At 42.9% G+C, this 72,089-nt stretch overlaps 1 protein-coding gene across 1 annotated transcript; it reads left to right on the top strand.

Annotated features, from left to right (window-relative positions):
- The first annotated feature begins 25,735 nt into the window (after positions 1–25,735).
- On the top strand, positions 25,736–61,932 carry MXRA5 (matrix remodeling associated 5). Its single transcript, XM_084632354.1, has 7 exons — positions 25,736–25,955; positions 30,391–30,606; positions 45,300–45,429; positions 45,664–46,054; positions 49,196–54,319; positions 55,195–56,095; positions 59,276–61,932. The coding sequence occupies exons 2-7, from the start codon at positions 30,401–30,403 to the stop codon at positions 61,182–61,184; spliced, it is 8,661 nt and encodes a 2,886-aa protein (XP_084488480.1). The 5' UTR covers positions 25,736–25,955; positions 30,391–30,400; the 3' UTR covers positions 61,185–61,932.
- Positions 61,933–72,089: the final 10,157 nt, after the last annotated feature.

The following is a 72,089-nucleotide window of genomic DNA, read 5'->3' as shown; positions in this document are numbered from 1 at the left end:
GCTAATGTTCAAAGAATGACTTCATAAACCTCTCAGATGATTCTTTTCTTTGAAAGTAATTGAGTTCTGTTCTCTTCCCACTTGACACTTCTGCAAAGAAATTCTCTTTCTGAAACAAGTATTCTTTCTCTTCTGTCAAATTTCCCTATTCCTCTCACTGATATTTAAATCTGCTACAGAAAGTTTTACTTAATTATCACCTAACACCAGGAAATGCAAAGTCAGCTTCTTTGCTTAAATGCTTCTGAAATGGAGCATTCTGTTTTGATATTATTACCTTTTAGCTCTGATCTTGCATATAGATGCACCAGTGTGGACTCTTACAGCACGTGGTATCTCACTGCAGTCAATAGTATTCCAAGTGGTGTAAAAGTCTGCTGGGTCACATTTTGTTTGCGGGACTGGGAGCTATGGGAGGAAGAATGCAAGATTTCAACTTCACATTGACTAAGGCAGGTGGAGGGCTCTTCATCAGCCACCTGAAAGCAGTCATGAAGCAGCTGGCTGGTATGTGTCAAAAACTGATTAAATCCCTTTACTGACCTGAACAAGAACAGGTTGGTAAATACTGACACTCTCAAATGCCACATGGATTCATGCTATGGTTTTCATAAAATTAATGGGAGTATGGATTATTTATCCCTTTTGAAATGTGACTGCTTTGACAAAAAGAACAAATTATTTATAACACAGCTCTACCATTAGTCATTTTTTCTTTTCAAATAAAATGTGCTATAAAGTAGTTTCTATGAAAAAAAAAACACCCAGAAAGCTTTCCTCCTGCCCCCTCTTGAGATTTCATGTAATTTCTAGAGGCACTAATTCTGTCAAAGTACAAAAATTAGTTAAGGTGAAACTGGCTGGCTGGCCTGAATCCATCCAACCAAGACTATTAGAAGGCTATGTCATAAACTGCTGAGTTTAATCGGTTGAGTACATTACTCATATATGTAAGTACTGTAGTCTTAAATAACTAATCATAGTGGAATAAATCCACAGTTAGAGTGTCAGCAGACAGATACATCACAAAACATGGATCTGTTGATACACTAGAATTTATCTAGCATATCTGATCTGTGCTCCTTCTTGACAGAACTAGGTGACACAAAGCAGAATCCCAAAGCTATTTTGACTACTAATCAAATTGTACTGGAAGTACAGAGACCATGGGTGAAATCATAGACTTACTGAAGTCTATGGCAAAACTCTTTGATTTCAGTGGGGCCCGGATTCTATCCCAAAAATATTTAGAGCTCTGAACATTTGCAACAAAATTGAAAACGCTCAAGCCCCATATCCTCTAAACAATAACAGCAAGCAGTGATACTGGGTATGGCTGTAGCTTTAAAATGTTGTGCTTCTAGGGATTATCTGGTAAAGATTGTTTGGCCTTCAGTAGCCATATGAAGCACAACATCACAATGAAATTTGGTGTTCCCCAGAAACATCTCTACCAGTGAGGGCTCAGATAGCAACAGCAGTGGGCCCAGGTGCCACTATTAAATAACGAAAGGTTGGAGGTGGGGAAAATTTCAGTGAACTTTTCCAAATCACGAAAGGGTTCTGGTTTCATAGAAGGACAGATGAAGGTTTAGGTTGTTTTTTGGTTTAATTCACTTAACTTGGTTGAACCACATCCCATAAATAGGAAGTTTTAATCTTAAGTCGTAACTAAGGCCCAGTAGTAGGGGACACAACACTCTTAGCCAGTGAGTTAAAGAAATTCTACATAAAGTTACTAGCAGTTGCAAATAGCAGTTGAGAATGGTGGTGCCTGCCATCTGTGTAAAGTAAAACATTCCTATCCTAATGTTATGATACAAAGGCTACATTGGCATGCATACTACTGGGCTCTGTATATGCTTGTGCATGTACCCCAAACCCATGCCAAGTGTCAAAATATGTTGTGCTGGACACAAATGTACCCAAGTATACCCGCGTTCACACTGCCTTGTTCTTGTATGCAAGGTTAGCGCTAATATTTCAGGGGCGGTAATATGGGAGACACTCTAGGATCTGCCTTGCTGTGTGTTGAGGGGACTGTAAACACTTCACACATCTGTCAGTGGTGGAAGACATGGAGCAAGTGACTGACAATGTGGTTCTGCTCTTGCTCGTTTATGGAGGACAAATATATGTGTGTTGCAGTACTCAGCTGGTGAGAATCTTAGGTGAATGGGCTCAGACCTTTCTGAGCCAAGGAAGGGTGACTGGGGTGGTGACTGATTCACTGTTGCCCATGACACAGACACGCAGGAGACTGCCAGTGTTGTGACTGTGTGTCCATGCGTGGACCACTGCTTCTGGGTCAGAAGAACCAGCACAGTGTGATGGGATCACAGCATCTTGGAAACCTGGGATGATGAAAAGTGCTTACCAAACTTCAGAATGAGGAAGAAGATGTTCCAGGAGCTCTAGAGAAGCTGGCCCCAACCCTGCAATGGAAAAATCCTCAATTCCAGACACTCCTACAGGTGCAGAGGTGGTGGCTATTGCCCTCTGGAAGCTGACGATGCCAGACTGCTATGGGTCAGGAACAAATCACTTTGGGGTGGGGAGCCCCACTGTCGGGGTCATGATGGTGCAGGTTTGTGAAGGTATCAACACTCTTATCTACTCACAGGTGGTCGCCATTACGAAAATTCCAGAAATGATGGCTGGGTTCCAGAGAATGGGTTTTCTAAACTGTGCAGGGACCACTGCTGGCATACTCATTTCCATACTTTTCCCACAGAAAGAAGTGAGTGAGTACATTGAACAAAAAGTTTACTATTCACTCATCCTTCAATGACTAGTGGACTACAAAGGCAGGTTCATGAACACTAACATTGGACACAGAGGAAGGATTCATGTTGCCAGGGTGCTGAAGAGATTAGAACTGTACTTGAAGAGGGAGGAAGGGACATTATTCCCCAGAAATGACATCATTCTGTACAGTGTCTCCATGCCGACAGTTATTCTGGGGAACCCCACCTACCTGATGCTACCCTGACTAATGAAAACCTCCTCCAACCTCAGTGACCCAGCAAAATGGGAATTTATCTTCAAACTAAGCAGCTGCAGGATGGATTTGAAAATTTTGGCCCAATTATTTAACTGAGTAGATATTTCACCATATATGATTTATCATATGTTTGATGAAACTGGCAATATTTGAGAAGAGTATGGTGTGTGTGTGAGAGAGAGAGGGAACCTTCACTGTATACCACCTGGATTTTGTGGAGTTAGTCAGGTTATGTTATTTCAACATAGTTTGGAGGGGGGTGGGTGTGTTTCAATCTCTATTTTCCCCCCTATAAGAATGAAAAATCAGTGTGGGTATGTGATGGGGCAGACGGGGCCCACACTGACAATAAGAGGGTAATATGAGCCTCTGGACCCAACTGGCCTTGCCCCGCTACACCTGCTGCCAATCTCAGGCATAGAGAGGGGAGTTAAAAGGAGGAGACTGAGCTCAGTTCAGGGCTTCCCAGGGCTTCCTAGCTCTGCTGCTTCCTATGTGAGAGAAGCCTGGTTGTGGTCCAGAGACTGAGCTGGCTTACTGGCTGGACGAGCCTCGTGTTAGAAGGGATGACCAAATCCTGGGGGATCAACTGAAGTGTGGATTGTGTGAAGAAAAGCTCTGAATAGAAAGGTGAATCCCACTGAGGGTTCATCATATGACCCTGTTTTGAATTTTTTTTTTGGGGGGGGTGGGTGGAGGTTGCTCCTGATTTCTTTTGGATCATAGCACCCTGAAAAGGGTAGAATTGAAGATTCCGTCCAGGACACTGCTACCTTGGACCTCACAGAGACAATGACCTACCAGCTGGGTGAGTCGTGGCCTGATGGGCCAGAGGGGGGTGGCACCGAGACAATCCAGTCACAATGTGGGATAGAAGAACTAGTGCTCTAAAATATTTTTGAATCCTTAGAGGATAGTGATGGGAAATTGCAACTCTGCAACCAGACGACCCAACTGTGGAACACCACAAGTTTCTCATCTCTCCCTGGTCCTATTCAATATTCTTATGGAAGCACTAGAAAAAATGGTAAGAGTCAACAATATGCAAATGACACAGAACTTTATCATTCTTTCAATACTTCCTCTTATCCCAATGCCTGGCTGAGATCAGCACATGAGTGAGAAAAAGCTGGCTGAAGTTAAACCCTAACACATTGGGAAGCAGAAGGAAACATTTTGAAGAATTTACCACTACAGTGTTCACAAGTCATCAAAACTGGCAGCTGCTTAGGTGTTCTTCTGTACTCTTGGCTGCTGCTGCTGGGTTCTCACACACCACTTTTTACAAATGCCATATTACCATAGCTGCATGGCATGCTGCTGCTGACCTAGCTATAATATTCCTTTGTCATCTGCCATACAGATTATGGCTACTGGAGTTTTGCTGGCTTTGAAAACATCAGACCTTAGAAAATTGCAGCTGGTACAAAAGTGCAATGGCATGCCTCCTCAGCAAAATTACTTCAAGGAAGCACATCAGACCTGTCCTCCACTTGCTATACTGGTTTCCTATAGCTCTTCTCCATAAGGCTAGATCTTCACTGGAAATGGTTTGGTGGTAGAGCTAAATGGTATAGATATATAGTTTTGTCAATATACCTATCTACATTAGGGCTTTTGCTGATACAGAAATGTCACTCCCCTGCTCAACACTGCTGTACAACGAAAAGTTTCTAGTGTAGGCGTGGCCTGGGTTTAAGGTCACAATCCTTATTTTTAAGGTGCTGAAGGGTCTAGGCTCAGAATATATAAAAAATTGCCACAGGTTCCTTGAGCTCAATCGATTTCAACCGCTCCACTTCTCAGGAAGAATGTGAGTGTCTGTTGCAAGAGTGAAGCTCGTATGACAGAGCTTTCTTGAGGGCTGGCCTAAGACTCTAGAACTAATTCCTGCAAGAACTGAGAAGCAGGGATCCTAGAAATCCATTTGCCACAGAAAAATACAGAATTTGCATTTTTACAGAGAATCTTTAGTTTTAACATTTTGTGAAAATATAAAAACATACACTGTAGAACCCCGTTTATCCAAGCCTCCATTATCCAGTTCTCCATATCAACTGAATTGGGGCTGTCAGCCTGAGCCCTACCGCCTGGGGCTGACACTCTCCAGATTATTCAAAGAGCCCTGGTCCCAATTAGATCAGATAAACAGGGTTCCACTGTACAGCAATAAAACATGGTATTCAACTGATCCCTGTATATATTGGGTCTAGGGAAACTAAGTTCAGCACTTCATTTTAATAGTGGAAAATTGTGGATTTTTATGTTTTTTTATCAGATAACTTTGTTTTTATTTTATCATGGAAAACTAGGATCCCTGCTGAGAAGTACTTCAAACCCGAACACTTTCCAATCCAAACGTGAAGTGTATTTCTTTGATTGAGCCTTCCCTAATGCCTACTTCCTAACACATTCGCTTACTCATACAAGAGAGACAAACATCTTCAAGTGCAGTTTGTGTCATTACAGAAAGACACACAGAGTAAGCCACTCCTGAGAGACCCTGGTCGTCTTGGGTTTTATTTATTTATTGTAATTTTGAAAGATGTTCAGATACCATGATGAGGAGTGATTCACAAGAACCTAACTAGAACAGAGAGAAGAACTGGATCTCTTGTGGCCTTTGGTGGGTGTAGACAAAAGAGTTAATACTAGCACTTTTATTTGTCCCGTTTGAGCCCTGTGCAAATACCCCCAGTACTGTAAGGAATGCAGCTCTCTGCCATGCCTTTAGTGTTGGCATTACCTCTTGCCAGAGAGACATGAGCCAGAACTCAGGTACTGACAGGTAAAATACCTTTCAGATTACTTTAAAAATGCACAACTGGCTCTAATCAGGATTTATATAGGACTGTCTGCTGTTTGGGAGACAGTAGCTCCTTCCTGCTGTGTCTCACAGCTATGAAGGTAGAACAATGTCACTAACGGTCATTGTCCAAGGCAAGAATCTAACCTTCAGTGGTTCCCTGTCGTGCCAAAAATCTTGCCCCTTCAGATGATGCTAGGTAAGGAGGAGCAGGCCTTCATAACCAACAGCTTGTATTAGAAGTCACTTTATAAACAGATTCCTACCTTCCCTTTGTAATTGACTTTCTCACCAGAGAGCCATGACAAATGGAGGCAAGGTGGCAGCCTCATTTTGCAACACTCACCAGGCCCAGTCTTGACAAGTGATGAAACGTATTAATAATGTCAGAAAACACAATCTTTGCTCCATGTGCCACTTAACACATGCTGGGAGGAAGCAACTGACAAGCCAACTGACCCTCACCTTTCCACTGATCCACTCTTGCTTAACTTCATGAATAAAAAAGACTGACTACAATTAAACACATGGAACTTCTCTGACACTTAGGGTTAATTTAAACCTACTGGCAGGAGGCCAATGCAAAGCCTTCTGTATTATGCAAGCTCCATACTACATGGAGGAGCATGGACAGAGAAGCTGTCCAGGGGAACTTCCACCCTTTCTGAATGCCAGGGAAGAGGTTATTCCATGCAGGCTTCAAACAAGCAGACATTGGAAGAGAATGTTGGGGCTGGGTCACTATACCTGCAATGAGCTCAAAAGGCAGAAACCAATATTCCACCCCATAGTTTGGAATCAGGAGCCATGGATGGGCTGCATCATAACCCTGTAGTTCGGTCACATGTTTAGGGTGGATTGTGTTACCCCTAAAATCCCTGTGTAGTTCTCTAAAGAAAACAAGTTTACTTTGTCTTCATGCACGGAAGTCTGGGTTTCACCCTCAGAGCAAAGCAGATTTGGAGTAGTTATGCTCCTACTACTCAGAGAGGAGTGAAGCTTAGATGTTTTAGGGCTTTTGGGTTAAACACTAAAGCTGTTAATCCACATTACATCTTATTTTCCCCAAAATTTTCCTTTGCTAGATGAAGACATTGTTAAGTTTTACATGCTAAAACCAGCAATAAAACTCTTTGGGTACATGTATAACTTACAAGAGAAAAAATTATTTTCACTGAAAATTCTAATGAAATAATAAAAAATATTCCTAGACCGTGACCTTATATGCCAAGTTATATCCTGTGAAGAAAGATCTCTTGTACCGTGTAATGCAAATGCAGGAGCAAGAGATACAACAACTTCTGGTGCCACGAAAACATCAAAAAGCCATATTGAGTCTCGCCCACAGTCACCTGTTTCGAGGACACCTAGGGGTAGAGAAAACCCAGGCACGGATCCCGCGGAGGTTCTTCTGGCCAGGAGTACATGAATATGTCCGGCGATATTGCACCTCTTGTCCGGAGTGTCAGTTACATAGCCCTCGCCCACACTTGTGGGCTCCTTTGATACCTCTTCCAATAATAGAGGTTCCTTTCGAATGGATAGCCATGGGTCTGGTAGGGCCACTAGAGAAGACAGCTCTGGGCCAACAACATGTGCTTGTTATATTGGACTATGCAACCCGGTACCCGGAAGCTGTTCCCCTGTGCAACACAGCTTCCCAGACAATAGCTAAGGAGCTAGTACAGATCTTTACCTGGGCTGGGCTACCCAAGGAGATATTGACTGATCAAGGACACCTTTCGTGTCCAAGTTGATGAAAGATCTCTGTTCATTGCTCCATGTACAAGCCCTACGGACCTCTGTATACCACCCACAAACAGATGGCCTTGTGGAAAGATTCAATAGGACCCTCAAGGCCATGATCAGGCAAGTGGTGAGCCGGGATAGGAAAGATTGGGATACCCTATTGCCTTACCTCATGTTTGCCCTCCGGGAGGTTCCGCAAGCCTCCACGGGTTTCTCTCCATTCGAACTACTATATGGGCGCCACCCTCAGGGCATATTGGATATAGTCAGAGAAGTCTGGGAAGAGGAGCCAAAGCCCAGAAGGAACATAGTTGAGCACGTACTGCAGATGAGAGATTGGATAGCCCGAGTTATGCCCATTGTACGGGAACACTTAGAGAGAGCACAGGATACCCAACGAACCCATTATAACCACCAAGCGAAGCTTCAACATTTCCAACCAGGGGATTGGGTGATGGTACTGGTGCCCACAGCAGAAAGTAAACTGTTGCCTGAGTGGCAGGGACCCTACGAAGTAATCGAAGCCATGGGAGAGGTGAACTATAAGGTGTGGCAGCCAGGCCGCCGGAAATCGGAGCAAATTTACCACATCTATCTTCTAAAACCTTGGCAGGAGACCCTTCCCCAGGAGAATAACTTACACAAGCAAGTGAGGATATCATCCGACTTGACACCGATCCAAAAGATTGAGGCAGCCGACATGATTAATCGCAACCGAGATGTGTTCTTTACAAAACCAGGGCAGACGACTGAGACCTATCACCATATCCACACGATCCCCGGAGCCAAGGTAACATTGAGACCCTACTGAATCCCAGCAGCCAAAAGAGAAGAAATCAAGGCTGAAGTAAAGAAAATGTTAGAATTAGGGGTTATTGAAGAATCTTACAGTCAGTGGTCCAGTACAATTGTTATAGTGCCTAAACCTGACGGTACCATGAGATTCTGTAATGACTTTCACCGACTGAATGAAATATCCCAGTTTGATGCATACATCATACCACGCATCGACAAACTGGTTGACCGACTGGGTAGTGCCCAATTCTTGACTACACTGGATCTGACAAAAGGGTACCGGCAGATTCCTCTGACCAAAGAAGCTAAAGAAAAGACAGTATTCTCCACCCCAGATGGGCTATTCCACTACACCGTCCTCCCTTTTGGGCTACATGGGGCCCCAGCCACATTCCAGCACCTCATGGATAAGCTGCTACGCCCCCATACAAGTTATGCAGCTGTATACCTAGATGATGTCATCATCCACACGCCAGACTGGGGAACCCACTTGGAGAAAGTTGAGGCAGTACTGCGCACCTTAAGGAGGGCTTGCTTCACTGCTAATCCTGCTAAATGCACCATAGGGCTAGCAGAGGCTAGGTACCTGGGATATATTGTGGGAAGGGGCATAGTGAAGCCCCAAATGAATAAGCTAGAGGCAATTCAAAACTGGCCCTGGCTGACCTGAAAGAAGCAGGTCTGTGCATTCCTAGGTGTGGTAGGCTACTACCGATGTTTTATTCCCCACTTCGCCACTAGCGCAAGTCCCCTAACGGACCTGGTGAAGGCCCGAGGTCCAGACATGGTAAAGTGGACCGACGCAGCAGTGCGGGCATTTACAGACCTTTGGACGGCCCTCTGTAATAACCCTGTACTCATAGCCCCGGACTTTAACAGGGAATTTATTTTACAAACAGACGCTTCCGAGGTGGTGGTGGGGACAGGTCTGTCGCAAATGGTGGGAGAAGAGGAACATCCGATCCTCTACCTAAGCAGAAAGCTTCTCCCAAGAGAACAGAAATACGCAGTAGTCGAGAGAGAATGCCTTGCTGTCAAATGGGCTATGGAGGCACTGCGTTATTACCTGTTAGGCTGGCGATTTACTCTTGTGATGGACCATGCACCCCTCCAGTGGATGCAGCGGAATAAGGAAAAGAATGGCAACATTGATGGTCTGTCACAAGCATACTGCCTGGCATCCCATGTTGCCCAACTCTATGGTTGGCTATAGAAAAGTAGTGGGAGATAGATATATTAGCTCCAGGCTAAACAAATCCCTGGTACCAGGATAAGTGAAATGGCAGCTGCTTCAGGTCAGTTAAGACACCTGGGGCCAATTAAGAACTTTCCAGAAGGCAGGGAGAACGCTAAGTTGATTGAGACACCTGAAGCCAATCAGGGGCTGGCTGAAACTAATTAAAAGCCTCCCAGTCAGTCAGGTGGGTGTGCATGTTGAGAGCTGTGGTAGGAAGTTGTGCTGTTGCAGAGACTGAGTAGCACACACCATATCAGGCAAAAGGAAGGAGGCTCTGAGGTAAGGGTGAAGTGGAGCTTGAGGAAGTGAGGGCTGCTGTGGGGTGAAGTAGCCCAGGGAATTGTACATGTCATGTTTCTAAAAGGTCAGCTACCATAGCTGATACTAATAGGGTCCCTGGGCTGGAGCCCAGAGTAGAGGGTGGGCCCGGGCTCCCCGCTCCCCCACCTTTGCCCCCTGATTAATCACCAAGACTTGGAGACAATAGAGACTGTGCAAGGAAGGATACCTTCTCCTTACCTCCCTCGTTGGCTTATGATGAAAATGGCTCAGTAGACTGTGACCCTTGTCTCTAGAGAGAGAAGGGTTACGTGGAGGGTCACAGTGAGCCTCTGAGGCTAGCGAAATGCGCCAGGAAACGCGGGACCCACTGAGGCAAGGACAGAGCTTTGTCACAGTAGATACATTATGTAAAAGGAAAATCTATTGCATTCTATTGTTTTGGGAGGGGGGGGAATAGCTGGTAGGAAAAAACATTCTCCCAGAACTGTAAATATAACAAACATATTTTATTAAAATCAAAACACACTGTATGTTCAAGATATGTGATGGATGTGTGCTATACATATGTATACTCAGTAAACAGAATTAGAATTTTGATTTCTAATAGGCTGGCACACTGCATTTTTATTCAGTTATCCAAGTTTTGCATTTTTGTATAAAATTGCATTATCTCAATTATCTCAAATTTAACAAGATGCAACAGGACATAATCTAAAGTAACCTATCTGCCCCAACATGTTGAAAATATGGAACATATCCACCCTTCTTTTTGTCCAATTTCTGCTTGTGTTTTGTACAGGAAATATACAAAATAATTGCAGGTGTTCTTCCTAAAAAAAAATATACACATAAGCTAATATAAAGTTGCTTAACAGTCCTGTAACCTCTGAAAATAAAAATAGTTTTGCTTTCTACTCCTTCCTCAACTACTAAGAGGTCAAGTGCCAACAGGAGACTCTGTACAGGCAGTACAATGTATTTCATACCCACCAAAGAGCTGTTAATCATGGGGCTTGCTTTAACTACAAGAGTTGCATTAATTGTTTTGCACTAAATTTCAAACACACAATTCAGTGTCACCCCACATACCATGCAGATTCGTGTTTAGTGCACCTCAGTTTTGCCTCACTTCCACACTGGAACTGCACTTCTTTGATTCAGTGGGAATGTCTTTTGAGTATCAATCTCAGAGTTTTCAGCATTGCTCCAAACAGCAGTGAATTCCAGACAGAGCTGAGTGGATTTTGAGGTTTTGAAAAATTTTAGCATCCCAAAGCAGGATGAAAGGTAAAAATCTCAGAAAATTTTGCAAACTAACAAACAGAAAAGAAATTCAGTTGAAGTCAATTGAAACATTTAGTTTTGATAATTTCAATCATAGATCCTCCAGCCTGGCCTCCAACACCACCCAGCATCCACACACTAAATCTAACAACCAAAATTAGACCAAAGTATTACAGCTCAAAGGAGACTAAACTATTATGCGCCACAGGGAGAGAACAGGAGGGACCAAGGTGCACCAGTGTCCGAGGCCCCTGCAGTGACAGGGAAATGTTTAAGTGAGATATAACCAGCTAATACTGGCAAGTGACCAACACGCACGTGCTGTCGAGGAAGGTGAAAATCCCCCAAGGTCACTGCCAATCTAACTTGGGGAAAGACTCCTTCCTGACCCCAGATATTGTGATCAGTTAAACTGTGAGCATGTGAGTAAGAACCAGCCAGCCAAGCACCTGAGAAAAAGAGAGAGTGCTCTTCTCCTCTGTAGCTTCCAAATAACGAAACTTCAACTTTCAGCAGAAATTCTTATTATTAGACCCTAAGTCCATGATCTTGCACTTGGTACTATTCAAATTCATCCCATTTATATCACTCCAGTTTTCCAGGTCATTCAGATTTTCTTGTGTAATATTCCAATCCTCCTCCATATTGATGATGCCTCCCAATTTGTATGATCAACAAATGATCATCATTAGCATTCTCCTACTTTTTTGTGCCAAGGTCTCTAATAAAAATATTGAATAATATTTGTCCCAAGACTGATCCTGAAGGAACTCAACTCAACTCAACTACCTGAAAGGGGGTTCCAAAGAGGATGGATCTAGACTGGGGCGGGCAAACTTTTTGGCCTGAGGGCCACATCGGGTTTCTGAAATTGTATGGAGGGCCGGTTAAGGGAGGCTGTGCCTCCCAAACAGCCAGGCTTGGCCTGGCCCCCGCCCCCTATCCAACCCTCCCCTGCTTTTCATAAGAACATAAGAATGGCCATGCTGGGTCAGACCAAAGGTTCATCCAGCCCAGTATCCTGTCTGCCAACAGTGGCCAATGCCAGGTGCCCCAGAGGGAGTGAACCTAACAGGTAATGATCAAGTGATCTCTCTCCTGCCATCCATCTCCACCCTCTGACAAACAGGCTAGGGACACCATTCCTTACCCATCCTGGCTAATAGCCATTAATTTACTTAGCCTCCATGAATTTATCCAGTTCTCTTTTAAACCCTGTTATAGTCCTAACCTTCACAACCTCCTCAGGCAAGGAGTTCCACAGGTTGACTGCTGAGTGAAGAACTTCCTTTTATTTGTTTTAAACCTGCTGCCCATTAATTTCATTTGGTGGCCCCTAGTTCTTATCTTATGGGAACAAGTAAATACCTTTTCCTTATTCACTTTCTCCACACCACTCATGATTTTATATACCTCTATCATATCCTCCCTTAGTCTCCTCTTTTCCAAGCTGAAAAGTCCTAGCCTCTTTAATCTCTCCTCATATGGGACCCATTCCAAACCCCTAATCATTTTAATTGCCCTTTTCTGAACCTTTTCTAATGCCAGTATATCCTTTTTGAGATGAGGGGACCACATCTGTATGCAGTATTCAAGATGTGGGCGTACCATGGATTTATATAAGGGCAATAAGATATTCTCCATCTTATTCTCTATCCCTTTTTTAATGATTCCTAACATTCTGTTTGCTTTTTTGACTGCCGCTGCACACTGCATGGACATCTTTAGAGAACTACCCACGATGACTCCAAGATCTTTCTCCTGATTAGTTGTAGCTAAATTAGTCCCCCTCATATTGTATGTATAGTTGGGGTTATTTTTTCCAATGTGCATTAGTTTACATTTATCCACATTAAATTTCATTTGCCATTTTGTTGCCCAATCACTTAGTTTTGTAACATCCACTTTCTGATTTTTTTTTTTAAAAAAACAAGATTATTTTCCTTTAGGGTTTATTCTTTAGTTTTGCAACATAAAGAAGAAAAGATGGCACTGCTATAATTCAGTTTTTAGGTTAAGGGATAGCACATGAAATGCTAGCCTGTCATTTCCCTGTTACTGTCACAGGAGAACTAATGAATTATTCCCAATGAATTGATAGACTGAGGGAGTCAGTGTTCATCTATTCAGGAGTAGGCTATTATTTTTTGTCAAGGTCCAAATTTCTTGATCAAGGTATAGGCAAGGTCCAGAATCCAGAGAAAATAATTAAAAAAAAGATAGGTAAATAAAAAGATTTCAGGCTTGATTTAAAAGCGTCCAGATGGTGGTCCAGATTTGGCTCACAGTCCGTCTATTGGTTACCCCTCACATAGATGCACAATACCTCACTGGGAAAAGAAACAGTGTGAAAGGAGGGGGAATGGGGATTTGTGTATGAAATCTGAGGGATTAAGATCTTTTGCTTTCTCAACCAGGCTTTCAATCAGACCTGCCATTCCCCACTGATTCACTTCACACTGTGGTAGATCACTCACTCAGTCATTGTCCCCACAGCAAATCCCTTAGATTTGCTCATTCACATCCTCATCTTTCACATAATTTACTGACCTTCACTCAGTCTCTAACTTTCTTCCTTCCACTATCCACATTTTTCACATCCCCCTCAGTGAGCCCCAGTCTATCATTGTTTTCCTTACTACATCCTTTGCCTTCATTTTGCATTGCTCCCTATCAATGCATCACTTGCTTGCAATTTACCTGGTCAGAAACTACAGTACAAACATGTGTAAAGTCAAAAGGAAATAAAGGAAACGCTACCAATGGCACCAGAGTCAGCATAACACCAATACACTGAGATGGAAGAGAATGGAGAACTGGTATGTGGGCATTATTTCAAGAGTATAACCTGTTTTTCTGCTGCATATAGTCCACCATTATCTGTCACATTTTCTAAACTCCTGAATTCTTCTACTGGAAGCTAAGCTAGATTTGAGTCACGAGCAGAAATTTGCTTCTTAGATTCCACCAACTGGTCAAAGCAGGTGTTAGATGTCCAACTCCAGGAGAATACATTTTGGAACCAGGGTCCACTTAACAGCAGATGTTGGGTATCATCGGTGTTGTTCTATCACTGCTTCATGCATACATCACTCACTGGATTTCAATCTATCGCTAATGATCCAAATTCAGCAATTGGTTTCTAGTGTTAACCTTAAGTATAATTTCTAGGGGCCTGAGGGGGGACATTTTCCAATAACCTACAAGCAGTGGAACAACAATAAACTTTCCTCTGAACTTTGAGCCTGTAGCAGAAAGGAAGGAAGAGGAGGCCAGTCCTGGCTTCATAAGCTCTGATGTTTGCAATGGGGCAGGGTCAACTCTCTCCCCTCTGCAGGGCTGCTTAACAGCTGATGAGAGGAGAGGAGAGCCCTGCATAGCAGCTGAAAAGCAGAGAGAAGCCACACTCAATCAGCATGGGGAGCCAGAGAGAACAGTCCAGTTTTTATGCTGCTGTCCTTACCTGCACTCTCCCTACAGGCCTGGAACAGGTGGGAGGAGACAGAGCAGTGCTTAATTTGTGCCAGAGCTTGCCAGAGCTGAGCCCCAGCACGTCTAGGCTTGGCAGTTCAGAGCCCCAGCACCTCTGGGCTTGCTGCATCAGTTATGAAAGGGGGAAAAAATTGCTTGAGCCCCCAGCACCTCTTTTATTACAAAGTAAACACTCAGGCAGAGGACACACACTAGCCACCCTTTGCATGTGCTGGAGGAAGGAACTGCTAGGAGAAGGACATACAAACCCAGCTGGGGAAGACTGGGCCCAAATTGAGAGGGGAGATTATTTAGAGAGGTATTATAGAAGAACAGAGTGCGCTGAAGGTAGGAGGCATACTAATGCTGGGGCAGCATGTAGGACACAGAGTGCTTGAGAAGGAACAGAGAACACTAGAGCAGGAACACCTGGATGTAGGAGACCCCTGGTTCAAATCCCCCCGCTCTCTGATGAGAAGGGATTGGCCACCTCTCAGGTGAGTGCTCTAACCACTGGATTATAGAATATTCTGATTCAGAGGTTCCCTCAATTGTTCCTACCGAAGTTATTCCACTTTAATTACATATTAATGGGGCCAGTGAAAGAGTTAGAACAACTCTGTAGCCCAGTGCTTAGAGTACTCACCTGAGAGGTGACAGATCCCTGTTTAAATTCCTCATCAGGCAGTGGGGAGACTTGGCCCAGGGATCTTCCACAGCCTGAATGCATACCCAAATTGAGTGTGGTTTAGCTCATGAATTGTTAATATATTTAATATGGATGTGCATGTTATTGGTGTAAGCAGTGTCAGGATGAGCTCCACCCTGACATCTGGTGGTGAGGTGTGGCAAGTTGTGGAAAAGAACTTCAGGGGCCGATCTCATTTGCATAGGCACACCCACCACGCCTAGAATGAGACCATAGCTGCCCAAATGGTCACTTTGGCTGCTGTGGGATCCCCAGTGTCTCTGTTATTGGGGCAGGAAGAATAAATTGTTATTACCCTGATTATGGGAACTGTGCTTGGAACTGTACGTGGCCTTTTGTTATGATGGAGGGATTCACCATCAACTAAGTAGCACTCGCTAGGCAAGGGTCATGGGTTCCAAAACTATGTGAATGGAGAGAGGCTGGGGACAAGTACTAATACCTGGTGGCATGGGCCCCTTGGTGAGGGCCTTACATGCTAATTGCACTTCCTCCTTTCTCCACTGTGGAATATCAGAGCTAATTTTGATTTCATTAGAAGTTTAGTTATAGGCTGCTGAGCTCATTTTGGGCTGACAGTGCATCAGCACTGGGGCTCCCCTACTACAAACTGAATTCACCTAAGAGCTGAAATCACTGAGTGTTGTGTTAAGTAGTGGGGGAGCCTGAAGATATATTGTGGAGCAGTTGGCGGGCCGGCTGGAGTGCCTTGCGGACCGGCTGGTGGAGCAGTTTGTGGATGGCAGGAGCTGCTTGTGGGCCGTGGAGCTGAGCAAAGGAGTTCGTGGGGCGGCTGGCAGAGCGGAGCACAGCTGAGCGAAGGAGTTCGTGGGGCGGCTGGCAGAGCGGAGCACAGCTGAGCGAAGGAGTTCGTGGGGCGGCTGGCAGAGCGGAGCACAGCTGAGCGAAGGAGTTCGTGGGGCGGCTGGCAGAGCGGAGCACAGCTGAGCGAAGGAGTTCGTGGGGCGGCTGGCAGAGCGGAGCACAGCTGAGCGAAGGAGTTCGTGGGGCGGCTGGCAGAGCGGAGCACAGCTGAGCGAAGGAGTTCGTGGGGCGGCTGGCGGAGAGGAGCGCTGCTGTGGAGCTATGAGGCGGTCAGCTTCAGATCATGTAAGGTGCCTCTTACCCCCATCCCATTTTCACCCAGGTTGGGAGGTAAAGCTCCGCAGATAAACTTTCGAACTCTGGGGCTGCCCTGACCAGGGACAGAGACTTTTGGGGCATTGGACTTTTGGGACTTTGGGTGATTTGGGGTTGCTGGACTCAAGAACCAAAGGGAAAAGGGCATGCCCCAATTTGCTGGGGTGGGTTTTTTGCTCATGGGTTTTGTTATGAATCCTGTTGGTGGTGTTTCCCAAACATAATGCCACATTGTTTCTCTCTGTTATTAAAAGGCTTTTGCTACACTCAGACTATGTGCTTGCGAGAGGGGAAGTATTGCGTCTTGGAGGCGCCCAGCGGGGGTGGTATATATTTGTCCCAGGTCACTGGGTGGGGGCTCGAGCCGGTTTGCATTGTGTTATTGGAATGGATCCCCTAGATATTGAACCCGGCCCTTGTTGCTGCCAACTCTGACGGGCAGAAGAGTTACATTGGTAGTGAAAATTATTCTACTGAAATGTTGTTTATGACATACAAGATAGCAATAGTTGTTTCAGGTGCTTAAATATGGTGGTTTTAAACTGTTTTTATTAATTGTATCCCCTTCTGCTTCTGACAATCTAGTCCAATGATTTGTGCCAGGACTACAGCATATCTTTGAGAGAAATCTAATCCCAGATTAGAAACCCCCAAGTGATGGAGGATTTACCACATCCCTTAGGGTATGTCTACACTACGGAATAAGGTCGAATTTATAGAAGTCGTTTTTTTAGAAATCGGTTTTATATATTCGAGTGTGTGTGTCCCCACAGAAAATGCTCTAAGTGAATTAAGTGCATTAACTCGGCGGAGTGCTTCCACAGTACCGAGGCTAGAGTCGACTTCCGGAGCGTTGCACTGTGGGTAGCTATCCCACAGTTCCCGCAGTCTCCGCTGCCCATTGGAATTCTGGGTTGAGATCCCAATGCCTGATGGGGCTAAAACATTGTCGCGGGTGGTTCTGGGTACATATCGTCAGGCCCCCCTTCCCTCCCTCCCTCCGTGAAAGCAAGGGCAGACAATCGTTTCGCGCCTTTTTTCCTGAGTTACCTGTGCAGACACCATACCACGGCAAGCATGGAGCCCGCTCAGGTAACCATCACCCTATGTCTCCTGAGTGCTGGCAGACGCGGTACGGCATTGCTACACAGTAACAGCAACCCAGTGCCTTGTGGCAGCAGACTGTGCAGTACGACTGGTAGCCGTTCTCGTCGTGGCCGAGGTGCTCCTGGCCACGTCGGCTGGGAGCGCCTGGGCAGACATGGGCGCAGGGACTAAATTTGGAGTGACTTGACCAGGTCATTATCTTTAGTCGTGCAGTCAGTCCTATTGAACCGTCTTATTGTGAGCAGGCAGGCAATACGGATTGCTAGCAGTCGTACTGTACCATCTTCTGCCGGGCAGGCAAGAGATGAGGATGGCTAGCAGTCGTACTGTACCATCTTCTGCCGAGCAGCCATGAGATGTGGATGGCATGCAGTCCTTCTGCACCGTCTGCTGCCAGCCAAAGATGTAAAAGATAGATGGAGTGGATCAAAACAAGAAATAGATCAGTTTTGTTTTGTATTCATTTGCTTTCCCCCCTCCCCCGTCTAGGGGACTCATTCCTCTAGGTCACACTGCAGTCACTCACAGAGAAGGTGCAGCGAGGTAAATCTAGCCATGTATCAATCAGAGGCCAGGCTAACCTCTTTGTTCCAATAAGAACAATAACTTAGGTGCACCATTTCTTATTGGAACCCTCCGTGAAGTCCTGCCTGAAATACTCCTTGATGTAAAGCCACCTCCTTTGTTGATTTTAGCTGTCTGAAGCCAACCCTGTAAGCCATGTCCTCAGTCGCCCCTCCCTGCGTCAGAGCAATGGCAAACAATTGTGCATCTGAGTTGAGAGTGCTGTCCAGAGCAGTCACAATGGAGCACTCTGATGGGGCTAAAACATTGTCGCGGGTGGTTCTGGGTACATATTGTCAGGCCCCCGTTCCCTCCCTCCCTCCGTGAAAGCAAGGGCAGACAATCGTTTCGCGCCTTTTTTCCTGAGTTACCTGTGCAGACACCATACCACGGCAAGCATGGAACCTGCTCAGGTAACCGTCACCCTATGTCTCCTGGGTGCTGATGCGGTATGGCATTGCTACACAGTAGCAGCAACCCATTGCCTTGTGGCAGCAGACGGTACAGTACGACTGGTAGCCGTCCTCGTCATGTCCGAGGTGCTCCTGGCCACGTCGGCTGGGAGCGCCTGGGCAGACATGGGCGCAGGGACTAAATTTGGAATGACTTGACCAGGTCATTCTCTTTAGTCCTGCAGTCAGTCCTATTGAACTGTCTTATGGTGAGCAGGCAGGCGATACGGATTGCTAGCAGTCCTATTGCATCATCTTCTGCTGAGCAGCCATGAAATGTGGATGGCATGCAGTCCTTCTGCACCGTTCGCTGCTAGCCAAAGATGTAAAAGATAGATGGAGTGGATCAAAACAAGAAATAGACCAGATTTGTTTTGTACTCATTTGCCTCCTTCCCTGTCTAGGGGACTCATTCCTCTAGGTCACACTGCAGTCATTCACAGAGAAGGTGCAGCGAGGTAAATCTAGCCATGTATCAATCAGAGGCCAGGCTAACCTCCTTGTTCCAATAAGAACAATAACTTAGGTGCACCATTTCTTATTGGAACCCTCCGTGAAGTCCTGCCTGAAATACTCCTTGATGTAAAGCCACCCCCTTTGTTGATTTTAGCTCCCTGAAGCCAACCCTGTAAGCCGTGTCATCAGTCGCCCCTCCCTCCGTCAGAGCAACGGCAGACAATCGTTCCACGCCTTTTTTCTGTGTGGACGCCATACCAAGGCAAGCATGGAGGCCACTCAGCTCACTTTGGCAATTAGGAGCACATTAAACACCACACGCATTATCCAGCAGTATATGCAGCACCAGAACCTGGCAGAGCGATACCGGGCAAGGAGGCGATGTCAGTGCGGTCACGTGAGTGATCAGGACATGGACACAGATTTCTCTGAAAGCGTGGGCCCTGCCAATGCATGCATCATGGTGCTAATGGGGCAGGTTCATGCTGTGGAACGCCAATCCTGGGCTCGGGAAACAAGCACAGACTGGTGGGACCGCATAGTGTTGCAGGTCTGGGACGATTCCCAGTGGCTGCGAAACTTTCGCATGCGTAAGGGCACTTTCATGGAACTTTGTGACTTTCTTTCCCCTGCCCTGAGGCGCATGAATACCAAGATGAGAGCAGCACTCACAGTTGAGAAGCGAGTGGCAATAGCCCTGTGGAAGCTTGCAATGCCAGACAGCTACCGGTCAGTTGGGAATCAATTTGGAGTGGGCAAATCTACTGTTGGTGCTGCTGTGATGCAAGTAGCCCACGCAATCAAAGATCTGCTGATATCAAGGGTAGTGACCCTGGGAAATGTGCAGGTCATAGTGGATGGCTTTGCTGCAATGAGATTCCCTAACTGTGGTGGGGCCATAGACGGAACCCATATCCCTATCTTGGCACTGGAGCACCAAGCCGCCGAGTACATAAACTGCAAGGGGTACTTTTCAATAGTGCTGCAAGCTCTGGTGGATCACAAGGGACGTTTCACCAACATCAACGTGGGATGGCTGGGAAAGGTACATGACGCTCGCATCTTCAGGAACTCTGGTCTGTTTCAAAAGCTGCAGGAAGGGACTTTATTCCCAGACCAGAAAATAACTGTTGGGGGTGTTGAAATGCCTATATGTCTCCTTGGGGACCCAGCCTACCCCTTAATGCCATGGCTCATGAAGCCGTACATAGGCAGCCTGGACAGTAGTCAGGAGCTGTTCAACTACAGACTGAGCAAGTGCAGAATGGTGGTAGAATGTACATTTGGACATTTAAAGGCGCGCTGGCGCAGTTTACTGACTCGCTTAGACCTCAGCAAAACCAATATTCCCACTGTTATTACTGCTTGCTGTGTGCTCCACAATATCTGTGAGAGTAAGGGGGAGACGTTTATGGCGGGGTGGGAGGTTGAGGCAAATCACCTGGCTGCTGGTTACGCGCAGCCAGACACCAGGGTGGTTAGAAGAGGGTGGAGGTTGTGGTACGCATCAGAGAAGCTTTGAAAACCAGTTTCATGACTGGCCAGACTACTGTGTGAAAGTTCTGTTTGTTTCTCCTTGATGAAACCCCCGACCCCTTGGTTCACTCTACTTCCCTGTAAGCTAACCACCCTTCCCTCCTCCCTTCAATCACCGCTTGCAGAGGCAATAAAGTCATTGTTGCTTCACATTCATGCATTCTTTATTCATTCATCACACAAATAGGGGGATGACTACCAAGGTAGCCCAGGAGGGGTGGTGGAGGAGGGAAGGAAAATGCCACACAAAACTTTAAAAGTTTACAACTTTAAAATTTATTGAATGCCAGCCTTCTTTTTTGGGGGCAATCCTCTGTGGTGGAGTGGCTGGTTGGCCGGTGGCCCCCCCCCCCACCGTGTTCTTGGGCATCTGGGTGTGGAGGCTATGGAACTTGGGGAGGAGGGTGGTTGGTTACACAGGGGCTGTAGTGGCAGTCTGTGCTCCAGGTGCCTTTGCTGCAGCTCAACCATACACTGGAGCATACTGGTTTGGTCCTCCAGCAGCCTCAGCATTGAATCCTGCCTCCTCTCATCACACTGCCGCCACATTTGAGCTTGAGCCCTGTCTTCAGCTTGCCACTTACTCTCTTCAGCCCGCCACCTCTCCTCCCGGTCATTTTGTGCTTTCCTGCACTCTGACATTATTTGCCTCCACGCATTCATCTGTGCTCTGTCAGTGTGGGAGGACAGCATGAACTCGGAGAACATTTCATCGCGAGTGCGTTTTTTTTTCTTTCTAAGCTTCACTAGCCTCTGGGAAGGAGAAGAAGATCCTGTGATCATTGAAACACATGCAGCTGGTGGAGAAAAAAAAAGGGACAGCGGTATTTAAAGACACATTTTATAAAACAGTGGCTACACTCTTTCAGGGTAAACCTTGCTGTTAACATTACGTACATAGCACATGTGCTTTCGTTACAAGGTCGCATTTTGCCTCCCCCCACTAGGTGGCTACCCCCTCAACCTTCCCCCCTCCCTGTGGCTAACAGCTGGGAACATTTCTGTTTAGCCACAGGCAAACAGCCCAGCAGGAATGGGCTCCTCTGAGTGTCCCCTGAAGAAAAGCACTCTATTTCAACCAGGTGACCATGAATTATATCTCACTCTCCTGAGGATAACACAGAGAGATAAAGAATGGATGTTGTTTGAACGCCAGCAAACATACACTGCAATGCTTTGTTGTACAATGATTCCCGAGTACGTGTTACTGGCCTGGAGTGGTAAAGTGTCCTACCATGAAGGACGCAATAAGGCTGCCCTCCCCAGAAACCTTTTGCAAAGGCTTTGGGAGTACATCCAGGAGAGCCGCGAATGCCAGGGCAAAGTAATCCTTTCACATGCTTGCTTTTAAACCACGTATAGTATTTTAAAAGGTACACTCACCGGAGGTCCCTTCTCCACCTGCTGGGTCCAGGAGGCAGCCTTGGGTGGGTTCGGGGGGTACTGGCTCCAGGTCCAGGATGAGAAACAGTTCCTGGCTGTCGGGAAAACCGGTTTCTCCGCTTGCTTGCTGTGAGCTATCTACAACCTCATCATCACCATCATCTTCTTCGTCCCCAAAACCTGCTTCCGTGTTGCCTCCATCTCCATTGAAGGAGTCAAACAACACGGCTGGGATAGTGGTGGCTGAACCCCCTAAAATGGCATGCAGTTCATCATAGGAGCGGCATGTTTGGGGCTCTGACCTGGAGCGGCCATTCGCCTCAGCTCCTTCAGTTTCACGCGGCACTGCTTCGGGTCCCTGTTATGGCCTCTGTCCTTCATGCCCTGGAAGATTTTGACAAAGGTTTTGGCATTTCGAAAACTGGAACGGAGTTCTGATAGCACGGATTCCTCTCCCCATACAGCGATCAGATCCTGTACCTCCCGTTCAGTCCATGCTGGAGCTCTTTTGCGATTCTGGGACTCCATCATGGTCACCTGTGCTGATGAGCTCTGCATGGTCACCTGCAGCTTGCCACGCTGGTCAAACAGGAAATGAGATTCAAAAGTTCGCGGTTCTTTTCCTGTCTACCTGGCCAGTGCATCTGAGTTGAGAGTGCTGTCCAGAGCGGTCACAATGGAGCACTCTGGGATAGCTCCCGGAGGCCAATACTTTCGAATTGTGTCCACAGTACCCCAAATTCGAGCCGGCAAGGCCGATTTAAGCGCTAATCCACTTGTCAGGGGTGGAGTAAGGAAATCGATTTTAAGAGCCCTTTAAGTCGAAATAAAGGGCTTCATCGTGTGGACAGGTGCAGGTTTACATCGATTTAATGCTGCTAAATTCGACCTAAAGTAATTTGTTCCAATGGCTAATTAACTTCTCTGTTGAAATTCTGCATCTTATTTCCAGTTTGAATTTTGCTGACATCAACTTCCAGCCACTGTATCTTGTTATGGAATGTATTTTGTATTTAATGGTTTCCAAAGTAAATGTGTCATTCTGCTTGCTTGAAGTGGGTATAAAAGGTGAAGTTAAACTTAACTTTTCTGCCTATCACTGGGATATTTAGACAGCTTCTTTCATTTGTAGGACAACTGTTGCAACGTGATGACAAAAAGAAAAGGAGTACTTGTGGCACCTTAGAGATTAACTAATTTATTTGAGCATAAGTTTTTGTGAGTTACAGCTCACTTCATCGGATGCATTCCAAGTATCTTAAAGCCTATGAGATATGGACAGGAGATGCTAATCGTGCAAATAGTGATTTTTGCACTTGCACTAGTGCCATCAAAAGCAGGGGAAAGTGTTAAGAGGATTGTTATTTGGGTACAAGCAACAGGAACTAAGATTTTAGATACCATTTCATTTTAAATGGATTCTTCTGATGAATAATAACACCATTCTCAGTGTTAGTTTAAGGATCAGTAGTATAACCACTTGTAGGATGGTGCAAGTAAATGTAAAATTAAATGGCTAGGCAATGTCACCTTTGAATGGACCAACATGTAACTTTCTTTTTCAAAAGCGTTCAGGTTCACAAAACCCTCAACAAATGATTACCCGCTCCCCAAAAAAGTCCTACATTCAAAGTAAAAGTCACTTTTTCAAAACATTAAATGCTGATCGGTCAAAATTGACTCACCTTATTTTCTTTGGGGACTGTAAAATAGCCAAAGTTTATCCCCAAATGTTGGTATCTTCTGTTTTCTGTGGCTTTATGGATTCACAGTTCTTTGGATTCAGATTTTTCTGACATATTGACATTAACTTCAAACAGTAAAATTACTGGGGAGAAGAGTCTAGTGATAACTTAGCAAGCTCCTGTGGGGATAAAATACTCTAAATACGTATTTCTAGTGCTTTTGGGAAAGGATGCTGGGGGACAACATTGTTTTCTGGTGTAGAAGCAGTGGCTATACTTTTTGAGCTAGATTTTCAATTTAGATAGGTGACTCATGGATGACCCCCCATGTGACTCCTCCCTGCCCAGCCCGGGCCCACACACTCCGCCCGTCCCCACGTTACCTGGGGGCGGGGCTCTGTCCTCCCGCTGCGCCAGAAACCAATTTCAGGTGAAGTTAGGAAAACGTTGGGCTGCCGGGCGGCCCCAGGCCGGCAGCTCCTCCAGCACGGGTGTACAGACCCCAGCCAGCTGCTTGGAAGGGCTGGGGGCAGGAAAGCACTGGCAGCCCCACGTTCTGCTCCTTCTCACCACTGCGGTTCCCTGCTGAATGTGCCCCTCCGGGTGTCTGGGGAGGGGCACGTGAACCTGCTTGCCCCTCCCAAGCGTCGCCTTTTGCTGCTTATTGACCATTTTAAAATGGGAGGGGATGACAGGATCCAAATGCCTGCAATGGGTTTCTGGGTGTTGTTCCCGCTGTAAGTCAGAGTCTGGATTTTTCTGGTGAAATAGCAGTGACCCCATTTTTCTATTTCTGTAGTAGAATTTAGGGCTACACGGCCAAACACTGGCTGGCTCTACCATAGATGGAGCAAAGTGCCAGATCCGATTTTTTTCTGAGCTCTTGCCCCAAAGGAGTAAGTTTCCAAAGTTTTCTAGCTATACTTGTGTATTTCTGTGGTTCTCCAGTAGAATTCAAGGGTTCAAATCCCTAGACTGGTAGCAGTAGACAGGTTCCTGCAGCAATCTCATGCCAGGTACTTAGCTGGGGTCTGTTGGGTTGGTTGTTTGTTTTTTCCTGGTATGGTGACAGGGGATCCACCTGTGTATATGGCAGAATTCAGGCTAAATATTGACTAGGTCCAGTAGGATCTACGTTTCAATGTACACCTTTGACAGTTTGCTTGTTTTAGGATGAATTAGTCACTGGATTTTAGTTTATATTTTAATGTGTGTGTCTGCGTGTGTAATGGCAGCAGCAACATTGTTCGCCTATTTTGAGGGTATGATTTGGTGTCCCCCAAAATTGGCTGGATCAAGCAATCCCCAAGTGCTAGATACAGAGTTTTGCATTATTATTGCATAGCGGTCAATTAGATTTTTTTTTTTTTTATGCAATGGCCCAGGCTACTCTTGTTGAGTATAGACAGCATAATTCAAGGATTCAGAGGAAAAACCTGGCTGAAACCCAGGTGCCAGATACGTGGGGGGTGGCGGGGGGAGGGGGGGTCACAATGCTCTCCCTCCTCCAATGTGAGCTGTGGTCCTGGTTTTTCTGTCGGATTGCCAGTGGCTACCCAGCAAGAGTCAGCTTTCAATTTACGTAAAATCTACCTCAGTTAAGCTCTGTCTCCAGCACCTTCGCTTAGCTCCCTCCCCATCAGCTCCCCCGTAAAGAGCCGCCCACCACGAAGGAGCAGCGGAGCAGCTACTCCGTCCTAGCTCCAAACGCAGCGCCCGAGGAGCCAGGAGCAGGAGAAGCGCGTGCCGTGCCCCAAGTGCTGTGCGCGCCTCCTTCCCTGCTTGTCCCGGGGCTGGACCCGAGCCGGAGGCTGCGGCATTGGGGGCTGAGCCATCTGCTGCAGGAGACAAAAGCTGGCGAATTGCTTTGCGCTCTCCCCGAAGTGCCTGGAGGGAAAGAGCTGTGGTGCCGGGAAATGCTGCAAGCTGCGTGCATGGTCCGTTTGCTTTGAAAGCAGTGATCTCGGGATTTGTTGTCTTTAACAATAACAAAAGGTGGATGGATTTCGAGGGCTAATTCTTTTTTTTTTTTTTTTTTTTTGGAGCCATGACTCCCCAACCTGGATGGCGGGCAATGCGAAGGCATAAGGAATTATAGCCCGGGGCTGAGCCACGTTTGTTTGGGCTGGGATGAACTTTTGGAGCCCGGGGTGCCACCCAATGACAGACACACAGCCGGAGCACGCAGTGTCGGAAACAGCCACATTCCTGGGCATACCTTAGACGAGCTTCTGGCCCCTGGCAGCGATGGGCGCTGCGGCCGCCGGAGTTTTGTGATACCAAAAGGCAGTGCAGGTAATGGCTGTTGCAGCAAATGCCTTTTCGCTGTCTGGCCCTGGTCGCGTGGCTGCGTGCTGTTCGTTGCATTTTAACGGGCAATGTGTGCCCTTGCAGAGGAGCCCCTCGGGGTGTGGCGGGGGGGAGGTAAGAGTTGGAAAAGTGTCTGATTAACTCAAACAAACTCACTCCACTTCAGCCACTTTGGATGTGGCGCTTTCCTTCCCTGGGCTGCTTGGAAGCCTCAGGCTGTAAAGGTGAAATGCTGCCTGAATGCAGCTGGGGTGGGTGGGTGTCACCTCCATGCAATAGGGCCTTGTTTTATTTCTCTCTGTTTGTTCGGTGCTCACTGCCTGGCTGTGTAGGGAATGGACTCCCTTCCAGTCGGCCTCGGTGAATTAGGGGAATTCTTCCCTAATGGGAAGCATCTGCCCTGAAATAGGCTAAGAAGGGAAGCCTCCCACCCCCAGGCTTTCTGAGATTCCTGGCGCAGCAGCTCCAGCAAATCGTGCTGCTGAAACAAGCCCTCGGTGACGGAAACCTGAGGCCACCGTGAGAGGCCAGATACTGGCTTCGGGCTTTTGCAGTCCTTGCCCCGGCGGAGCTCCCGGTGACGTCGCAGCGGTGTCGGCGGAGAGCCGCGCCAGGAGGCTGCGTCGCTCTCAGCTCACTTTGTTACGGGGGGGGTCCCCACTGCCCCTGCACCCAGCTGCGCCCCCCCCCCCAGTCAGCCACTCAGCTCCCCAGTGATGCTGTCACTCATACCTGGGCATTGTCAGTGCCCCCCAGTGCAGTTTCGGGAGAGGGGCCACCTCGTGCCCCTGTTGGGGAGACTGAGGCCCGTTGGTTCTCACTCCGCTATGAACAGTTGAAAACGTCCCTCTGGTGTGTGCCATCAGAGGAGCGAGGGACCTGCTACCTCAGACCTGAGCCAAAGTACGCCTGCACGGAGCCATGCTTGTGGGGAGTAGAGCCAGCCCTGGCAGGAGGTGGGGCCTTAAACCCTGCGAGTGTGGGCCGTTCTGGAAAGAATTCCAAGTGGAGCTGGCCAGGGGCTTTCCGCATCTCTTCCCCCCGCATCCCAAACTGCACCCTTTGCTCTCCGAGCTGCTCTTACCTTGCTCTGCTGATTGTGTGTGCGCTCTGGGGGGCGGTGGTGTCTTAAATGCTTTGTACCATGGGCCCCTTCCCCTCACCGTGCCACTCATGATCGTGCAATGTTCCTGTGGCAACTGCATATTTAATTGTGTTGATTGTGACAATGCCTTGTCCTCTTTTTGGGGGGTGGAAATCACACTTTTTTGTTGTTGTTGTTGTTGTTGATTTCCACTCCCCTCCCACATGTTCTGTCTCTCTGTTTTCCTGGTATGTGCTTCTCTATAGGTGAACTCTATAGGTGTTTGATTCTTCTCTCCCTCTGTATGTGCAGTCTCAATCCTTCTTCCATCTGCAACACACCCATGCAGCCCCCTCCTGTGAATATGTGTGTTGCCCCCTGATTCTCTTCTCCTGTGCCCATGCTGTCCAGTTCCCTTCTGTCCTGCATACACTGCTCACTCAGCTGCCTGGTTCCCAGCTCCCCTAAATATACTGCTCAGTAGCCTGTTCCCCTGCACACAATTCCTAGCTATTTGATTGCCTCCTTCCCTACACATAATGGCCACCTGCCTCATTCCTTGGTCCACTTGACATGCTGGCAAACCTACCTGGTTCTATTCTCTCTGCTCCCATTCTCAGATTCCCATTTCAGGGAAATTCTCAATTTCCCTGAAAGGGGTTTCCAAAGAGGATGGATCTAGACTGTTCTCAGTGAAACCAGATGGCAGAACAAGAAGTAATGGTCTCAAGTTGCAGTGGGGGAGGTTTAGGTTGGATATTAGGAACAACTTTTTCACTAGGCGGGAGGTGAAGCACTGGTATGGGCTAGCTAGGGAGGTGGTAGAATCTCCTTCCTTAGATGTTTTTAAGGTCAGGCTTGACAAAGCCCTGGCTGGGATGATTTAGTTGAGGATTGGTCCTGCTTTGAGGATGACCTCCTGAGATCCCTTCCAACCCTGATATTCTATGATTAATGACAACTAGTGGTGGCTGGCAACACCACACTCACTTGTGTTTCCAGTCCTTCTGTTTTCTCTCATGGTATGTGGCAGCAGCTCCTTGTGGAGAGAAAAAGGTAATTGCTCCTTATTTACACCTGCCTCTACAGGGGTTTGGGCTCTTCCACAGTCTGAGAAACACTGGTCTAGTGATTACTGCTGGGGACTAGAAGTCAGAACTCCTCGGGTTCCATTATTTACTCTCTCACTGACTTATTCTGTGATGTTGGAGAAGTCAGCTAATCATCTGCAAAATGAGAAGAATGCTTCTCTAGTTAACAGGAGTGTTGTAAGATTCAATGAATGTTTGGGGAATAACTGAAAAGTTAAATATCATTATTAGTTACAGAAATTGTGGTTAATGATGAAAACATCAGAAATGAATCATGAAACTGAGGTTACAGTAAATGTAACTCCTCTTAAAGAAATGAATCCTATATCAGTTTAAACTTTTTGCTTTTAGTAACTTAAAGTTATTTAGACTCTTAATGGGACTTAGGTGTTTAAATACCCCATGGAGATCTGGGCCTTAGGTTCTCCTTTTTGTTGGTGGTGGTGGTGGTTTTGTCCTTTCTGTCCCAAATCTACATCTTGACGTATCTATCAAGGCCTCCAAAGAGATCTTGCCAAACGAGCAGTGCCTCTTGTAGGACATTTCCTTGAGTTCCCTAAATTTAACAAACTGATCCCTTTCTATTGATAAAATATATTATGAAGACTCTGATTTATCTCTTTTCAAAAATTTCAAATGTTTTTGTGTTATTGGGCTAAATAATATTTAGAATGCTTAAAAAGAGAGGGATTTTTGTACTGCACTGAAAGGGGAATAAATTTTCTTGCAAGTTAGTAAATATTAGGTGAATATTTTTCCAAATTTAACAGTTTCAATTTGTGAGCATTTTGCATGATTGTTATTCATTTTATTTTCTTAAATGGAGAAAAAAATGCAATCTATAATTTCCCACTTAGAAGTTTAATTCTTGACCTTGCTTAGCAAGTCCTCCTGTTGTTGTAACTTCTGCTTGACTCCTGCAAGAATTATATGAAAGAAAATGGAGGTTTAGTACTCTTCAAAAGAAAATGAAATGTGTAAGGTATTTTAACATGACAACTTTCACTTAAGAGAATACCTGAATAAGTGCATAGTTCTTACACATGTTATGTAGTGTTTTTGTTGAGAATAATAACTGTCTTATTAACTTGACCACAGACATTTGAGAAACCTCTTCAGATTGATGGGTCTCTTCTTTGAATTATAATGGTTTGCATATGATGTTGGTAGGAAAATGGCAGTCGTATTGTTTGGAGATTTAAGAAATTTGACTTTTATACTAAGGGTAATATCTTGATGTAGGCAATACTGGATGAGTTTTTAATATAGCTGAAATCCACAAGCCACCATAGACTTGGATGAGTGTCCTTCATTGTTACACTGGGTTGTACAACAATAACAACAAAATTAATAATAAGTTGCCTTTATGTGGCACTTTTCATCTGAGGAACTCAAAGATCTTCATAAAGGTCTAACAATTAGAACTAAATTTTTCAACTTGTTTGCTTGAAGCTAGTCTCTTCAAGCCATAATTAGTCACCCAAGTAAATTATCTGGTTTTCTAAAGTGCTCAGTCCTCAAAGTCAATGACAGCTGCAGGTTCTGAGCAGCTTTGTAAAAAGTGGATCGTTACTGAGGTGCCTTAATATGAATTTAACAGCTTAACTTCTGAAGTCCAAGTTTTAAAAATGTTGGCTTAAATTTTATAGATGTTAAGGCCAAACTTTTCACACTTGGGAGCTTAAGCTTCCTCCTTAAGCTTCCATGTTTAGGCCTCTAAATAAGTGGCTTGGTTTTAGAAGTCCTGATTATCCATAGCTCCCATTGAAAGTTTTGGCTTAAATGATGTTGCATACCAACATCAGACAACAAGTGAGAGGTAAAGTATGACAGTCCAGATATAATGACTCCTAGTTCTCTGCCCTAAGCTACTAGAGAATGCCTTCTCCCATAAAAGTTATATGTGTAAACCAAAAGTATACAATATTTTACCACAGAGAAACAGAAAATTAGTATAATTATGGTAAAATAGAAATGAGGGGAAAAGTTGATTTTGAAATAGCAAAGAATAGCTTGAAAGAAAAGCTCTTTTTGCACCATATTTCACAGACTTTTGCCTAAATTGCCTATCAGATTGCATAGAAATAGATTTGTACAAAGTTTTCTTTATTTACATTTTCTCTATTCTATAGCTTAGTCAGGAAGCCTAAAGAAAAGTAGCTCCTACAGAAGCCATCATTTAAGTGATCATGCTCTACAAGTGTGTTTACAAAGATAAAAACATTTTCTTTTACAAATAAAACAGATACAACGAAATGAAGACAACTGACAAGATGCGAAAGAGGGCAAATTTTGGGGCACTATCCGTGGTGCTGATTGTGTCTCTGGGGCTTCCACAAATCGCTTTTGCATGTCCACGCCCATGTGCCTGTTACGTTCCCACTGAAGTTCACTGCACATTTCGATCCTTGGCAGCAGTGCCAGCAAGAATCTCTAAACATGTGGAAAGAATCAATTTGGGGTTTGTATTGCAATTTTACTGAAGTGTTTTACATTTTCTGTGTATAATCCTATATAGCTCAGCACACATGCTGCAAGATGAAAGTGTTATGTATCCTTGCTGAGAAGAATTGCAATTGTGGATGATTATTGATAACTGCTTGAGTTCAAAATGACATCAGAGTCACTGGTAACAGGGAAGTTTTGGTCAAGCCTAATTTTCCAAGTTCGGTTCCCATTTTTTTCAAACAAAACTTATTGTGATGGGAATTATTATTAAATGCTATACACATATTTTAATAGCATTTTATGAACATTGGTAAGACAAATTCAATGTTTTAAAGTCTATACAAATGAGTATTTTACCTGAGATTATATTTTATTAGGAATGTCTGGAATAAGACGTATTTTAGAGAAATATTGCACCCAATAGGAAATTGATAACTGCACTGGTAGTAAACTGTTTTGCACAATAACTTTAGAACAATACTAGAAACCGGAAAAAGTCTATAATTTATGAGTGATAGTTTGGATGTTGATATAATTGCTCTACTGAAGTTGGAAAAAAAGGATCTCTTCCCATCTTAGACTAATTCTGTACATCAAATAATATTCATTTTAGAAGAGGACCTATTTTTATACTGCATCCTATTATAGTTTCGTAGCTTGTTTAGTCTTTCCACTGCCCATTCTGAAATCAATGGGACTGCTCACAGAATAATGTATAACTCCCACAGTACAGAGGGGATGCCTAGTTAGGACAGCATTATTACTCCTTTTCATTGCTCCAGTGGTGCAAAAGGCTATAGAGTTGGCCCAGATCGGGTCTGTGATTATGTCAGACCATCTGCTATTACTATAATTTTTAATGGGCCCCATTTAGAAAATAAATTTTATGCACAAATAAATGGGAAATAAATCTTAAATTACATTAAACAGATATGGTACCCCAGGGAGTCATTTGAGTTGTTGTCTCAAAGCTGTAGCCAAACAAGCTGAAATGAAGAGAGGTTGAATTCTGTCCTGCCATGTGTGCACTGCTCCAGTTGGCCCTAAAACTTTTGGTGAATCTTTGGTTGGAAAATGCAAAAATTATTGAACATTCACAGGAGTCATTATTAAATAAAATTATATCCAAAAATCTATGCTAAAAGAATAATATGGTTGCAAAGTCAAGCACTTAAAATTTAGGAAGTGCCAGACTTAAGGTTGCCTGTGAAAGGTTAATTTCCCCCCTTGTGCATATGCATTATTAGACAATCTTTAATTACATGATTTCACTGATTATTTTTTCCACTGAAAATTTACAAAATAATTCAGTCTGAGGCAAACATCTGACATGGAAAATTTCAGCCCAAACAGTTAAAGTCTGGCAAGCATGTGAACAGCATTTTAGATGGAAATTTTTAAGCAACCTTACCTGTAGACATCATTACTAGTTCTACCTATAACAACTGTGTGGAGGTCTTGCCCTAAAGATCTGCTCATGGAGGGCACCATCAATATGGGGGGTTCACCTCCTAATATGGAAAAGGAATAGAGAATTGGACATCTCCATGGCAGCACTCCCAGCTTTCTTTCCCCAGACAAATGGCCCATTCTGCACTAGGTGGGGGAAAATCTTACCTCCCAGTCAGAATGGTTTAGTAGGAGTTCAGGTTTAGGCCCCTCTTTCAGGTTTTACCACAGGGAGGAGAGAGATTCTCTATTGTTTGGTTGGTTTACCCTTTATTTTGTGAATGAACTTAGTTCTCATGAGCCAGACATAGTAAAGACAATCATTACTCAAGCTTTTATAAACAGTTCTGTCTTAGTCCTTATTTACAGTAATCTTGTTCTACTAATCTTTGAACTGTCTTAGTCACATATTTGAAATCATGATGCTAAGTGTATTGCTGTTGTTTTTAGAATTAGGTGAAAGTTTTTGGCTAAAACATTTTCAGCGAAAAATGAAAATTCAGCTACACCAATTCATTTTGTGAATTTCCGTCACTTTTGCCAATTTATTTCAATCGGGGAAAAAACGGTAAAACAATCAAAACATTTAGTTTTGATATTTTCAGAACAAAATGGTTCGATTTTTTCAGCTTGAAATTACCGGTAATTTTCATTGAAAAAGTTCTTTAAGTTTATTTTTTAAAAATCCAATAAAAACATGTTAAAATGGTCAAAATTAAAATGACATGTTTTGATTTTGTTGAAACAAAACCTTAAATTAAACTTGAAACTATTTTTTTCAATAGTAAGAATTGCCAGTGAACTGCAAAATCTGTTATTAGCACAGCTCTAGTTATTAATTATGATTTTTGGGCCAAATCCTCAGCTGACCTTCAGAAATTAGCATAGCTGTGCTGATTTAGACCAGCTGATTATCTGGACTACTGTTTTTCAGTGACAATGGTGTGCAGGCTTTTTGTTGTGCATAGATGGGAACTAGGATGAAAACACTAATGTTGTGTCTACACAGGGGTTTAATCTGAAGCTTTTTGATACGGGTCAGGTAACTCACAGTACACAAGTTTCACCAATAGCATGCACACACAATGCCTGCTCCATTTTCATTTCACATCAGTGAACACACAGCTGCAGTTTGCTGCCAGCTGAGGGTGTAGTGTTCTCCAAGGATATCCCATGGTCCTTTACTCCACTGCTGAGCAGCTTGCATTCTGGGATTATATTTGCTGTGAATTTGGAGATGTCAGATAGGTTCAGTTCTTTTTTTTAAAAAAAAGTCACGTTTCCAGTGTCTCTACCCTGTGCTTCCTTTCTGGGCTGATTTGTGCCATTTTCAAATTCCTGTTAGCCATATGGCCCCAACAATGCTCTGTGCTGCTATGGTGACATGTGAATATGCGCAGGCTGCTTGGGCTGTATTACAGCTCTCAGAGCTGGACAAATTCGGCATTAGACTTTGTCTGTCATATCAATGAGCTGCAGGACCAGGACAATATTTGATAGCAGTAGCAGCAGCTTCTCTGGCATCAGGAGGGAGGAGGAAGAACAGGAAGACGCCAAGCTGTTGGAACAAGAGGCCTGGTTCTGGATCACCTACACATCAATCAGTGCTGTCTCTGGGCTCGGGAAACCAGCATGGATTGGTGCAAGAGAATCGTTCTGCAGAGCCAGGATGACCAGCAATAGCTAGAGAACTTCAAAATGGGGAGAGCTACCTTTTTGGAGATCTGTAGAGACCTGACTCCAGAGATTCAGCAACAGTATATCAACAGTATATTCAGCAACATACATATAAAATGGGTCACTATTGCCATCTGGAAGCTGACCACCCCAGAAGGTTCTTGCTCTGTAGCCATCCAATTGGGCATAGGAAGATCAGCTGTTGGGGCCATTCTCCTAAAGGTCTCATATGGCTTTGATAAGGTACTGTCTAATTAGGTCATGAAACTGAGTAACACTCAGGAAATTATTGATGGCTTTGCATGCATGGGGTTCCCAAAGTGTATTGGGGCAATTGATGGAACTCATATGCCTATCATTCCCCACCCTCCAGAGCACAGAATGTACAAACAGAAAGGGGTATTTCTTCATAGTGCTCCAAGGACTGGTGGACCACTGCGGCAGGCTTCAGACAAAATTGCAGAGAGGGTCCATGATACTAAGGTCTTTCAGAACTCAGTACTGTTTAAACTATGGAGAAAGGACTGTTTGTCCCAGGAGCTTGGTGGCCATTAACGGTGTGGAGGTTTGTCGGGTTATTCACTGCAGAATGGTAGTTGAGTGTGCATCTGGCTGTTTGAAAGACGGATAGGACTGTTTATGGAATAGGTTGGAAACAGCAGAAAAAAACATTCTAACAGCATGTTGTGTTTTGCACAATATTTATGAGAGCAAGAGAGGAAGCTTTACTGATGGGTGGGAGGCTGAGGCGTGGAAACTTGCTTTGTGGTTTGAGCAGACCTCAGGGAGTTCCACAGAGTTCCACAAACGTGCTGGGGGCATGCTGTCAGGGATGCCTATTGTTCATATATTGAGCCTCCTGCCTGAACATGTTAGCCCATGGAGGGTGTGGGGATGCAGATTGTGGGTGGGTGGTTGAAGTGCCACATTCCTATGTGCTCTTGTAAAATCCTATGAATTATTTCAGCTTTATTTAAAGGATTTTTTGTGTTAAATGCAATCAAGAGTCTTGGATTTATTGTAAGCAGTTTTAGTATGAAATAACAATAAACAACAATAGTTAAGTTTTAATGAAAACAACGGAATAATAATATCTTTGTATCTGGAAAAACATTTAATTTACCAAACTTCATAAATAACCAGCTATATACAAACCTTTAATTACTGCAGCAGTATAAACAAAACTCAAAGTGCTACAGTTTTGTGAAGGGCATAAAGTTAGGCACATGTATACGCTTTGTTTCTGGCTCTTCTTGTCCTCATCAGTTGTGGGTTGAGTGCTCGGGGTTCAAAAGAGCCAGAGTTCAGGTGAAGTGGGTTTGGTGCCCAAAGGCTGAATCTAAGGTTTATGGGAGCCGCTTGGAGTACTGCTGATGGGATTCAGAGGTTAGGAGTTGCTGCTGGTCCCCATAGCCAGCATTGCCCAGGGGCAGAAGGACATGGCTGAGTCACAAATTATGGGACTGAGGCCTAGCATGACCATGTTTTGCAGGAGGGCATTCTGGCTCAGGACAGCGTCCATGAGTTGCCTCTGCACTTCTGTCTTTTTCCATGCTCTTCTTCGCCATAGTGATGCTGTTTTTGGCCACAGCCACTCTTTCCCTGGCAACTGTGGCACTGTCCTTGGCTACTGCCAGGCTCTCCTAGGAAAGCTGCATGTATTTGTCCCATTGGGTCCTTGTGTACAGCCTCCACTTCTGAGCCAGCCTAATTTTCCTTTCACTCTGCCATGTGTTCTGCAAATGTCTCATTCAGAGTCTTCCTTCCCTCCCTTCTCCTCCCCCCAGGCTGGCCAGTCTGTCAGCAGTACAGACCCTGTCATTGGTGGTCTGGCTGTTGCAGGTGCAGTGGCTACGGGAGCAGGAAGGAAAAAAACAGTTGCTTGTATCCCAGGCAAGTTATGATCTTCTTCTTTTTTTAAAAAGTATGTACATGTGACTTTACCTCCACTCTTTGGGGAAGCTCAGAGAACATAGAGTGCATTTGGATTTCAGTCTACTGTAGTTGCATTCATCTGCTGGTAGGGGTCAGGCTGGGTGGTTTGAGCTATGTTACAGGTTTGTTTTTGCAGTTTTGTTGGTGCGCTGGAATGCTTCTGTGGCATCAGAGACAAAGTAAAAAGAGGCATGCAGGGGAGTGGTGCTGGATAGTAATCCCCTCTACATCCCCTTGAGGCTGTCCCTCCTGTCGCTGACTATGCTGAGGCAGGCGACTAGGCAGTTGAGAATGGTCTTACTCAGAAAAGCAGATGTTGCTGGTGTGTAATTTGCCGTGAAGTTATTCACCAGGATTGTTCCCCCAGAAGCTCTGCAGGAGTGGAAGGGGCTTGCAAGCTATACCCGGGGTCATGGGTGTTTGGCTATTTCTTATAATGTGCTAAACAAAATGGAGCGATTTCTCAGTCTTAAGTTCTGCTACATCTGCCCTGAAGACAAGGGGAAAGTGCAGAGAAAATTAAATAGGGTCCTGCAATGATTGCCAGCTAGACAGCAGGGTAAAAGACATTTGTACCTCATCAGGGATCAGTATTGTTTGTGCCTTGACTGGGTATGCAATCTGCCCTCATACCTCATGGAAACTATGAAAACTAACCACATTTCTTTTCCTGTAAACCCTGTCTCAATAAACAGTTGAATTTTTGCACAATGAATGCTTTTGGTAGTCAAATCTGCTGAGGGGTAGAGGCAGGTGGGGGATGGGGAACATTTTGTGACTGTGCCATGCTGACAGGCACCATTTTGAATCAGTAAAAGAAGGGGGTAGGAGGAAGGCAGGGGGCTCCTAGCTCACATTCACCACCAATAATCAATAATAAATTGTAAAGATAGGTACTTACATGCTGAAATTCCCTCTGGGGGATCTGACTCTTTGGTCCCAGCCTGGGTTTCTGGTGGGGACTCAGGATCAGTTGATACAGGGCAGGAATCAGGGTCCACTGTAGCAGGGCAGGACTTAGGCTAGCTTTCCATCTGACCATCCTCAGGTTCCTGAATCCCCCAAAGATCCTGCCACATAGAGGGCAGCTCCTCTCCTGCTCATCCCCTGATGGGCTGAGCCAGCCATCCTAGACTGAGAGGGTAGGGAGTGCAGGAAGCAAGCTCAAATAGTTCTGGGATGGGTTGTGCTGTCACTGTGTAGAATCCTCTCCAGTTCATCAAAAAAATGCACAGGTTACATGTCTCCTGCCAGATGTCTCTTTTTATCCCTCCTTTAAGTGTAGTTTCTCCTGAGCTGCTTGTTCTTTATCTGGCACTGGTCATGATCCCTCACAGAGATATGCTTTGCAATGTCCACAAAAAGGTCCTTATTCCTGTGGCCACAAGAGCTTCCCAAATTGATGCTTCTCCCCAGAAGGCGATGAGATCCAGGGGCTCAGCATGGCTCCAGGCAGCTGTGCAATGCATGTTGTGGGGCTTCTGACATGCTATTGTGATTGTATCACATAGGATCCACGAGCAAATGGGCAAAATCTGCCTCTGCACCACCTTTTAAAGGAGGGAAGGGAAGGGTCGTCCTGGAAACTTGACACCAAGGCTGGGAGAGCACACAAGTAAATGGAAAGAACAGTAACAGTGGACCTACAAAGCACTGTAGAATAGCTGTTGGCAATATGCAAAAAGTGGTGCACAGCAATTGTGTGAACACAAACAAAAGACAGAACTAATTACATTCAAAGTCAACCACTTTGTAGGAGGACTCCAGAGTTCCCGATAAACGCAGAGTTAGTGTGCACTGATGGGTTGCATCTTATGTAGGCAAATGCTTTCAAAACAGATTAATTTGATTAGATCTTGTTTAAAATGCCTATGTAGACAAGCCCTACATATGTGGTCTAATCCCAAAGCTCCAGGCCTATACCCTCACCTCATTTAAAACCTCTTCATTTTTAGATGAGAAGAGTGAGAGGCAGGATGCATGGGTAAAATCCTGGCCCTATTTAAATTAATGGCAAAACTCTCTTTGACTTCAGTGGGATCAGGATTTCACGCCATGTATTTTAAAGACATACAAGCCAGCACTATTTCTTGGTTTCCCAGTTTTTGTCTTATCTCTGTTTCTGTCTTTTAGATGTAATACATCTCTCCTCTCCCTCCCCTCCACCCACGCTTTTACTTGTATAGCCATGAGCACATCATTGGCCCTTAACAAATAGTAATTAAAATAAGACCCTATAGCCTGTTCTGTGATTTATAGCTGTGACTAAGGTGGGACTGAATGGAGTGTAAATCAGTTCTCCAGAACTGAGAACTGTGATTGGTCTACCTATTCTTTTTCTTTTAGAGCCCCATCCCCTTCTCTCAGTGAAGTTAGCAGGAGTAAGATCAGTTCCTTCATTTCTTGCATCCATATCCTGCAGCCTTTGTACAGGCACAATTCTCCTTTGTTTCATTAGAAGTTTTACCTATAGGATCAAGTATTTTGCTGCTACATTTCCTCCCCTCTCCCCTTCATTCCCTCAGACACCTAAAGTAACAAATAGAAATCACTGTAGTGCAATGAAGAATTTTATCTTAAAAATAGCTGATTACTTTAAGTCATGGTACAGACAGTATTTGAAACTACAGCTGTATTCTTTCAACTTGCATGCTTTTCTCTTGCATTGCTCTAATGCAGTAAAAATAGGAGGATTTCAGAATTTGTGTATATTTTATGACTCGTAGAATGAAACTGTCTCTGATATGTTTCTTCTGCAGCAAATATTTGTTGCTAAAGGTAAAGTAACTGTAAGGTTTAACATAACTGCAAACATACCTAGGGTTCCAAGCATCAGTGCTTGGCTGTCTTTTACTTCGCATTTCTATTAATCTGACCTGGAAGGAGGGCTAAACTATGAGTTAATTATATTTTCAGATACTATAAAATTGGGATTTGCTGCAAATGCTAGTGAGGACAGAAAATTGAGACAGAGGTCTTGAACTTGATCCAGATTAACTGAAGTCAGTGGAAAGATTTTTTCAGTCTCAGCTGAGCAGGTCAGAAAACAGAATTTCCATGCTGTCAGAAATTCTGACATTTCAAAATTTGTTTTCATCCTAAATTGGGATTAAAGGTCAAAATCTTGAAATATTTCAGGGAACAGAAATTCCAAAATATTTTGATTCAGAAACATGGCTTAGAAATTTTTCATTCAAAAATTTCATTGTGTTTCCACAAAACCTTTAGAGTTTGACAAAGTAGCATTTTCCAATAGAAAACTGTTCCATCAATTTTTTTTGACCAGTTCTAGTCTTAATGGGAGTTGGATTTCCCCAATGTAGGTTAGAAACAGGGGAACAAATAGTCATAGGGAGGTTAATAACTGGAATACGGTAGTATAAATAAGACCTAAGAATCAAAGTGGGCAGCACATTGGATATGAAGATACTGTACAACATGATGGCAAAAAACAGCCAATGTGCTTTTTGGCTACATGCACAAAAGTGTCATAGCATGGATCAGTGAGGCCCTCACCTTTTTCTACATGGCACAGGTGAGACCATGCCTGAAGTACTGTGTACATTTCTGAGTACATCAGAAAACGAAAACTTATTCAGAGAAGAGCAACAAAAATGATTATGAGGCTAGAGAGACTGATTTAAATGAATGACGTAAAGTGCTAAACATTATAAACCAGATGCTCAGCTAATATAATTTTGTGTAACTCTATTGTAGATAACAGAGTTATACCAATATTCACCAGCATCTTGACCAAGTGACAATCAAGGGGGCAGATATTTGATAATGGTTGTAGATATACCAAAGCTCTGGTAGCCATATCCAGTCAGTGGATAATAACTTCTTATTTCCTACCGTTTGAGAGGAGTTGGTACAGCTGCCTTTTACCACCCGAGGGTTCCTATGCACAAAGACAATCCTCTGGGAGACATTTAAGTCAGAGTTATGACTGTTTGTGCTACTGAAGCAGCAGAAATTGATCAAAGAGTACTAGAGAATCATGTTCATTGTTTCCTAAACTGCTTACTGAATTGTGAAAGAGGTACATGAATCAGCTAAAGGGTTCTAATCTTTCTGATGGCTGAATTATTCCCTGCGAAGAGGATTCTTTAAGTATGTCTTTCCACCATGTATAGGAGCTCATAAAATGGGCCACATTGACCTACAGGGTTTGATTGTTTTGTGCTGCTCTGGTGAAGCAAAGTAGTCATAAACCCAACTGAACCTGATGATTTAGAGGGGTTTACTGTGGTTTGGCATTATAAGTTTGACACCAGTGAATCTGACTACATATTTTTTTAAAAAAATGAATTATGATCCTGATTCTGCACCTGTTATGTTGGGTTTATGACATTTAACTCTGAAATACAATGGTGTAAAAATTACATAAGGGATTGGAGAACGAGGCCCAGTAACTCCATTTATTCTGGTGTGCCTGTGTTGTACCATTAAAGTAAAAAACCAGCAGGATCTTATTAAAGGGAAAAAGGCAAAATACCACATTTATTGTGAATACAGAAAGAATCATAGTAAGCAGTTAGTTATAGCTATAACATTCCATTCAATCTCATATTTATTCTCACATTCATTCATACAAACACACACACACACACATACCCACACACACAGGTTCTGCAAGGTTGTTATCATAGTTACCAGCCTTAGAGTTGCTCATGCCAAGTCACTGGCCAGGTGGCCTGGACATGAGGAGGGAGCAGGGCCTTGCCAGATGCTCATCTGATGCTCCTGGAAGTTGGTTTGCAGAATCAGACCCCAAAATTCTCACTTTTTAGAGTCTATTTTTATAGGAATTTCTTCCTATGCCAGTCTATGGGAATTGCTTCATCATGCTGTTGCTGAATCAATCAGCAGATAGCACATTCCTGACGGCTCCAAGATGTTATCTTGTTCTTTGGTTCTCCCATTCTTGAGGCTGTTGGGTGGATTCCAGTCTGCCCTCCGGGGGGTCCTCTGGTTATTTCCACTTGACGCCTTCTTCAGCCGATGGACACTGGATTCTTAGGCTGGCACCTCCCTGATCATTCAGTTATTATCCACACCAAGCATCCATCCACATACATCCTCTATCTCTATTTTAATCACAATGGTTAATACAACAAAAGGGCAGGGAGTCTCTGGGTGCTGTTTCTGTTGTTATAGAGTATTGCTTTGAGTCTCTCTCTGTGAATTGCTTTGAGAACAGACTCTGTCTTAGAATGTACTAACACAATTAGCAGCTTGCAAGTTTCACACAGAGAGGGAGAGAAACAGTACCAAAACCCAAGAGACCTCTTCATTAGTAATACCCTGGAATTGAAACTCTGGGGAATCAAACTCATTTGTGATTTTAATACAGAACTTCTTTAATATGATCCAACACCTGTCTCCCTCCAAACAGAATATTTATTTTAGTTTCAGCTTGCTGTTCTTTCCATCTGATGGTATGTATTCATTTAGAATAGAAAAAGGTCAGCCACATATATGTCACCTCTCAATTACAGTATTTTCCACCTCCCTTTAATTTCTTTGATTTAGACTCCTAGATATTCATTCCAAGTTGAGAATGACTATGTGCATATTTAAGGTAAATATGAACTTCCCCTCTTTCCACGTCTGTCTTTCTCCTCTTCTGTCTGTGTCTAACCCTGCCATTCTCTCTGTCTCTCCTCTCCTTTTCCCATGTAATTTCACTCCTTTTTTGTTCTTTCTTGTCTGTCTTATTATTACTATTATTTTGTACTTTAGAAGCAGTGGAAATGTAGAGCCATATTCCTATGTAGATGTTCTTTACCTCTCACACTAGCTACAGAGAGAAAATTATCTCATAATCTTACTCAGGTTTACTGCACTCAACAAGAATAATATAAATCAAATCTAGTTGTGCAGACATAAAATATTTCTTTTCTTCTTTTCTCAGTGTCACTAATGGCAAGTTTCCTTGCTCCAAATAAAGGCAAGGAGGATTTGGCAGAATTTCTACAGTTACAGTCATAGTGACACTGAAGGTTGGACTGTTGCTGGGGACCTGTCAGGGTTCCCTCCCCACTCTGAACTCTAGGGTACAGATGTGGGGACCCGCATGAAAGACCCCCTAAGCTTATTTCTACTAGCTTAGGTTAAAAATTCCCCAAGGCACAAATCCTTCCTTGTCCTTGGATTGGTACTGCTGCCACCACCAAGTGAGTTAGGCAAAGATTCAGGAAAAGGACCACTTGGAGTTCCTGTTTCCCTCAAATATCCTCCCAAGCCCCTTCACCCCCTTTCCTGGGAAGGCTTGAGAATAATCTACCAACCAAATAGGTAAACCAGATGAAAACAGACCAGACTCTTGTGTTCTTAGGACACTTAAAACCCCAATCAGATTCTTAAAAACAGAACTTTATTATAAAGAAAAAAGTAAAAGAAGCACCTCTGTAAAATCAGGATGGAAGGTGACTTTACGGGGTAAACAGATTCAAAACACAGAGGATTCCCCTCTAGCCAAACTTTAAAGTTACAAAAACAGGGATAAACCTCCCTCTTAGCACAGGGAAAATTCACAAGCTAAAACAAAAGATAAACTAATGTGTTCTCTTGCTATACTTACAATTTTTGTAATCCTAGACCTTATTTCAGGCAGGGTTTTAAGAGATGGTTTTTCCTGCCCCGGTCCCTTTCTGGCTCCGTGAGAACACAAAGAAAAACCTCCCTCCCGTCCCCCACAGATTTGAAAGTATCTTCTCCCCTTATTGGTCCTTTTGGTCAGGTGCCAACCAGGTTATCTGAGCTTCTTAACCCTTTACAGGTAAAGGAGGGATTTTATGCTACCCTTAGCTGTATGTTTATGACAGAACTCCTTAATGAACTTCCTAAACCCCTTAGATCTTCCATAATCTGTAGTAACTTCCTTCTTTCCAGCCTTTCTGATTATTTCTCCCTCTTCAACCTGTCCAATATCCTGCAAATAAACATTTTTTCCACTACTCTGACTACATTGCTCCTGTTTCTACTGCTTCCCTCCATGGCCTCTCTCACTCACTCACACACTTTTGCATCAACTCTGAACACCTAATTCTTATTTTCAAGGTGCCACATGAGTCTGACTCAATCTATATCTCACCTTTGTCTCTACCTACTCCCCACAATGTGATCTGTGCTCTGTCAACTCTTCTCACCTTGATACTTTTCCTTTTTCTCTCATGACTTTCTACCTTTTTCTTATGCCCAGAATGACCTTCCAATTTAACTGTCAGTGTGGAGCATTGTGGGATGGCTTCTGAAAGGCAGCAGCAGTCAATGTAAGCAACACAGTGTCTACACTGACACTGTGTCAACCTAACTATATCAACCCAATTCAATTGGTATAGTAGGTGAGTTACATCAGTGGGAGGTACGTTTTGGTTTAGAATAATCTGTATTGTAGACCAGGCCTTATTCTCAAATGCAATTGTGTGGACTTTCAAGATGCATGCACAACATATAGTCCCAATCTCTGTATTTGTTCAATTCTCATCCCTTTCCTTCTCCTTCCTTCTCAGTATTTCCTGTGTTTGTCCAATTTAGATTTTAAGTTCTCCAGAGCAAGGATCATGTCTTTTTATTTCTATAAACTTCCATGTAAAACCCTGTTGCTAGATAAATGTTTATTAATAATCATCATCATCGTAATAATATAATATCTATCTGCTTATTGTAATGGCATTTTCTATTAAAAACTGTTAAAAGCACACTGAGCTAAATTTTTCACCATTGGCCATGAAATTGAGCTTGCAGACAGTGCACCCATTAAAACAGTGAATTGCACATGCAGAGTACATATGTACAAGCACAAAATAGTTAAGCAAAAGGGTACTTGGGTATACAAATATACATTTGTGTAAGCAGTTATTTGTTTTATGCTCACAGAATGTGTTTCTCTTGCATTATTAGCTATTTGTGAACACACTTTTTGTGAGCAACACTCAGGCACTCCTGGTTGAAAATTTGGCTCTGTAGATCAAGAATACATTTTTTCAAAACCACTTATGTGAGTTATGAGGCCAAAGATCCATTTTCAAAAGCATTTTAGGTACTTGAGTCATATTTTTAATCTGGACATTGATTTCAGTGGCAGTTAGGCACCTCAGTTTCTTTAGGTGCTTTTGAAAATCCCACATACGCACCTATCTGCATCTTTAGGCACCTAAACACCTTTAAAAGTCAAGCCCTAAATCACTGCTGAAAATGGGACGTAGGTTTATAATCCATTTAGTCGCTTTTGAAAACATTAACCCAGCAGATGAGTTTTTCATATAAAAGTGACTTATTTAATGATGGTAGCATTACAGTGGTCTTTGCTGTGCTTTAAAGTTAGCTTTTCATTAGTGCAAATAGTGTTTGTGCTCTGGAGTAAAGTATTATTATGCATGTTTGCTGTTGCATTTGTTTTCAGACTGGAAAGTTTTCTTGATAAGTATCATGAAAACAATAGATTTAGGAAGAAAACATTATTTTCCAAATGGAAATGGATGATTTTGAAATCAAGAAATAGAAGGTACAAAACAGATCTTTTGCCACCTATAAAAGGACTAAAAATGTCTTTTTAAAAAAGCCTGAAATCTTTAGAAAAAGAACGAGGAGTACTTGTGGACCTTAGAGACTAACAGATTTATTTGGGCAAATAAATGTGTTAGTCTCTAGGGTGCCACAAGTACTCCTCGTTCTTTTTGTTGATACAAACTAAAATGGCTACCACTCTGAAACCTGAAATCTTTAGCAAATTTATCAAGACCATACAACTCAGTATCTAAATGTATCTCCTCCATGCTCCTGATATTCTGCTTTTCCTGAAAAATAATGCATTACAGCATTAGAAAGCATGAAAAATCCAATTTTAAAACTTGGGTGTCTAATTTAGAGTTCCCGGTGCTCAGGTCAGCACTGGATATTCCTGCCTTTTGGGTGCCCAAATGCAGAATTGGGCATCCTAATTTAAGGACCCAAGTTGGCAAATGGAACCTGACATGTCAGTTCAAAAAGCTGAAATGAGTTGTTTTCAAATAGCAAATTCTGTCTCCCTTACTCCTCAAAAGAAAGCTCAAATAATACTCATCTTCCAGTTGCAGAATCTGGATTTTATGTCAGTAGTAAAATATCCAGTAACACCTGGTAACAGCAGGGCAAGCAGCTGAGCTAGTAACTGTGGTTTTCCGATTCAGGAACTGCTTGGCAAATGTCTATTTTCAAATAGTCCTCTTCACAAAGCTTCATTCATTTATTGTTAGTTGCTTTGTTGGCAACCCTGCTATTGGCAACACTGCAGTAGTTTGCCAATCTCCATACTATCATAGATTGGCAACATGCCATTAACTAATACCATTCCCATAATGAGAACTCCATGGAAAAATATACTAACTGACATCTCTTAGAATTTAAACTCCCATTTCCTTTTACTTTAAATTATGGCTAAACTCGCACAAATTGAGTTAAAAAAACATAATGTAAATATGGGCTAAGTACACATGGCCTTATAAAAATGTTTACTGAAACATTTGGTCCTTTACCTGCACATTTTAGGATGCATCCAATGTTTCCTAGAAAGTCAAGTTCTATTAATTTAGCCTTAGCAATCCATGAGAGACTGTCATGCATGAAATATAATTGAATATGTTGTGTTTTTTCCCCCAGGTTTAATAGCATACAGTCCATATCTGAAAACTCATTTGCAGGACTTACAAAACTGGAATTGCTCATGATTCATGGAAATGACATCCAAACTATACCCAATGGGGCTTTAAAAGATCTCATGACTCTACAGGTAATACTAAGGTGTTTCTAAATATAATAAATTACAAATTACACAATGATAAAAGACTGAAATAAGTTGGTTTCTTTAATGCTTTGTTTATTGTCCAACAGGTTATCCATTTTTGTTCCAAATATTTTGAAAGATTTTGAATTATAATAATATCATGAGTAATAATGTCCATTAATGGCTGATGTTATTCTGTTACTCTGCTCTCTGTTTCACTATTAGGTATTTCTTTTTTAGGTATTCAAAATTAGCTACAACAAGCTGAAAGTTCTAACAGGCCAAACTCTCCAAGGACTTTCAAGCTTAATGAGACTGCACATGGACCACAACAGAATTGAATTCATCCACCCGAATGCTTTTAATGGGTTAACTTCTCTGAGATTGCTCCATTTGGAAGGAAACTTACTCCAGCAGCTTCATCCCAACACATTTTCAACATTTTCATTCCTTGATTATTTCAGACTGTCAACAGTAAAACACCTCTATCTGTCTGAAAATATTATTAGGACACTGCCTGCAGGGATGTTTCAAGGAATGCCACTCCTGGAGAATCTTTACCTTCATGGGAATCCCTGGTCCTGTGACTGCAGCTTGAAATGGCTCCTGGAATGGGATAAGAAGTCTGGAGGTGAGAAAAGATAAATTATTATTCTATTCATTATAGTGACAACATTCCAGTAATATGCCCTTCTTCTGTTGGGTACATGAAACCATTGGTTTTGCTCTTGGCTGTTCCGCTTATATATTGTGACTTCCCTAAGGACTGCTCTATTTTTTCCACTATCTCACAAACAAGAAACATTTAAAAAAGTAACATGATGGAGAAGTAATTATAAATATCAGGCAAACATTCTGTATTTATACAGGAGGGAAACATGGTCACAACTGATTTAAAAAGCATGATTTCTAAAAATTGTAATTGGAATAAAAAGGTGGTAGAGCACACTATATTAATGGAGAAATAAGCAATAGCCATGGTGCAAGAGCCAAGAAGCTGGCTTTGTTGCAATGAATTCAGCTGCAGTTAACACAGAGAAAATTAAAGGCCATTTCCAAGAATGGATTGGGAGGACAGTCACACCCAGGCAAACCTCATCTCAGGGAAGAAGAAAAGAAGACCAGAAGTTGGAAGTCTTTTGAGGAAGATCAAGAAGGGTGCAGCACTGGGAAGGGTCAGCCAGGTCAGGGACTCTCATAAGTGTGGGACTGGAGTTATACCAGCCTGAAAAAGAACAGGTAGAGGACTCATAAGAGACTGCAAGAGTTGCTGTAGCTGATAGGGCATCAAGAAGGGACTGTTTTCCTCAGGAAGGTTGATGAAACTGAAGAGATTTGGGCAGGGTTAGTGACAAGGTATGAGGGCTGCTATCATGGAGCTGAATCAAAAGATTTATAGCACTTGGGAGCAGGTTGAGCAGATGTAATCAATCATAACAGATTCTGGTGGCGTAGATTTCCTCATACTGTGTGTGTAGCTTATAGCACTTTGTTGGGGGGTCACATTCTTACAGATCTTTGTGTTGTAGAACTTTATTTTCGACTTGCGAGGGAGGGATACCTAACAGGACTAAAATGATTTTAAGCATTTACCTTTAGCTTTGTATTTAGACAGTTTGCCTTCTAATAGTCTGATAAATTGTCCTTAACACACATCAGTAGATGTGTCAAATTATTTTAAATTGTCCCATTTCGCCTTATAGATATTAACTTTCCTCTACACATGCACTAATTTAGGCTCAACCACTGTGTTAAGCACTGTTTTCTTACACAGTAATAGGTTGCCACAGTTTTTATTGGATTAGTTTTGTTTTCTAAACCAGCATGCTAGTGCTGGGAATTACTTTTGGATGTAGTAAGAAAATCATTGTTGTGATTGTCAAATAGATGTACCTTTTATGTTCAGTTATTTTTATACAAATCCTTCACTGACTTCATTAGAAGTTGTGTACATGCCAGTGCATAAATATTGTTAAAGTGGTCATTTGAAATTTGAGGGTGCTTCCTTTTTGCTGAATAAACTCTGAGGCTGAAGGTGCTTTATTTGTTTTTAAAATATCACAATTAATAGTCTAGTTTAATTAAATACTCCACATTTGAATGGGGAGTGGGGGAGAGCCTTACATAAAAGGGCTGTCAAACTGACAAACAATCAATTGTTTAAATAAAAAAAGTTTTAAAACTCTTGCCCCTTCCCTCCCTAATCCTATTGTCATCCTTTCTTTTCCTTCCTCATTTCACCCCTGTTTCATTCACCCACCCCTGCTCCCTCACTGGAAGTCAGCATGACTCTTGTACCCAGAATAATTGCAATATATTTTGTTTACATTGAGTTTCCAAATGGAATTTGGAGGAGGCAGCTGGGATTCTACTAACCAAAATAATGTGAATACAAGTATATAGCAGAGGACAAGGGTCTTGCTAGCCTGTATGGAGGAAAGGATCCTGGCAGGCAATAGGATTTCCCTTTCATAACTTCAACAGCCCCATTTTCTTTTCTGTTTGGTATTTTTTTTCCTTTTTCTTCATGTAAATTGTGAAGATTGTTAGCTTTTGCTGAAGGAAGGGAAAAGCTGATAAAGCCATTTTTGCTGCTGGCAAATAGCTTGAATGTACATGAATCAGTCAGAGCAAAGGGATTATGGCAGACAGAGTAAAAAGGTTTGCATAAATCCAGTATTATTATTGAGGAATAAGCATAAAATGTTTATGTAGAACAAAAACCCCAAGCCCTCACAGTGTGGGGAAATGCATAAATTGAAAAAGTGTTGCTTCCCCTCAATAATTATGTATAGCATTTTACTCTGCATCCCTGACAATTCCATTTCAGCCTAATTATAAATAATCTGCTGGAACATTTGATGAATGAAGAATGTGTGCTACATTCCTCAAGTAAACTCTACAAATATATTTTTTTTAAAGTTTGTGACTGAAGACCTTTGCATGACTTGCAAAAAGCATTTTGAACTTGTTTTAAGTATTCCACTTGTAAACCTAATAAAGTTGCTGTAAACACGTAATAACCAAGTAACCATTCAACTATGTTGGATATTTTCCACAATTTGGCCTTGACTGTTTGTAACAGTCACATAAATCACAATGATAATGTTGAAAGCTTTGTGTAAGCTTGCTACAGATGTTCACCATATCCATTTGTATGCTCCCATTTTTGTCATCAAGTTACAAGATAAAAGAATCTAATTTCATAGTTACCATGCTGTAATGAATGTTTACATAATACTGGAGACATGAAACTCCAAACTTTACAAAATCTTCTTTTTCGAATTGTTGTTCCATAGACTTAAGTAAATAAGTACTTAGGCACAGCTTATCTGCACTGCTTAAGCAAATGTCCATTTGCTTGTGTGAAAAGGTCTGCATGCTCATGTTGTGGGCACAGCACAAACACAGACATGAAAAATTGACTTGTACTATATAGGTAACATTTAAAAAAGTGGCCTTAGATTCCTCAATAACTGGGTGCCCAACTTGAGAGAGAGGGGTCTGATTTTTCAGAGGCTTGGAGCATTCAAACTTCCCATTAAAGTCAATGAGAGCCATGGTTGCACAGCAACTTTGAAAATCAGGCCCTTTATTGCATCAAGTCAAAAATCTAGAAACTGAGGCACCCAAAATCAGTGGCCACTTCTGAAAATTTGGCTGAAGATATGTGTGTTCTTACAACATTCATTTAGCTCTCTAAAAATGCTAGAATTCTATGTCAGAATTCTGTGTTGGTCTCTAGAATGTATCTTTTTTTTTTTCCTTCCAGGTATATTAAAGTGCAAGAAGGATAAAGCTTATGAAGGAGGTCAGCTCTGCCCTAAGTGCACCAGCCCCAAACAACTGCAGAAACAAGATATTCAAAATTTGAAAGATCTTTCCTGTAAGAAACCTATTATACAATCCCAACTGAAACAGAACAGCAGCATTGATGAGGTGGAAGATAGAGCCAGTTATGAACTTCCTGAAGAGGCATTTCATCTATCTCCATGGAACATTACTCTCAATATGACAGATGAGCATGGGAACGTAGTGAACCTAAACTGTGAAATCAAGATGCCAACAGACTCTGCCAAAATTCAGTGGAACCAAATCGATCCTCAGGAAATTGATATCAATGCTACAGTTTCACTTGATTTTGAATGTCCAATGAAACGAGAAAACTATGAAAAATTATGGAAACTTATAGCTTATTACAGTGAAGTGCCTGTTAAATTACAAAGGGAACTCATGCTCAGCAAAGAGTCTAAAATAAGTTATGAGTACCGGCAAGATTCAGATGATGATGCCCTTTATTACACGGGTGTGAAAGCTCAAATAATTGCAGAACCTGCCTGGGTTATGCAACCGCTGATAAACATCCAACTAAACAGACACCAGAGCACAGGGAAAAAAGTGGTGCTGTCTTTTTTTACCAAGTTTTCTCAAACAATTCAGATGAAAGACATAAGGCAGCACAGACGAAGCTGGGTGATGATAGAGCAACCTCAGAATTCAAAGACAGCCCAGAGTGTTGTTGAAGGCTCAGACTGTCAGCTGAGATGCAATGTGAGAGCATCAGAGAGTCCTGTCATCCAGTGGGTGTTGCCAGATGGGAGTAAGTTGACAGCTCCATTTAATCAGAAAGACAGTAGGTTTTCCATCCTCAGCAGTGGCCAGCTAATGATAAAAAAAGTGGATTACACGGATTCTGGTTTGTACCACTGTGTTGCCCAGGTGAGAGATGATGCAGACAGAATGACCTACAGAGTTTTAGTGCAGCCTCCAGTCATTCAGCCCACTGACTCTGATGTAATGAGGGTTGAAAAAAATGTAGGGGACCCAATAGTTTTGCCCTGCAGTGCAATGGCCATACCAGATGCACAGCTGAGTTGGATCCTTCCAAGCAGCCATGTGCTTAATGATTTGTCAAACTCATCCAAAGGGTACGTGTCACACAATGGCACGTTGTTAATTCCAAAGAGTCGTGTCAGTGACAGCGGGTATTACAGGTGTGTGGCTGTCAATCAGCAGGGATCAGACCAGTTTGCTGTTAGGATATCAGTAAATAAGATGGTATCTGACAGATCATCTAAAAGGATAAAAACGAGGAAGCGTCCAGGTTTGAAAACCTCTGGAAAAAGAAGAGGGGGGGTGATAGAAGATGAAGGGGGATCAGGAGTGGAAGTCACAGCTGAGTCCCAGCACAAAAAGAACCATCTGAAGGACCGTGAAGCATCCATTAAACAAAAAAATGACCTCATGCCTGAGGTTCAGGTTAAAAAAAACAAGAAAGGCAGGAGAAAAATGAAGTTATGGAAAGGTACAGATAGAACCCAAGACAGCAATGTTGCAGAAGGCCGTAGGGTATTTGAATCTCGAAGAAGAATAAATATGTCAAACAAACAGATTAATCCACAACACTGGGCTGACATTTTGGCAAAGGTCCGTGGGAAAAATATTCTTAAAACGACCGCAGCAGCCGGCCCTTCTTTAATGACTACATTGCCATCATTCGTTCAGAAAGCCAGTACAGCTCCTTCTCCTATGGCCAGTCCTCCCCAGAAGCCTTCTCTAGAGACTGCAGCCAATGGGGAAGAGTCTTCTTCAGATGTATCACACTTGGGTGAGGACAAGATCTTCTCAGTCACTATTTCCCCCACCATTCTAGCACAAGATTATAGCCCAGATCAAACAACTTCTGCTCAACCGACATTAATGAGCACAGAAACTAAGCCCTCCATAGAACTCCAGTCTTTAGGAACACCTGAAAGTATATACACTGTAGAACCATCTTTTGTGTGGTCTACATACTTTACTCCAATCTCTCCAACTATATACTCACATCACTCATATGATCAGCAGCATGTTGATGTAAAGACTGATTATTCACCAGTAGCAGAAGAAAGCATTAACGCTGTCACTGAAGAGCCTCTAGATGAACAAACAACTACCTTGCCCAATATTCAAAGCAGTTTGCACACAGTGGAAAATGCAGCTACAACAACGCTGTATATCACAGAGGAATCTTCCACTTCTGCTGAGCTACCAGTGGATGCCACTGTCCTTGCAGAACCTCAGACTGCTGTAAATCTCCCTACCACCTTGGAGACAGAGTCACAGCACAATGAAGTGGATGCAGGGTCCATAAATTCCACAGCTTCTCAGGGTGATAAGATCAGCTATTTAGATTTAATAGCCACTACTACTATTTCATCTTCTGCTTCTCCATTTAAGGAGTTTGTTACTAGAGAGAGTAATGTCATAAAGCATCAGCACAGGGAGGTACCTACAGATAAGACTAAAATTACGGACATTGACTTAAGCACAATTTTTCAAGTTTTCACATTAGTTAATGAGGAACCACAGACCAACAAGGATATAGAGACTCAGGTAAGAGTGTCTAGTAGCAGTTATGGGAGCTTTGAAGGAGCTGCACATGAAGACATGCCTGTTCCAAAATCAGACTCCACATTCACTCTGGCAAGTACCATTGCTCCTCTTAAAAAAACAGAGTCAGTAACAACTGCTGTTTTATTTGGCAACCTGACCACTATGGCCGAGATTACAACTCCCTCTAGAAAGACTACTATCTCTAACACACTGCTTACCCAGCATCCCAGAAGACGACCCTATGGGAGAAGGAGATTAAGACCAAACAGATTTCGACAAAGACCAAAACCTATTCCTCCTCCTGCTTTTACCACAGAGGAGATGCCTGTTACTCAAAAATCACCTAAAATAGAAGATGCTACTAGAAGTTCTCCTGGAACTGTTGTTAAGGGTGATCATAAAACTGATGCTAAAATACAAATTAAGAAACATAATAATTTAGAGATGATTGTTTCATTGATTACAGAGGCAAATGTGTTAGAGAGGTTGACCAAAGTCAGAGACACAGAGGGAGCTTTTTCACATGTGCCTACTGCTTCTCTACCTGAAACAAAACATTCAACACTTTCTAATGCTGGTGAAACCCAGGTACTTCCTGTGACTACAGCTATCACAACTGCATCGTCATATGGTGGACTTAACACAGCCTCTGTTACAGAGTTACATTTGTCCAAAGGACCAGATCAGAAGACAACCGCAACGTACCATACACTAGTTAATGTGTCTGAAGAAAATGTCATTAAAACAAGTTATGAAGTTACAGGTGGTAAGGCACAAAAAACAAGCGATTCAGTCTCCACTGAGTACATTAATAGCCTGCTTAGCCCTGGTTATTCAGTGACTCCGGAATTTCGAGAAGATTCCACTCCTCTTGGATCAAAAGTTGGAGAGAATGGAATCAGCCCAAGAGTATCTCAGCCAATACCTCCCACTGTGCTGCACTCGAGTGCTCCTGTTGGCACAGTGGAAAGTTTCAAGGACCTGTCAATTTCAGATGAACTTCAGAAGCCTTCAAAATCTTTAAAAACAACTACAGTAACCACACCACCTCAGCAAAGAGAAATTATGACTGTATCCTTTCCCTTCAGCACAACAAGATCTCAACCTTTCACACCTACAGAAAACAAGAAACCAATTATTGTTCCTGTACAAATTTGGACAAAAACAGTATCATCTTCCTGGGACAAGAAGGAAACCAAACCTCATGCATTTGATCATGATCAAATTGCTATATACACAACTGAAAACCCTGAATCTCCAGTTGCAACCGTTGACTTTGTTCCATTTACAAAACCTGGCACTCCTCCCCCATCAGTTTCAAGCACTTTACATTTGTCTATTCATTCTTCTACCAAGCAAAATACCACATTCAATCAAGTAAGATTTTCAGAGACCAAAGGATTTGAAATTGATGCTACAACAATCACATACAGCACAAGACAAAACAAAGATGTATTTTCCACATCTCATTCAAACCAAAACAGGATTAAAGCACAACACAAACAAGAGCAATTTAAAGAGACAGTTGGTCTCATTAGGTCTAACAGTAGTTTATTGTTAAATCCAAACTTTCCCCATCAGTCAGCGGGAATGGTACCAATCTTTAACCAGCAACCGGCTGTAGCACCTCCAAAGCATATTCCAGTGAGGGGGACAAAGAGGCCACCATATCTCATGATACAAGGCTCATTTCATCATTTTATAACTCACCAGCCCCTCCATTATACCAACAAACCAGAGATAACAGCATATGCCGCACACACAACACAGGACAGAAAAACCTATGCTCCTCAAACAGAGCCAACCACTACGACGACAGCCACTCCATTATACAGACCTATCCCACTTGCTCCAGGTAAATTTGGCAATCAGGGACAAAACAGATACAATGTTCACTCAAGAGTTTTTGGCAATAACTATATTCCTGATAACAGAGGCACAGCTGGGAGACTACCGAGTCAAGGAATCCCATATTACCCCAACCCTGGAATCTCCTTTGTCTTTAATAGAACCAGAACATTTTCACACTTAGGAGTGAATCCTAAACCAGTGGTGCCTAGTCCACTTGCCCCAGTAAATACAAATGAGAAGAAAGCCATCCAAGTCTCATCTGCTGGGATTACAATACGAGGCACTGTTCGAAAGGCCACAGCTGTTCCCGTAGCTCCATTGTTCCACACCTCAAGTACCACACCACCAGCCACAACTGCTTTGAAGAGCACTCTTCCATCATTCACCTCTCAAAGCATTAGACCTCAAATATCCTCTGACATTCAGTCCTTCAGAAGTGTCCTTTATAATAATCAAAAAGTCCCATCTGTGCCTAAACTGGGAGGAATTATGCCAAATAATTCTAGTGTTATTCAACCTTCAACTAACTTCAGGGCACATGGTGAAAGACCTAAAATTACCACAAAAGGTCCTCAGAGCTTATCCATCCTTGCTGAAACAGATGTTGTTATCCCATGTGATGCAGGAGGAGAACCCAAGCCCTTTGTTACTTGGACAAAAGTCTCTACAGGTAAGTTAGTTAAACATTCGATCTCCCATATAGCTGTAAAAGGGGACACATACAGTAACTTCCATATTTAAAAAAATACAATAGTACTGTACAGTAATGATTCAAAACACAATATAACACTTTTATCCATGTTAATAGTTTGGACCCCTATAATATTTTAGTCTTTTTTAAGGCTACCCATTTCTGCATGTGGATATGAGAAAAACCTCCACTGTCTGCTACTCTCAAATAAAAATGACCTTTAGGTCTTTTGCTAAAAGGTACTCTAAGGACCTGATCCAAAATCAGTGCTTCATTGCCCTTTGGATCAGGCTATCAATGCACTATATTTTTTACCATCCAAAGTTACCCCCACTAAAAAATGTAAAATGCAGGGGGAGGAGGGAAATGTCTTTAAGAGATCCTGGCATCCAAGTGTGCATGTTCTCCTAGGCTGGAATTTATGCTAGAGGAGCCTAGGGGCACTGATTAGTTAGGAGAGTGTTTCAGAGTTCTTTGTTATATGTCTAGGTATATCAGTAAAATGTTCCTGGAAATCATGTGAGAGGTTAATTGACACCCCAAAGCATTAAGAGTGTATTGTACTCTGAGAACATTTTCCCACTGTTTTTAAGTCTTGAACTTTTTGGATGATTAGTTTTGACAACAAAAACTCCAGCCACAGGAGTATATCAGAAGGCATATATCAGATCTTGCCCATGTAGATCATTCTTAACTGAGGAGTCTGTTCTCCCCATTCATCTTCACTCCTAGATTCTACTTCATTATTGTTAATATGCAATAAGTAGAGAAGTTTCCATAAATGTCTTTCAGTGCAATGTTGTCTGTCTTAAGAACAAACTCTCCAATTTTCTTTCTTTTGTCTATCCTCCCAGGATCTCTGATGACAGCAAACACAAGGATACAACGGTTTGAAGTCTTGAAAAATGGCACATTCATTATCCGAAATGTTCAACTCCAGGATCGTGGGCAGTACTTGTGCACTGCTCAGAACCTGTATGGTGTCGATAAAATGATTGTCCTGTTGACAGTGACAGCCCAGCAGCCCAAAATGTTAGTTTCCCGCTACCGAGATGCCACTGTTTATTTTGGAGACACGGTGGCAATGGAATGCCAGGCCAAAGGGATCCCAAGCCCACATATTTCATGGATTTTACCTGACAGGAAGATACTGCAGACAGTAACCAGCTCTGAGAGCAGGATAATGTTCCATGAAAATAGAACTTTGTCTATCAAGGAGGTGACGTTTTCAGACCGAGGAGTGTACAAGTGCATAGCTAGCAACACTGCAGGAGCGGACAGCATAGCCGTGAGGCTTCACATTGCGGCATTACCCCCAATCATCCAGCAGGAAAAACAGGAGAATATTTCCTTGTCCTTTGGTCACAACATTCACATTCACTGCACTGCCAAAGCAGCACCCCTCCCTAGCATCCGCTGGGTGCTCTTTGATGGCACCCAGATCCGACCCTCCCAGTTTGTCAATGGGAATTTATTTGTCTTCCCCAATGGAACCCTTTACATACGCAATGTCTCCCCCAAGGACGGTGGGAGCTATGAGTGCATCGCTGCTAACATGGTGGGGGCAGCCAGGAGAACGGTTCAGCTGTATGTGAAGAAGCAGTCATCAAATGCCAAGATCACTTGGAGCTCTCCGCAGAGAACAGATGTAACCTACGGCAGCACCCTGCATCTGGACTGCACTGCTTCTGGGGATCCCTGGCCCTGGATATTATGGAGGCTGCCTTCTAAAAGGATGATTGATTCTCTGCACAGGTAGATTGCTATTTGTTGTGGCCTGCATACATTATTTTTCTAATGAGGCTGATGCAAAGCCCACTGAAATAAAGAGAAGTGTTGTTATTGACTTGATTTGATAGAAGAGTCTAAAGCAAAAGCTATTTTAAAATAATGACACTAATAAAATGGGAAAAAATCCAATTTAAATCTATTACAGTCACACTGCCAGGGTAGTAAAGAGCCAGGCAGTAAAAGATTTATGATTTTAGGGCCCTATCAAATTCGTGGCCATGCAAAACACATCATGGACCATGAAATCTGGTCTCCCAGCTGTGAAATTTGGTCTTTTGTGTGCTTTTACCTTATACTACACATATTTCACTGGGAAGACCAGCATTCCTCAAAGTGGGGGTCCTGACCCAAAAGGGAGTTGCAGGGGGTCGCAAGGTTATTTCAGGGGAGTTACAGTATTGCCACCCTTACTTATGTCTTCAGAGCTGGGTGGCCGGAGAGCGATGGCTGCTGGCCAGGTGCCCAGCTCTGAAGGCAGCGCCCTGCCAGCAGCAGGGCAGAAGTAAGAGTGGCCATACCACACCATGCCACCCTTACTTCTGCGCTGCTGCCTTCAGAGCTGGGCAGCTGGAGAATGGTGGCTGCTATCCAAGGGCCCAACTATGAAGGCAGCAGCACTGAGGTAAGGGTGGCAACTCCTGGCAACGGCTCTGCCTTCAGAGCTGGGCTCCTCGCTCTCCGGCTACCCAGCTCTGACGACAGCGCCACTGCCAGCAGCAGCGCAGAAGTAAGGGTCATAGTACTGCAACCCCCCTACAATAACCTTGCAACCCCCACACAACTCCCATTTGGGTCAGGACCCCTACAATTACAACACCATGAAATTTCAGATTTAAATAGCTCATATCATGAAATTTACGATTTTTAAAATCCTTTGACTGTGAAATTGAGCAAAATGGACTGTGAATTTGTGATATAGCTTTCTTTGGGGTCATACAGCATTTCAGTGCCGTCTAATTGCATACCTGGAATTTGCCTAGTACTGAATAGACACCTGTCTGTCAAAGAAAAGTCCTTCCTCTTGGGAAATGAGAGACTGATTGTTTCGGGGGGGGACTGTTATGAAATGGTTCTTTGTGGGGGGATCCATTGTGTCACTGTTGTACAAGATTACGACAGACTAAATGGAGCATTGTTAACTCCCTTATGAAAAATATAGATCTTTCCCAAATATTATAATGTAATATTATTTAAAATATATTCCAGGTTCAGGAAAAAATAAATCGGAGGTTAAAACTAGGTACATCTTTACAAAACTAGTAATTTTTCCTGGTGTTGAAAATATATGGTGTAATGATAGGGTTAAAAATCACTGAAAATGTCTAGTTTGGTACACATGAAAATGTATGGGCTAGCTGAGCACCCATAACTTCGGTCAAGCTCTAAAGGAGCCGTGGATGCTCAGAACTTCTGTAAATCAGTTCATATATATCCATTACACTAATTCTTACGCTTGCACAAATACCTAGGTCTAGCTGGAAAACAAGTATGTCATTTAAAATTTTGGAGTTTTGGAAGTTATTTTCATTTTGCTATGGAACAAAAATGCGACCTTTTGAATTTTTTTGCAAAAAAAATAGGAGAGAAACCCACCCCAGGTTAGCCAGTACCCAGTGTTTGGAGCACTCACTGGGAGGGGGGAAGATTCCAGTTTGAGTCCCTTCTCCAAATCATGCAGTGCAGGAACATCTCAGGCAAGTGTCCTAACCACCAGCCAGTAAAGTCAGTCTCTTACTCGCCTTTCCACTTTGTATGAATAAATAACTATTCATTGAACCAGAGAGAGAGAGAATGGTTCTATGCAGGACACTCACATGGCAGACCCATCTTCAAGCCCCTGATGTGAATCAGGGAGAACAGAGATTTCATCCTGGGTCCTTTACATCCGAAATGAGTATCCCAACCAATTGGCTACTCTGGATCTCTGAACATTACATGGTGGGAGGTGTATACGCTGACTTCATTTACTTCATTTTCTGTTCTGCTCTGCTCCTTCCCCCTCCCCACCCCCAATCAGATGAGCCCCATTCTAGTGTGAGCCATTAAATTTTGTCTATTTGACCCATTGGCCAGAAATGACCTTAGCATAATTTCAGTGCTGAAGAAATGAAACCCCCTACAATTATTTATTTAAATAAGTACAGTCATTCCAGTATTAATAATGGCTTGTAAATAGATCTGTGCAAATACAACTCTACGTAGGTTCTTATGAGAGAAATGGATCTCTAATGCTCTTGAAATCAAATCACACTACCATTGTAATAATCAGTCTCACAATTTGCAATCAATACCACTGATATGTTTTCCCCAAAACATAAATTTTCCACACAGATATGTAAAATGCCACTCAATCATTCACTGAGGTCCATAGACAGAGTGACAAGAGATATTTTGCAATTAACAACATGCTTGCTGCCTGATAATGCCAGATTATTTGCCAACAGCATTCCTGATTAATGAACAAGTTCATCATGGTTTATTTCATGTTGACTTATTTAATATTTGGGCAGGCTGTGAGTATTATCCACAGTACATTTTTATACCTTTTAGCTATAGCAACAAAATGGCATTTTGTATAATTTGTGTAACAATAATTCCCTCCTCCCTTTAGCCATCATGAGATCCATTATAAGGTGATTTAATTTTGTGTACAAATATATAACTCTGTTAAAAATTTACTCAAAATTATTCTGAAAGTTTAAAAAGGTTGTATGGGAATCTGTAGGAAGTAACACATTTTGGTTCATAATTGACTTGAGTATAGCATTCCATTCTCCCCATAGTTATGGTATGTAGATGCATGTATATATAAATTAATGTTCAGTGTTACCATGTCTGAATATTACAGAGTATGGTAGATGCACTCCACATTAAAAGAGTAATAGAATGAATCAAAAATCCTTAACTCAGCAGATGGGTCAATTTAAGTTCAGAGAACAACTGTTTAGTTGCAACTGAACAGAATAATTTTTGTATTTTCTTTCTGGTGAAAAAAACTGTTAAAATTTCTAGTACATTCTAGTTACCTAGCTGTAGCAACACTGCTATTTTTAATGGGTTTTTCCATGAGTTACAGTAAATAATAAAATAATGAAAACTGATTTTGCAGCTCATATCGCATTCTCTTTTCTTTCCCCAAATTAGCTTGGAGACTAGAATCAAGGTGTTTGGCAACGGGACTTTGGTTGTCCATGCAGTCACAGATAAGGATGCAGGAGACTATCTGTGTATGGCCCGCAATAAGATCGGAGAGGACTATGTAGTTCTCAAAGTGAACGTGATGATGAGACCTGCCAAAATAGAACACAAGAATGAGAACAACCACAAGGTTATGTATGGCGGGGACTTGAAAGTTGACTGTGTAGCCACCGGTCTGCCAAACCCCGAGATCTCCTGGGGCCTCCCGGATGGCAGCATGATAAACACTTTCATGCAGTCAGACGACAGTGGAAACCGAGCAAAGAGATACGTGGTCTTTAACAATGGGACACTGTACTTCAATGATGTGGGGCTGAGAGAGGAAGGGGACTACACCTGTTATGCTGAGAACCAAATTGGGAAGGATGAGATGAGAATACGAGTCAAAGTGGTGGCTGAGCCTGCAACCATCAGAAACAAAACCTACTCTGTTATTAATGTACCCTATGGAGACGTGGTCACTGTGGCTTGCGAAGCCAAAGGCGAGCCCACCCCTAGGGTGATATGGCTCTCTCCAACCAACAGGCCCATTCCTCTCCTGTCTGACAAATATCAAGTGTATGGGGATGGCACCCTCCTCATCCAAAAGGCCCAGAGATCTGACAGCGGCAATTATACTTGTGTGGTGCGGAACAGTGCTGGGGAAGACAGGAAAATAGTCTGGATTCAAGTCAATGTTCAGTCTCCCAGAATCAATGGGCACCCCAACCCGATCACATCTGTGAGAGAAACAGCCATGAGGGAGAGCCGGAAACTTATTGACTGTAAAGCTGAAGGCATACCTACTCCGCGGATCCTATGGGCTTTCCCAGAAGGAGTGATCCTGCCTTCTCCCTACTATGGGAACAGAATTACTGTGCACCGCAATGGCACCCTGGACATCAGGGGGGTGAGGCAAACAGACTCAGTGCAGCTAGTGTGCATCGGGAGGAACGAAGGGGGAGAGGCTAGGCTGATTGTGCAGCTCCTGGTCACAGATCATTTGGAGAAACCCACCTTCAGGGACCCAGTCAGTGAAAGGATCACTGCCACAGCTGGTCACAGTATCAATCTGAACTGCTCAGTGCACGGGAACCCTGAACCCAGCACATCTTGGATCCTTCCCAATGGCACTGAGCTGCAGAGCGGCAGCCACTTGCAGAGATTCTACCACAAGAGGGATGGGAAATTGCACATCAGTGGCCTCTCCGCAGTGGATGCTGGGACTTATCGCTGCACGGCCAGGAACCCAGGTGGCTATGCAGAGAGGGTGATCTTCCTGAAGGTGGGTCTCAAGCCAGAAATCAGCAACCAGTACAAGAACTTGGTGAGCATTATCAATGGAGAGACTTTGCAGCTCCACTGCATCACCCAGCCGAACCCCCGGGCACACATTTCCTGGACACTGCCCAATGGGATGGTACTAGATGGCCCTCAAGCCATAGGTCGCTTCTCCCTCCTTGAGAACGGCTCGCTCACTGTGCGCGATGCCTCTGTATTTGACAGGGGCACCTACCTGTGCAAAGCAGTGACAGAGTATGGCACCTCTGTTATGAATGTCCCAGTCATAGTGATAGCCTATCCACCCCGGATCACCAGTGAGCCAGCACCAGTCATCTACACCAGGCCTGGCAATGCAGTTAAGCTGAACTGCATGGCCATTGGGATTCCTAAAGCAGAAATAACATGGGAGCTCCCAGACAAATCGCATCTGACAACAGGAGCCCAGTCCCGTCTGTATGGAAACAAATTCCTTCACCCTCAGGGGTCATTAATCATCCAGCAATCTACACAAAGGGATGCAGGCTTTTACAAATGCACTGCTAAAAATATACTGGGCAGTGATTCAAAAACAACTTATATTCACATATTCTAACATTCAAACAAACTCCTTTGACTAGACACAAATGCCCAGTCACTGCCAAGCAAGTGCAGAAGAAAAGTACTGTTTGTAAGCAAAGCCAGGGATACTGAGGGCACAAAAGTGGGATTTTAATTCTCGTTTTCATGAGCAGTACATCACTGCTTTCGTAATGACCATGATCCTGCAGCAGAAAGAGGCAACAAAAATACTTAAATGCGGGGGCTAACACAATTGTTTACATGATGTAACGTAATTTCTCATGGCATTCCACAGCACCTGAGACCTAATGTACTGTACACATACCTGTTGATATTCCAGAGCTATGCCTTGGCTTAACAAGCACTTTAAAAATACCAAAGAAGTATTAACTGTAATAAATGAGCTACAGTGAAAAAAGTGCTTTATTATTTTTTAAGACAGACATCCGTTTTTTTTATCCCCTGCAGTGCATTTCATAACCTAGCCTTATAGAATATGATTACTAACCTTTCTATTAATTCTTCTATTCGCTCTTCCAGATCAAAAATTAATTTAGCAAATAAGAGTGATCTATTTTTAATCAAGGACATTCAGACATTAGTTACTGTAATGAATGAACCTTTTCCAGCCAGTAAGGATGCTCCAGTTGAATTCAATCATTATATATTTTATATATATTTTTAAACCAGACTATGAGACTAGAAAGAACAACAATGATTTGTCTCATTTTATAAATTATTGGTCTTTACAAGACTCTGATACGTTACTGTATTTTATAATGTTAAGGTCAGTATACTGTACATTTTATAATAAAAAATATTTTCCAACCAACTTTTTTTCATGATTTTTCATGGTAATTCAGACAAATGCTAGCTGAAGACAACATAATTAAACTGAAGTAAAATGAGAAAATATAACAGATTGTTAGACATAATCTTCATCCTACTGAATATCATTTCTGAAACCTGCCGGCAGCCTCCCATACACACCATAAGCTATAGGCAGCCTGCCTCACTTTCCCTTCCTGGACTGTTCAAATAAAACTTCCCTTTAGGCTTTTTCTTGGTCAAAATTACCTCTTCCTGGGGACTAGGTTTATTAATGTAAAATAAAACTGCAGATAAAACTCAAAATATCTAAAGTCCATTTCTAAAACCACATAGCACAAGGTTTCTCTTCCTCCATCCAGGCCTTCCTGCCTGAGGCCTTTGCATTCTCTCCTCTGCTTGGACAGGATCTCTCTCAGGTCCCCCTGCCTTCGGCCACTCCCCTGGTCTTAGGGTCTTCCCTGCAGGAGCCTTTCATAGCTCTCTGCAGGCTCTGCCACAGCTTCCTGAGCCACCCCCTTCACTGCAGCCACCTGCTGCCCTTTATAGGGAATTAACTGATTTAACCCAGGTGTCCTTCATTCTGTAATCAGGACTGGGTAGCATCAGACCTACACCCATTAAGGGGCAAGCCGTCCTGCTACAGTTTCCTAACAGCTAACATGGAATCCGTGCTCCATATCTTTTAGATATGTTTTCATGTTCATAGTCTTTTGCTCAGAATCAAATATGGGATTATTTAATAGTGTGATGTCCCCATTTGATTTGCCCAGATTTTGAATACCACAACCACGATTAGAGCAGCAAGTAAAAAGTTGACTCTGAGTTAGGAATGGAAGGATAACCCATACCAGGTTATCAGCTACGATTTTTGATTTCCTAAGGGCAGATTTTGTGAAATTCAGTGAATTTAGTTACTGAAGTCAACTGAATTGAAGAGCTCAAGAGCTTAAATATGGAGGAGGCTTGGAATTTCTTCAAATCAACTATACAAAAACAATCTGAAATTTGCATCCCAAGCAAGGAAATAAAATAAATAAGGAAAGGTCCCAGACCCAACTGGATGAATAACTACCTCCAAAAGGTTATTAGGAGTTAACAGAGACCCTTTAGGGAATGGAAAAAGGGATTGATTAACAAAGAAAGTAACATCGTGGAAGTTAGACAACATAGGAATAAAGTGAGAATTGCTAAAAGTCAAGATGAATTAGATCTTGCCAAGCAAATTAAATAAATAGTGATGGGTTTTAGTTAAATAAATAAAAAAAGACAGAGGGAGGATGAAGTTGGGTCACTATGCAGTGAGGAGCAGAAGGAGATTAAAGATAAGATAGGTATGGACCAGAAACAGAATGAATCCTTTTAATCAGTTTTCAGTAAGGATGATAATATGGAATGCGGGCATGAAGGCAGTATGGTTGTTTGTTAGAAATGAGTATTGGATATGGACATTGCCACATTTGAGGTGGAAGACAAATGTAAAGAGCTAAATGTACCCAAATTGGGGAAGTGAAGGGAGATTTCCATCCCAGATTACTGAAAGAACTGGCAGATAAAATTGCTAGTCCAGTAGCAAGGAATTCTAATAACTCTGTCTGTTCAAGAGTAATTACATATGACTGGAGAATAGTTAACGTTGTACCTATCTTTAAGAAAGTGTGTGGGGTGGGAGGGAAGTGATCAGAGTAATTATAGACCTGTTAGTCTCACTTCAGTGGTATTAGAACAAATTGTGAAGAAAAGAATAATTAATTTCATGAGGTAACTGGTAAAGGGAGTGTAATGCAATAGGGTTTACCAAAGGTTAGACTGTGCCAAAGTAACCTGATTTTTTTTCTTTGAGAAAATAACTGATATTTTTAGATAAGGGAAGTGCAGTTATTTAATCTACTTGGACTTCAGCAAAGCATTTGACACAGTACTGCATGGAAACTTATTAGTTAAATTAGAATCATAGAATATCAGGGTTGGAAGGGACCTCAGGAAGTCATCTAGTCCAACCCCCTGCTCAAAGCAGGACAAGTCCCCAGCTAAATCATCCCAGCCAGGGCTTTGTCAAGCCTGACCTTAAAAACCTCAAAGGAAGGAGATTCCACCACCTCCCTAGGTAACCCATTCCAGTGCTTCACCACCCTCCTAGTGAAAAAGTTTTTCCTAATGTCCAACCTAAACCTCCCCCACTGCAACTTGAGACCATTACTCCTTGTTCTGTCATCTGCTACCACTGAGAACAGTCTAGATCCATCTTCTTTGGAACCCCCTTTCAGGCAGTTGAAAGCAGATATCAATCCCCCTCATTCTTCTCTTCTGCAGACTAAGTAATCCTAGTTTCCTCAGCCTTTCCTCATAAGTCATGTGCTCCAGCCCCCTAATCATTTTTGTTGTCCTCCGCTGGACTCTTTCCAGTTTTTCCACATCCTTCTTGTAGTGTGGGGCCCAAAACTGGACACAGTACTCCAGATGAGGCCTCACCATGTCAAATAGAGGTGAATGATCACGTCGCTCAATCTGCTGGCAATGCTCCTACTAATACAGCCCAAAATACCGTTAGCCTTCTTGGCAACAAGGGCACACTGTTGACTCATATCCAGCCTCTCGTCCCCTGTAAACCCTACATCCTTTTCTGCAGAACTTCTGCCTAGCCATTCGGTCCCTAGCCTGTAGCAGTGCATGGGATTCTTAGGGAAGATGGGGATCAGTACAAGAAATGTAAGGCTGATAAAGAACTGACTAAAAGGGAGAAGGCAACAGGTTCTGCTGAAAGATGAATTATTGGACTGGAGGAAGGTTATTAGTGGATCAGTCTTGGGAACAGTCTTAGTAATATTTTTATTAATGACCTTGGCACAAAAAGTAGGAGTGTGCCAATGACATTTGCTAATGATACAAAGTTGAAATGCATCATCCACATGGAGGGGGATTGGAATATTATGCAGGAAGATCTGGATGAACTTGAAGTCTGGAGGAATAGAAATGGGATGAAATTGAATAGTACAAAGTGCAAGGTCATGCATTTAGGGTCTAATAATAACAATTTCTCCAACAAGCTGGGAGCTTATCAGTTGGAAGCAACAGAAGAGAGGAGAGACCTGGGTGTGTGGACTGTTCACATGATGACTAGGAGCCACCAATATTATGCAGTTGTGAAAAAGACAAATATGATCCTAGAATGTATCAGGTAAGGCATTTCCAGTAGAGGTGGTGAAGTATGAATGCCATTGTACTAGGCATTGGTAAGATTCCATGTTGAAGAAAGATGAATTAAAACTGGAAAAGGTGCAGAGAAGCACTACTATGATGATCAGGGAATGGAGGTCCTATTTTATGAAAGGAGATTGGAAGAGATTGGCTTGTTTAATTTAGCAAAAAGATGGCTGAGAGGGGATATACATAAATACATTAGGGGGGTAAATACCAGGGATGGTGAAGAGCTATTTAAGCTAAAGGACAGAGTTCACACAAGAACAAATGGATAAAAACTGGCTCTGAACAAATTCAGTCTGGAAATTAGAAGGTTTCAAGCCATCAGAGGAGTGAGGTTCTGGCACAGCCTCCAAATAGTTGGTGTGGGAGAAAATAAATTAACTTTGAGAGAGATGGACATTTTTATGAGTGTGAATGTATGATGGGGGTGTTTGTGATGGTGGGGGGGCAAGGGTCAACAACCCTAGAGCTCACTTCCGATTTATGTCTTATGTTCTTAAAGGTCACAGTTTCAGCCGGCCATCAGGGATTTCCTTCCTCACAACCCAAATGAACTCTGGGTTTGGTTTGGTCTCTGTTATCTCCTTACACTGAATTATCAGGAATAGCCACAGCTGGAGATAGGACATTGGGTGGGATGGGCCAGAACTCTGATGTAGCACTAAGCATTCTCTCTCTTTTAGGTGCTTGGCTGGCAGGTTCTTGCTCACATGCTCAGGATCTAACTGATTGCCATATATGGGGTTGGGAAGGAATTTTTCCCCATGTCCAATTGACAGTGACCTTGGGGGTTGGGGTTCCTTCCTATGCAGCATGTGGGTGTAGGTCACTTTCCAGAATTAGCTGGGTTTATCTCACTTAATCATTTCCCTCTCATTGTGAGGGCCTCAGGGATTGCTGCACCTCAGTCCCTCCTATTCTCTTCCTGCGGCACATAATAGTCTAGTCTCTTGTAGGCTGTAATGCTTTGGTGTAATTTTGGTTGTTGGGTGCATTGTGTGGGTGCTGGATGGAGTTGGTGGCCAGTGATATATAGGAGTTTAGATTAGATGATCTGATGGTCCCTTCTGGCCTAAAACTCTTTGATTCGAATATATGTGATTATATTTCTAAATCAATACCATTTCATGAGTTGGTGAATGCTTCCAAATTTCACACACACAACCTGTGGCTCATGATTTAAATGTTTAGGAGAATTTTATAGTTTTGATCTTTTAAAGTTAATGGTCAAAACTTTGCAGGGGGGGATAATGCAAATATTTAAATATCCCTTTTTTGTCAAATTTTTAAATGTAGATTAAAAAAAGTAACAAAATAAAAATTTGGAAAATTTTGACCAGCTCCAATATATGCATGTGTCTTGGTAGTTTCAGCTGGTCTTATGTTATTTGGTGAATGAGATTTAAGGTTCTCAAATTAGTCAAACCTCTTGAGTTTTCTGAAGGAAATCCTTTGGGAATGAGCTTTCTGCTGAAATTGTTCATATGGCCTGCTGCTGTTTGACCCTGCATGACTGTAACAATACAATCATAGACTCATAGGCCTGGAAGGGACCTAGAGAAGTTATCTAGTCCAGTGCCCTGCATTCATGGCAGGACTGAGTATTATCTAGACCAGGGGTTGGCAACCTTCAGCTAGCGGCCCATCAGGGTAATCCACTGGCGGGCTGCAAGACATTTTGTTTACATTGACCATCTACAGGCATTTTCCGCGCCTCCCCTCTCCCCCCCCCCGCCGCCTCCCCCCGCAGCTCCCAGTGGCCGCGGTTTACCGTTCCCGGCCAATGGGAGCTGCAGGAAGCAGGGATGTGCTGGCCGCCACTTCCTGTAGCTCACGTTGGCCGGGAACGGTGAACCATGGCCACGGGAAGCTGCGGGGGGGGCGTGCCTGTGGACAATCAATGTAAACAAAATGTCTCACAGCCTGCCAGCGGATTACCCTGGTGGGCCACATGCCAAAGGTTGCTGACCCCTGATCTAGACCATCCCTGACTGGTATTTGTCTAACATGCTCTTTAACATCTCCAATAATGGAGTTTCCACAGGCCTCCCTAGGCAATTTATTCCAGTGCTTAACTGCCATGACAGAAAGTTTTTCCCAATGTCCAACATAAACCACCCTTTCTGTAATTTAAGCCCCTTGCTCCTCGTCCTATCCACAGAGATTAAGGAGAACAATTTTTTTCCCTCCTCCTTGTAACGATCTTTTATGTACTTGAAAATTGTTACCATGTCCCCTCTCAGTCTTCTTTTCTCCAGACTAAACAAACCCAATGTTTTCAGTCTTCCCACATAGATCATGTTTTCTAGACCTTTAATCATTTTTGTTGCTCTTCTCTGGACTTTTTCCAATTTGTCCACATCTGAAATGTGGCACCCAGAAGTGGACACAATACTCTAGCTGAGGCCTAATCAGTGCAGAGTAGAGTGGAAGAATTACTCCTCATGTCTTGCTTATAGCACTCCTGCTAATACATCCCAGAATTATGTTTGCTTTTTTTGCAACAGTGTTACACTGTTGACTCATATTTAGCTGCGATCTGCTATGTCCCCCAGATCCCTTTCTGCAGTACTCCTTCGGAGGCAGTCATTTCCCATTGTGTATGTGTGCAACTTATGTTCCTTCTTAAGTGGAGTACTTTGCATTTGTCCTTAATGAATTTCATCCTATTTTTACTTCAGACCATTTCTCCAGTTTGTCCAGATCACTGAATTTTAATCCTATCCTCCAAAGCACTTGCAACCCCTTGCAGCTTGGTATCATCCACAGACTTTATTAGTGTACTCTCTGTGCCATTGTCTAAATCAGGGGTCTCAAACACGGGTTATTTCCTGCAGCCTGCCAAGCTCCCCTGCCCCCCTTTCCCTCCTGGAGTTATTTCCTGTGACTCCCTGCTGGGGAAATGGCCATATAAATTTTAATAAAAATACAACTTTAAAAAGGATTAGAAGTTAATATTCTAGCTTTGAAATATGAATTTGGCACTTTTATCCACTTGTCTGTCCAGTCTTCACTTACCATTTATAGAAATGTACAGATATTATTTCTGGACACTAAATAATTGCTGTATTTTTTCATTAGGCAGTAAAAATATATGTAGAATAAAGAAAAAATACACAATCAAATATGTAAGGTGTAAGGATCAAACCACTCATCTGATTATATATTACTTGCCCGCCCACCCAAAATTTCCAATGACACCAGTGGAAGTTTTGGTTGGATGAGGAATGGAAGATTGCACTTCAACCATTTTCATAGCTGATAGCAAGATCTGCATGCTTGCAGAATTCCCTGAAAAGCAAACTTAAGTGAATTTCTACTATGATTCCCCAATCCTCCTCCTTTACCTCGAAAGGTATAGAAAATATAGTTTTTTTCTGAAAGAAAAAATACAGATGAAAATAAACTCTGGATAAAATCACGTAATTAATAAGATGCATACTGATTTCTCTGTTCAACACTACTTGCTGTTGCATCTTATCCTTCCCTACCTTCATCTGTTTTCTGCTGAGGCCCCAAATAGTCAGTGGTATTCACTGCATCGCCCTTTTGTCCCTCTTGGAGTCCTACTAAGTTCAATGGAACCTTTTGCAAGTACCAGGAACCACGAGGGACACATGAACTGCCAGTTGGGAGAGGCTAGCCCCTGGCCCCACCCCTTGTGCCCAAGGCCCCTCCCTACCCCCCTGGAGCCCAGAGTACTCGCACCATGACTGCTGGCCCTCCAGCCCCAGGCTGCCCAAGTGCCCTCAGCCCCAGAATACCAGGCAGGTGGCATGGCCCCAATGCCTCTGGCCCCAGCACCCCCAGCCCCAGAGTGCTGGGCAGGTGGCATGGCCCCAGTGCCCCCAGCCCTGGAGCACCAGGCAGTATGAACACCAGCCCTGGACACCCCAAGTCCCAGCCGCAGGCCACCCTAGACCCAAGCATGGGAAAGAACATGAAGATGGAAGAGGTCTGGGGGTGGAGCGTGGGTGCGACCACACTGGGCTGTTTGGGTGGTCTTAGCCTCCCCCAGCCGGTGATATCTGCCACTCATGCCAGGGACCTGTGTCTTTTCCAGGGTTAAGGTCTTAGCCCCTAGTCCTACATGTGCTGAACCCCTCCACACCACTGGCAGTTACAGGACTGGGGCCTTAGATCTCTATTTATTTTCATAATTTTCTGCAGGTTGTCCAGTGAATTTTGGATACAGGATACACAATATATAATAATAATGTGTCTTCAAGAAAAATGTGTGATGAAAACAATGAAAAAGAACTCAATGACCCCTACTTTTTGACTATTAACTTCTCCATGAATAAAACACCTTCTGAAGGTCCATATCTGCAGTCCTCGTTCAGTGCCAAATAGTGACTGACCCTTACACAGATATGTAGTGGGGTGGAACAAAGACCCTACCCTCTGCAGGCTTGTCCCAAGGGCCTATCTTACCCTTTCCACACTGGCCTAAAGTGCAGTCTGAGCAGAGTATATTGCATCATCTTGTACAGTCACCCTTTTCATTGCAGTGCGCGTGGAGGGATTGTACCTCACTGAGGCAAAATTTATCCCCAAGTTTCCCATGTGATGGTGTAGCTCTGCGGTACCCCCTACTTGGAGCAGTGCCATAGGTTGTTTCTCACAGGCCTTTTGCTTCAGTACTGCAAAGCCGTGGGGGGCGGGGGTGTAGTACTATCATTAAACTGATTAGGTCTATGCAAAACAATAACAGTAGAGAAATATGACCTCTGAAACAGTGTGACAGATTCAGTGGTGATGCCTACTATAGAAATCCATATGTAATTTAAATAACTTAATTTAAATACCCCTTGGCTTCATCTGTTCATTTAAAGAAAATGGAGCAGTTTTTTTATTATTGTTCTTAATTTGGGATGTTTTTAAGATTTACAATTAAAGAATAAAATCAGGCCCTAAGTTGTTTCCAAAGAAGATATAACTTGTCATTACTAGCTGACCTGAAAACAGAAAAACAGACTTGTCTGACATAGTTCATACAAAAAGAAAATCCCTCTCAGCTCAGCTGTACAGATCACAAGGTGCCAGGGTTTCACATTTCAATGTAAAATGTTACCTTGTCAAAAATGAGCGCCAGTATTTTCAGGAGACACTATTTCCTTACACTGGTAGAAGAAACACTAGCTTGCTAATTTTTTAACATATGCTATGTTTTGTGTCAATTATAGCAATGAAGGCTTTATGATGAGCTATGAGAACGATTCCTAGACGTTTATTGCATCATGGATATCAGTGCACAGAAGTCACAACTTTATAGAAGCAATACGGTTTAAAAAAAAAGTAAATGCAAATAGAGTGGGATTTTCAGAAGCACCTAAGTGGCTTTGAGACAGAAGAGCCATTGGTTTGCAAAGGTCCATGCTTGCCTGAGTGTCCTCAGCATTGATCAGGATTGTACAGAATGGAAATAAGAGGTTTGGGGTATATTTTACCTGCCCTTGTCTCTATCTCTGTACATGAATCACATTTTTAAATAGGCTTGCACAGAAGTGTGATTCACATTTGGGTGTAATGAGCTTATGTGTAGAAATCCCCTAATGTCCAGAGTTGTATGTGTGTGTTTATGAGCTGTGTGATCATGACCCCAACGTATTTGCAAACATGCACTAATGTGAAAAAGTGTTGAATAACCAAACCTGGTGTTAGTCTTCAGAGAATAATACAGACCCTTAAAAAAAAAAGTCAACACTCCCCAAACAGGATACACAATCAGCAACAAGGAAATCATCACACTGAAAGACAAATCACATAGAAATAGGCAATATAAGATTTAAAAGAAAGTACTAAATAGATGCTGTCATACTATCAAGCTCAAAGGAATTAGTGAGCAAACACAACACGAGGACATTATACAATTGATTGTATATGGCTCAAAAATCATATAAACTCTCTTGATGGTACAGGTAATCATCGGTTAGGATATTGACCATTTCTTAATCTTTTAACCATCAGCCAGTGTACATATTAGCAAAGGCTTCCAAATTAACTTCCCTAATCATTTAAGCCAGAACCTCAGCTGATGTAAATAGATATAATCAATATACCTATGCCAACCAACACTCGCTGAGGAGTTGGCCCAAGTGTTTAGTTATTGTGTAGTCATCACTATTTATTTCTTTGCATTTGTGAGCTTGAGTTTTCTAAATGATGTGATAGGTAAATACATTGTTACCACTTATCAATATTAGCTTTTTTTTAACAGAGTGTTTCGGTTTGGAAATTACCTCATATATATATTTTTTTCACTTTCTTTTTTGTGTAGGCAAATTTTAAATGGATGAGATGCTCTGGATAATCAGATCGATTAAGTGCAAATGGTGCTAGCAAAAGTAGTAAGCTCCTGTGGAGCTCTGCATCATTCAATGCACACTTGACATCATGTTCACATTCCATAGACAGTTAAATTTAGCCAGGCATGCATGGGCCTTACAGCCTGCTCTCACTCCAAAGGTTGGTCAAAGTGTACAAAAGTAGCAAACCCAAGGCTAGTATACATATTCTTGTTCTACAGTGCAAATAAGTATCAGACCCAAGACTCAAATACATCTTCTTGGTTCTGCAGTCCCTTCCTAATGCAGTAGGCCACTATGCTTTCCTGCCAAGTCATAGCACTTTGCTGTGCTTTGATTAGCCTATCTGAAAAAGAAATGATCAAAATTTTCAAGTATGGATGCCTAAAGTTAGACTCATAAATCCTTATTTAATCACCTTCATAACAGGGCCCTGATTTTTCAGCCATCATGAGCACACACAACAGCTACTGAAGTCAATGGCTAAAAAAGCTCCCACTGAAATCAATGGGAGACAGGTTGGACCCAAAACTATCTACAACAAAAAATTTAATAACTGCTTAATTGCAACATAATTTCTTCAAATATAGCTGACCCAC

This window comes from Lepidochelys olivacea, assembly GCF_965140295.1.
Source record: "Lepidochelys olivacea isolate rLepOli2 genome assembly, chromosome: 1".
In the NCBI taxonomy this organism is placed as follows: Eukaryota; Metazoa; Chordata; order Testudines; family Cheloniidae; genus Lepidochelys; species Lepidochelys olivacea.
Note: the sequence above shows the minus strand (reverse complement) of the source record. Positions and strands in the feature narration are given on the sequence as shown.

What these genes read in the sequence shown, in the direction of transcription:
- MXRA5 (XM_084632354.1), top strand. Translation starts at nt 30,401, where the DNA reads ATGAAGACAACTGACAAGATGCGAAAGAGGGCAAATTTTGGGGCACTA. An exon ending in GTGGAAAGAATCAATTTGGG is followed by an intron (nt 30,607 to 45,299) that starts GTTTGTATTGCA and finishes TTTTTCCCCCAG; the next exon opens with GTTTAATAGCATACAGTCCA. An exon ending in ATGGGATAAGAAGTCTGGAG is followed by an intron (nt 46,055 to 49,195) that starts GTGAGAAAAGAT and finishes TTTTCCTTCCAG; the next exon opens with GTATATTAAAGTGCAAGAAG.